Here is a 72,089-nt window from a genome sequence, read left to right as displayed (position 1 = left end):
GAAGGGTCCGTAGGGGACAAGGAGGGAATGAGGTAATATGAATTCTTATGGTCACTTGTGTCCCCTAACTTAGACCCAAACGGCTCCATGTACGTGCTTCAAGTACATGTATGTTCCCTCCACAGCCAGCTATGAAGACGCAAATACATTTGCGTCCAACGTTAACATGTCCTCTTTCAGATCCACCATGAATGGGTCGAATATTCAGTTCCTAAGTATGCCGTGCCACCGTCTTTACATGGTGCACTTTCACGTTTTTCTGGCTCTGGCGAGTTAGGCCCTGATTCCTGCCATCGAGCCCTTTCTGCCTTCTGTCTCTGAAAGCTGCAGCCTGGATCCGCATCCATGACCCTTACCCTACTCCCTGTGCGGCGAGCGGTGCCTGCTCGGCCTGCTTGCCTGCCAAGACTGTATTTTACCTTCGAGTTATCTGCTCCGCTCCTCGAAAATACATTCCTGTCTAGTGATTTAGGAAAACATCTCCCCAGCTGCAGAGCAAAGGGCCCGGCCTTTCTGTCTCCGTGCAAGTAATTCATTGCTCCCGTTACCATGGTAGGCCCATGGCCCCCTCGCATTAACACGTAGACACATATGCACGCACTAGCAGTCAGTATAGAATAGCCTTTGTCCGAGAGACCTTTCCTTCTAGATAATACAGTTCCTCAAACACAAGATATTAGATGTGATTTGAGTTTAGGTTGTTCTGACACGCCAGACTTCTGTCTCCACGTATGGTGCTAAATGTCAAGTCCCCTTCACCCTCCAGTTCCACGTCAATCACACGTCATGCTGCTGCGCGCGCATCTCTGCCATATATTTCTGCTGACACTGTAGGATTCGTCTATGGATCCACCCATCTGTGACACCTTTATGTGACGTTTCTAGCACACACCTCCGTGTACGCCCTCGTGCACGCCTTCTGTTACGTACATGTGTTCTTATCTCTCTTCTCTCAGCTGTTACGCCTTCTGTACCCATCACCATTGAAATGCATTTACTATATATATGGTATTCTGTTAATAAAGTATTGTCTATCCCTTCCTGAACCTTCGTGGTGATGGAACATGATACCTGGTTCGAACCAATTCCTTTTTAAGGAATAAAACCCTTATAAACTCAGATGCCACGGACTCTGCCTCTCATTTATTGATTGAGTTATTCTTATTGAACTTTACCGCATAGAAATTCCGCATAGGTAAATTTTATTTACCACAAGAGAGCAGTAGAGAGTGAGTAGTAATGAGTAGTAAAGAGTGAGTAGTAGAGATTAGTAGAGAGTGAGTAGTAGAGAGTGAGTAGTAGAGAGTAGTAGAGAGTGAGTAGCAGAGAGAGAGAATAGTAGAGAGTAGTAGAGAGTGAGTAGTAGAGTGAGTAGTAGAGACTAGTAGAGAGAGAGTAGTAGAGAGTGAGTAGTAGAGAGTAGTAGAGAGTGAGTAGTAGAGTGAGTAGTAGAGAGTGAGTAGTAGAGAGCAGTAGAGAGAGTAGAGAATAGTAGAGAACAGTAGAGAGAGTAGCAGAGAGTGAGTAGTAGAGAGTGAGTAGTAGAGAGTAGTAGAGAGTGAGTAGTAAAGAGTGAGTAGTAGAGAGAGAGTAGTAGAGAGTGAGTAGTAGAGAGTAGTAGATAGTGAGTAGTAGGGAGTGAGTAGTAGAGAGTGAGTAGTAGAGTGAGCAGTAGAGAGTAGTAGAGTGAATAGTAGAGTGAGTAGTAGAGAGTAGTAGAGAGTGAGTAGTAGAGAGTGAGTAGTAGAGAGTAGTAGAGAGTGAGTAGCAGAGAGAGAGAATAGTAGAGAGTAGTAGAGAGTGAGTAGTAGAGTGAGTAGTAGAGACTAGTAGAGAGAGAGTAGTAGAGTGAGTAGTAGAGAGTAGTAGAGAGTGAGTAGTAGAGTGAGTAGTAGAGAGTGAGTAGTAGAGAGTAGTAGAGTGAGTAGTAGAGAGTGAGTAGTAGAGAGGGAGTAGTAGAGAGTGAGTAGTAGAGAGTAGTAGAGAGTGAGAAGTAGAGAGTGAATAGTAGAGAGTAGTAGAGAATGAGTAGCAAAGAGTCAGTAGTAGAGAGAGAGTAGTAGAAGTGCGTAGTAGAGAGTAGTAGATAGTGAGTAGTAGGGAGTGAGTAGTAGAGAGAGAGTAGTAGAGAGTAGTAGAGTAGTAGAGAATGAGTAGTAGAGAGTGAGTATTTGAGAGTAGTGGAGTAGGAGAGAGTAAGTAGTAGAGAGTAGTGGAGAATATTCCAAAGTTTGGCACAGCACCACTTGCACAATAAGTCCAATCAAATCATATCACTTAGAGTCCTTATTAAAGCGCTGAATCTTGGTGTACAAATGCTTTTATTTTCCTTAAGTTTATGTACCACAGCCAGCCGAAACGTTTCGTTCTGTACAACAGAACTTCTTCAGGGCGTTCTTATTTCCTTCAAGTTATGTCGGTATCCTGTTGTCATATAACTAGATATTTCTTCCAAATGTTAGACGAGACGTAAGTACATTCTTATTCAAAGTGACTAGGTATCAATTTTACCCACACAATTCGGGCAGACTTGAGTAATTTATAGCATCCTCAAAGTCAGTCTTTCAAAAATTCCAAAGTATAGGACTTGATAATCCAAATCCAAATGTTTCTCAAAAAAAGTCATTTTCAATTGTTCGGAATATCGGTGTTTGGGCAGATATGACCCAGGGACCCCCAGTATGCAAGGGGAATTAGTCCCCCCTCTGCAAACGCGCCAGTGGCCTGCGTTGCAGAGAGGTGTAAAAAGGGGCATAGCCTAATTGCACCTTTGTGCAATGCAGCCCCCTGGCGCATACTGGAGGTTCCAGGTGGGCTAGTTGGCCCCCAGGGACCCCTAGTATGCAAGGGGAATTAGTTCCCCCTCTTCAAACATGCACGGGGGCTGCGTTGCAGAGAGGTGTAAAAAAGGGGCTGGCCTCATTACACCTCTCTGCAATGCAGCCCCCTGGCGCATACTGGAGGCTCCTGGTGGGCTAGTTGGCCACCAGTGGTCCCCAGTATGCAAGGGGAATTAGTTCCCCCTCTTCAAACATGCACGGGGGCTGTGTTGCAGAGAGGTGTAAAAAGGGGCGTGGTTAATCAGTGTAATACTTTGCTCTCCATAGCAAATTGTCCTTCCACAAAATTTGCAAACAATTTTTAAATCTCCAAACTGGGTTTGGATGTTTAGGACCATCTCACTTGTCTCTGGACCCGATGGAGTGGGTTGCTTGCTTTGGGGGGTGCTGGGTGAAGATTGGGGAGGGTTTCTGGTCAGTTCTCTGACCTCTGCCGCAGCATAGTTGTTTGGGTGCCGGCGTTGCATGTGGCGAATCATGGTGTTGTTGACAAAAGAATACTTTTTGGCAGGGTTCCCCCTGGAAAGTACAGTGCCACAGATCAGACAAGAAACCTTTCGGGCATTAACTTTCTTGAGGCCCCTTGGGATTTTAAAAAACTCCCAGACAATGTGCTCCTTTGGCTTATAGGTGGAAGTATCTTCAGGCAGGTACCGCCTCTCCTCCTCCTCCTCCTCCTCTTCTTCTTCTCCACCACTGTGGTGTTGTGGTGGTCCTTGTGGTGGTGGTGGTTGAGATGCTCCTGCTGCTGCTGCTACTGTAGCCATTTCTCAGTACAAATAGGTACAAATAGGTCTGCAAACAGGTCTTCCTCAGTCAAAGTAAAATGTGAGAATGAGGAAAAAAGGTGGGGGCTTTCATCTTTTGGAGACCAAAACTGTCCTGAACCAATGAAAAGTGTTACTTTCAGGTCACATGACACTTGCTTTATCATTTGGAAACCAAAACTGTCCTGAACCAATGAAATGTTATTTTCAGGTCACATGACCCGACGCGCTTACGCTACGCGCCCCAGGGCGCCCGGGGACGCTTACGTAGCGCGAACGTATGCGCTCTGTGGTAAATATTTAATTTACTCTCTTAATTTCTATGCAGGTAAGTACTTAATCAATAATACCTCAATCAGAAAGAAGGAGGCAGAGTCCGTGGTGTTAGAGTTCTTAGGGGTTTTATTCCTTAAAAAGGAATGGTCATAGCTTAGCTATCATGTTCCCGCAACCACACAGGGTTCAGGAAGGGATAGAAGAGTGCGCACCACATTTTATTGACAGTACATAGCTTATATACTTAATTTATTGTCATAGAAAAGCATGTGGTAGGCGTAACAGCTGAGGGAAGACAAGATAACAGTATCCACGTGTTAGCAATACGTAATCAGAAGGCGTGAACTAGGCGTGAACTAGAGGTGTGTGCTAGAAACGTCACCAGATAGGTGTCACAGAAGGGGTGGTACTAACAGAAATGTTGCAATGTCAGCAGAAATCGGAAACTTGGATGCGCGCGCAGCTGCATGACGTGTGATTGACATGAGACAGGAGGGTGCAGGAAACTTGACATTTACACTGACGGAAAAAGACAGAAGTCTGGCATGTCAGATCAACTTGTACTTCTATCATATCTGATATCTGATGTTTGGGAACCATACTATCTGGAGGGAAAGGTCTCTGGGGCAGAAGCTATTCTATACTGACTGTGAGTGCGTGTATAAGCGCCTGAGTGTCTGCATGAGAAGCGTGGGGGCATGGGCCTTCCATGGGAGCATGGTAACAGAGGCTATGATTTACTTGCACGGAGACAGGTTGGCCCTTTGCTCTACAGATGAGGGAGATGTTTACTGAAGCTAGCAGGCAGGAATGTATTTTCGAGGAGCGGAACAGATAACTCGAAGGTTATAGTCAGTCTTGGCAGGCAGCAGGCTGAGCTGAGCACGGTGGGCCGCGCTAGAAGTAAGTCAGAGTTCACGGGTACAGAGGCAGCCGGGGCTGAGGATTTTAGAGTCAGAAGCCAGAAAAATGGCTCGATGGCAGAAATTCAGGGCATACTTTGCCAGAGCTGAAAAACGTGTAAGGTACACTACAAAAAGACGTTGGCATAGCATACTTAGGAACGGACTATTCAACCCATTCAGGGTGGGTCTGAAAGAGGACATGTTGACGTTGGACGCAAATGTGTTTGCGTCTTCGTAACTGGCACAGGAGGGAAGTTACATGCACTTTAAGTTGGTACATGGAGTCGGTGGGGTACACGCTAGGGAACACAATCTTGACCATAAAATTTATATTTCCTCATTCCCTCCTTGTTCCCTACGGACCCTTCATGATATATCGATCCTCATGAATCGATCAGTTTGTTCTTGTAACATCATTTGCTCTTCTTTCTTTCTTTCACGTTTTGAGAGTAAACTGGAATGTTCAATGCATGATGTGGCACACAGTCCACAAATCGCTGGCCCACACTGTAGGCACAGGCAGCAACCGAATACTAGGACTAGGCCAATGCCTAGGAAGGATAGGATCTTCCATCCCCAAGCAGTAAATGTTGTCCAGAACCAACCGGACCAAGTCCAGGTGCCTGGATTCTGATGTATCAGATTTGCAATTTTATGAAGACGTGTAATAGCTTGATATACAGATGGTGCGTTTTGGGGGATGAAAATACAGCAACTTGACCCGATGACCTTACAGGCTCCGCCTCTGTCTGCCAAGATGACGTCAATAACAAGACGATTCTGAAGAACAACAACCCGCATAGCGGACTGCTCTTCTGTTAAGTTACCTAAGGCGGAGGCAGTTTCATTCACTACTGCTTCAAGGGTTCTAGTTAATCTGCGTATCAGTTTACTATTTTGGACGGGACCTAAAAAGAAAAAGAATCCTTTATTAAAATCAGTGTACTGTTCCCATGCCGTCTCTGTGTAGTCGACAAGTGAGATATCTCTTCTGAGTCTATTCTTTGCTAGATTTGTATTTCTGTGATAGTCAGGAGGAGCTAGAAAAACAGGTGGCAGAAGGAATGCAATGTAACAGGTACCATCCCAATCTGGAGGTAAGCGTATGTATGCGGTATGACCACAAACAAAATAGGAATGACGGGTAGCTCTAAAAGAAGACTTGCCTTGATCACTGAATTCGACCACAATAGTACATTTACTATGGCCTAAGTGTACTGAACCTTTCTTGCTGACACACAATTCACCAGTGACTGGTAGTACTGACATAGCGGGCAGAACTGGAGCAGGTTCGGATTCAACTGTAAGGATCATAAGGTTAATTGTGTAATTACCTAGTCCATAAACTTCGTTTTCTAGATCAGTTCCTATTCTAATGGGGAGTCCCTTCTTATCAGGATAACAGGCGTTGAGCAGAACTAAGTTCAAGTTTCCCCAAACCCAGCTCCCTTTGAAAACAGCAATATCAGGATCTACGGAATTTATTATTCTAAACCAGGCACCACAGGAGCCATTGTGAGTGAACGGGTACGGGAAGAGGGGCAGAGCTCCCTTGTATTTCTGGTAGGGAGGGAGTCGGCCACATATCCAGCAGTTTGTAGCATTGTTAGTCTGATGGGAATGATGTAACATACTAATGAATGTGTTGTTGCGCAGCGCAAGTCTGTAAGAAAGTTCATGTGGAGGTAGCTTACTAAAAGAATGTTCAGCAGAGACATTATAAGCAGATTGTTCACGCTTGAAGATAGGGTAATAGATGGTGAGCAAGATGCTCGCAATGATTATCAGAACACTTAGAAAAAACATAATTAATAATGTCACCATACAGTGACTACGTAGTGATTTGCAATATGTACGTTTCTTTAGTTGTCTTTCTCTCTCTCTATCTCGATCTAGGGGATACATGTCAGAAACTATTTAACCGATTCACCTAGGGGAGGACTTAAACAATTAAACTGTCTGACTTGCTAGATCGGAGTTTCATGCGATAATCTTCTTGGGGAGTCTTTTCTCGTTCAGATTCTGTAAAGTCACTAGTTTTGATACAGTCTTTGGTGGGGGTGGACGAGCCTCGATCAGGTTTCAGTTCATTGTATTTCTTGATATGGCTCGTGTGGACCCACCCCTTTCTGCCTTCCAGCTTCACTGCGGTCCTCGTTGTAAGAAGGACGGTCTTTGGCTCCTTCCAGCGGGGCTCCAGCGGACTCTTTCTGTCGAAGTTCCGTACTAATACTGTGTCACCAGGACGGACATCGTGTGGCTTTACATCAGTGTTGTCAGGGAAGGATGCGGCAACCTGTGAACGACATGATTGGAGTGCAGACATCAAGGAGGCAAGATAATCTGTCAACATGTTACTATCAACATCAGTGATCTTTTTCGGAATGGGCGTCCCCCACATATTCGGTGGTCTACCAAAGACCACTTCGTACGGGGATAGTCCTGATCTTGAATGGGCAACCATTCTCATGTAGAATAGTGCCACTGGCAGGGCGACTATCCAGTCGACCCCTTTCTCTTTACATATTTTTGCAAGGCGTGTCTTTAATGTTTGGTTATGCCTCTCAACAAGGCCTGCGGCTTCGGGATGTCGGACACAATGGAATCTCCACTGGTATCCTAGCAATAGGGAAACCTGCTTCATTAATTCAGATGAGAATGGCTGACCGTTATCTGAGTACACGATACGAGGCAAGCCGTACCGTGGGAAAAATTCACGAACCAGCTGCTTGGCAGTGGTCGGAGCAGTGTAATCTGGGACTGGGTATGCTTCGGTCCAGCGGGACAGAGCACAGACAACTACGAGAACATACTTAAATCCTCGACAACGGTCCATCTGGATATAATCCATCTGGAGGACTTCAAAAGGGTGATCGGGAGGATGAAATCCACCTTGCTCTACAGGGACGCTTTTACCTGGATTGAACTGACAACAGATCATGCAAGTACGCACTTTCTGTTTTGCTGCTGCTCGTAAGTTTTTATTGCTCCAAAGATTTTGTAAACTGTCTAGCATTGCCTTTTCTCCTAGGTGGGCTGGACTATGTGCTGTATTAACCATGACTTGAACCATAGAGTCAGGGAGAAACCATGTAGATTTTCCCTTCGTCATCCAACCTTGTTCTGTTTGAATCCCTCCTAGTTCAGTCCATTTCTTTATTTCATCTGGAGTAGCATGTGCCTGAATATCGATTACATCTAGTGTGGGATCCCTGACTGTCATACAATTTGTCGGTCCTATTGTCTTTGTCATGTCAGTTGTCTGAGTGTGAGTCAGTGCTGTATGTTTTGCTGTCTGGTCTGCCAGGTCGTTACCCTGGGAAACAGAATCTGTAACTTTAGTATGTGCTTTACACTTCATGACGGATATGCCTGAAGGCAGATGTATTGCTTCTAACAGTGCTTGAATGAGGGGACCATGTTGAATCTTGGCACCATGAGAGGTCAGGAAACCTCGTTCTTGCCACAACATACCGAAGTCGTGTACAACTCCGAACGCATAACGGGAATCAGTGTATATGTTGACATTTCGGTTCTTGGCTAGAATACAGGCTCGGGTCAGAGCAATAAGCTCTGCTGCTTGAGCGGACAGTGTGTCAATACGATGTGTTTCTTTTACTTCGGTTTCAGTGGTCACTGCATAGGCGGCCACTAATTCTCCTGTACTTGTTCGCATACATGAACCGTCCACATAAAGTGTCAGGTCTGGATTTGTCAGTGGAACATCTGTTAAGTCTCGTCGAGGCTTTGTAACTGCATTAATGATTCCTATACAATCATGTGGGGCTGGATCTGTCATAATTGTAGGTAACAATGTTGCGGGGTTCAGGATGCTGCAACGTCGGATTTCTATGTGAGGCTGGAATAGCGTCAATTCATAACCTGTCAGTCGTGCTATAGTCAAGTGTTGAGTCTGGGTTCTGTTTAAAAGAACTTCTACAGAATGTGGAACTTGTACTGTTAACTGATGCCCTAGGACAATTGAATCACTTTGTCTGATTGCTAATGCTGTTGCTGCTACCGACTTTAAGCACGCAGGGAGTGCCTGGGCTACTGAATCCAATGTACTTGAAAAATAAGCGCAAGGCTTATATGAACCTGCTTGATCTTGAGTGAGGACAGACAATGCTGTACCATCACGTTCTGTAACAAAAAGTGTAAACGGCTTATTGTAACATGGTGTTGCTAAAACTGGTGCTTGGCATAATGCTTTCTTTAGTTCCTCAAAGGCTTGTGTATGTTCCTGAGTCCAAGGGAGGACAATCGAAGTCGCTGCCTCCTGTGTTGTTAACTGGATGAGTGGTTTAGCTAGAAATGCATATTGAGGAATCCATTGTCTGCAGTACGAGGTGAGGCCTATGAAGGCCCGCACTTCCTTCTGTGTCTGGGGTTGTGGCATATTTACAATTAACTGAATGCGATCGGGAGTGAGCTGTCTCCCCACTTTGGACAGCAAGTGACCCAAGTACACAACTTGCTGACCACAGAATTGTAGCTTCGAAGGAGACACCTTGTGTCCCTTGTCGGCCAAGTAATGTAAAACTGTCAGTGATGCTTGTTCACATTCGGGCTCACTTCGTGCGGTGATCAGTAGATCATCGACGTATTGCAGTAAAGCGGTGTTAACTGGCATTTGAATACAATCTAGTTGTCTTTTCAGTGCTTGACTATAGATGCTGGGGCTTTCTGTGAATCCTTGAGGTGCGCGGGAAAATTTGAAACTTCGTCCATTTAAACTGAATCCGAAGAGATATTGGCTCTCTGGATCAATAGGTACACTAAAGAAGGCGTTCTTGAGGTCAATTACAGTAAAGAACGTTGCTTCTGAGTCAATAGCAGTCAATAGAGAAGAGATATCGGGGACCACAGGGTATTGTGGTACAATACATTTATTTAGCTCTCGAAGATCAATCACCAGCCGATATACTGGCGGTGCATTGGGATCAGTACGTTTAAGAATTGGAATGATGGGTGAATTACAGATGTTGGAGTCGGTCTCTACGACCACTCCTTGGGCAATGAGCTCTTCAATGATTTTCAGTAAAGCCACTACAGCATCGGGTGGTAACTTGTATTGTCTGATTCGTGGTAGAACTACTCCTGTCTTGAGGGTAACACGGTATGGTGTAATATGCATACAACCTACATCAGTTGGGCCTGTTGCCCACAGGTGATCTGGTACATTTTTCAATCTGACATCGAATTCTCGTACAACATAATGACCCTTGAAATCCCGCAGAAAAAGTCTAACTCCCTCCGGGGAACAGCATATTATAGCTCCTAGAGCCTTCAATGTTTTAATTCCTAACAGATTTTCTGGACATGATTTCGTAAGTAACAAGTCTGTAATACGTGATAATGGACCCACAGCCAGGGGGACTGGTTCTGATACTTCATTTATAATGGGCTGTCCTGAAAAACCAAGGGAAACATTCTGTGAGCCTGAGAGGGGTGCCCCTAGGACTTCATCATGGCTGATTGTGGTACGGCTTGCCCCTGTGTCAATTAAAAACTTTCTATCCTTTCCCAATACTTGACTGTGTACATAAGGACCTTCTTGATCTACAGGAATTTCAATAAGAGGCAAGCCCAATTCCCTCTCTAAGCTGTTTCATGTGTATCGCTGATAATCGGGGTAAGCAGATTGGGCATACTGGTACATTTGTTGGGAAACTTGCTGAGTTGCGGCAAGAGGCTGTTGCTGAGATACCGCTACTGTCTGTGCTGTATGGGATGAAGCATGCATAGGCTGTGTGTTCTGTGAGGTCTGTACATTCTGTGGAGTCTGTTGCTGAACCTGATCTTGTCTTGGCGGATGCGGTCTCTCTTTAGTTTTACCTGTTGCTATATTGTGTTTCAGAACCGGGCATTCATGTACATAGTGACCTGGTTGCTTGCAATAATTGCACGTCCCTTTAACAGGACCTGCGGAATGATTTGTCTGATTCGTACTTTTCCTATTTCCGTCGGTATGTACCGACTGGGCTACTAACATTTTCATTTTTGTGTCTTTCATACGTTTCTGTTCCTGATCTTGTTCTTCTCTAATTCTATTCTGATGGTATTGTAACATTTGTAGCATCTGTGATGGCGTATTTGCTTGCCATGTACTCTCGACCTTGTACACACGGTTTTTAACTGCTAGCAGGGAATTCTCGACTAGCTTTGATACAAAAAGATGCGGGTACGATTCGCTACTTGGTTTGAGACCACTATTAATAATAAAACATTTCTCGAATCTTGAATAAAAATCACTAGTGTCTTCATCTGGTTTCTGTTTACATGCTGAGATGGCATCCCAGTCTTCTTTCCTAGTTGTTAGTAATCTTGGCAGAACCTGTACTATTAAACCTGGTAATGCTTTAGTTTTGTCCCCGAGGCCTACCCCTGGGACACGCTTACTTTCTTTGTCTTCTATTTCTGCCCATGCAATCTTTTTCTCTCCCACCTCCCATTCCTTTTCCTTGAGTTTCTCGTATATGCCCGTAGGCAGCAGTACCTTTAACATTTTCATGATATCTTCATATGTGTAATCCCCCATCAGTAACATGTCTTTAAGCTCTCGGTGGAAACCTGCAGGGTCTTTATCATGGCTCGGTACTAGTTTCTTCATTTCTAACAGTTCTAACTTAGTCAGTGGCGTGTGTACATACACGCGTTTCAAGGTATGATCCTCACCCATAACTGGGTGTACTTCTCGTAAGGGGTTCTGACCTTCAATGCCACTCAGGCATTCCATACGATACATTTTTCTTTCTGGGGGTGGAGCGGGAGCATATTCAGAGCTTGCAAAAGTGTCATATCTGTGTCGCTGTTCTAGAATTATCTGTATTAACTTGGTACTTAGACCTCTCCATCTATCCATGAGTAGTGCTTCTAGAGTTTCGTGTAAGGGACCAGGATCGGAATGTCTATTTCTGTATTTTGTGAGGAGGTGCTGCATCATGTATACACCTGCTAATTTCTGCTCGTCTGGGGAGAGGTTCAGGAATGTCTGTGCTACGGTGTCATCATTATACATATCCGGATTTTCAGCCCATAATATGGCTGACCGGGCTAGTTCCTGTTCATCCATTGAATTCAGTATGTGGTACCCTACTCGGTCTCGGAGTCTTTTATCAGTCTCCTGGAACTGGTGTTCAGAAGAATTCGGGTTAGTTAAGGCAGAGAAAAAAACTTTCTTGCTTTCTGGACGGGTACCTTTCCTAAGGTAAGTTCCCTTACCTACATACGCTATAGTATCTGTAGTCTTTTCTGATTCTTCGAATTCTTCCTCCTCGGAGGAGGCCCTTTCATTCTCTTTTTCGTGCATTTCTATCACTGCTTTTCTTATTTTCTTGTACATACTGGCTATGCAAGCCCCCTTATCATGTTTTCCTTCAGATATATTTTGACCCCACTTGTTTAGTGCATCTAACTCGCTCTGATCTGTCTCAGGCCTATCTCTTTCTCTTATGAGGCAATTTATGAAAAAACGTAGTATCTGTGCTTGAACGTCAACTTTCTGACGCTCCATGGCATCCTTAACACTGTCAGGGTCTTTACCAGTCTGAATGAACTGATATATTCTATCTAGGCGCTCCTTCATCCCTGAAATTAACAGCAGGAAATCAGTAGCAGATCTTAACCGTAGTGAGGCCATCATCATTCTGTCGTTTTTGCCGGGTACTGGATCATATCTGCAAACTGAAAGTTTTTCTTTGAGTATGTCAAGACGGGGTGACTTGAACGTGAGAGGACTTGGCATTTCCCTAAGGTTTACTCTGTGTGTCAATGGTGGGGTGTGAAAACCCCCTGTCGCACCTCCTGAAGCGGAAGCTTGGGCATTATCTCTCTGAGGAGTCTGTATCTGAACTTGAATTTGTCCTTTGGTAACGTCAGGTAGACGTGGTTTCAGTAGATCTATTTTAACTGCGGGAAGTGGTGGAGCTGGAGGAATCTGTTGTGGAACTGGCGGAATATGATCTTGGGGCGGGTTACCACCCCCATCCCTGTCGTTAGGCAGGGTGCGGACAGGCAGATTGGTGTAAGCGGGTGCTACCTCTTCTAGGTAGGAATTCAGGAATATGTCTTTAGTGGTCCTGTGATTTACTTTAGTTGGCACTAATGGTGGCGGCAGATTTTTCGGTATTTCTGAAATGGCCTCAGGCGAACCCTCGGCCGCGAGATACATACCGTTTACGAGGTTATTTCGTGCACGGTCTACTTGCTCTGTTTTTACTCGGATCCCTTCAGTAACTAATTCGTTTTCTTGAGCTTTATCTGATTCTCTAAGTCTGTCTTCTCTACGTAGTGCTTTTTCAGCACGCTTATGTGATTCCTTACGCCAAAACTCTATGGCGTCTTTCTGAGATTGTCTGGCTTTCTTCTTCCATAGTGCTTCTTCTACCTTCATGATGCACTCAGCATCCCATGTTCCAGTAACTGGCCATCTGTGTCTCTCGTCTAGATGCTTTGTGTAATCGGCCCATAAATCTAGATACAATATGGCATCTAAGCCATGTTTGTGGTACATGAAATTACCTGGAGTGTCCCTAGGGGGAATAGGGATTTCTTCCTCCAGTATCCCTTTCCTAGTTCCTATCTGCTTTAGCTTGTTGAAAAACGGCATCTTGTTTCTACTTAGTACTGAAAACTCGATCTTACCTACTGAATTCAGCTATTTATACAAGAACGCACAATAATGCACAAAAAAACAGTCACACTCACACCACGACATTAATCACATAAGAAAAACATTTAAAACATATATCACTACCCCTTGATACTGAAGTACTGCTGAACAGCACAGATACACTGTCTAAAAACAGTGCAGAAACTTGAAATTACAGATGTACTGCTAAACAGTACAGATACACTGTCTAAAAACAGTGCAGACCGGACTTGTGTACCCAAACCCGTCTTGATACGACCCAGCAATGGTACTCACCGGGAAGCACGGAAATCGGAAGGCCTCGGAAAACTCGACTGGACTGGACTCGGCTTAACTTCGGAAAACTTCGGAAAACTTCGGAAAACTTCGGGAAACTGGTGGGCCTCTTGACACCTCGGACCTTGCTTCCTTCGGCTGGGCTCTGGTCGGGATCCTCCGCACTCCTCACCGCCTCGTCTGGGTACTGATCGCAGTCTTCGTCACCTCCGTGGGCCAGAGGGAGATGCAGGAAATCCTGCCGGTACGCGTAGTTTCCGTCAAGCTGATGGCAGGGTACAGAGCTTGCAATGCACCAACCGGCACGTGAGGTGGGGGAGGGGTCCCTGTTCGGGCGCCAAAATGTGGTAAATATTTAATTTACTCTCTTAATTTCTATGCAGGTAAGTACTTAATCAATAATAACTCAATCAGAAAGAAGGAGGCAGAGTCCGTGGTGTTAGAGTTCTTAGGGGTTTTATTCCTTAAAAAGGAATGGTCATAGCTTAGCTATCATGTTCCCGCAACCACACAGGGTTCAGGAAGGGATAGAAGAGTGCGCACCACATTTTATTGACAGTACATAGCTTATATACTTAATTTATTGTCATAGAAAAGCATGTGGTAGGCGTAACAGCTGAGGGAAGACAAGATAACAGTATCCACGTGTTAGCAATACGTAATCAGAAGGCGTGAACTAGGCGTGAACTAGAGGTGTGTGCTAGAAACGTCACCAGATAGGTGTCACAGAAGGGGTGGTACTAACAGAAATGTTGCAATGTCAGCAGAAATCGGAAACTTGGATGCGCGCGCAGCTGCATGACGTGTGATTGACATGAGACAGGAGGGTGCAGGAAACTTGACATTTACACTGACGGGAAAAGACAGAAGTCTGGCATGTCAGATCAACTTGTACTTCTATCATATCTGATATCTGATGTTTGGGAACCATACTATCTGGAGGGAAAGGTCTCTGGGGCAGAAGCTATTCTATACTGACTGTGAGTGCGTGTATAAGCGCCTGAGTGTCTGCATGAGAAGCGTGGGGGCATGGGCCTTCCATGGGAGCATGGTAACAGAGGCTATGATTTACTTGCACGGAGACAGGTTGGCCCTTTGCTCTACAGATGAGGGAGATGTTTACTGAAGCTAGCAGGCAGGAATGTATTTTCGAGGAGCGGAACAGATAACTCGAAGGTTATAGTCAGTCTTGGCAGGCAGCAGGCTGAGCTGAGCACGGTGGGCCGCGCTAGAAGTAAGTCAGAGTTCACAGGTACAGAGGCAGCCGGGGCTGAGGATTTTAGAGTCAGAAGCCAGAAAAATGGCTCGATGGCAGAAATTCAGGGCCTACTTTGCCAGAGCTGAAAAACGTGTAAGGTACACTACAAAAAGACGTTGGCATAGCATACTTAGGAACGGACTATTCAACCCATTCAGGGTGGGTCTGAAAGAGGACATGTTGACGTTGGACGCAAATGTGTTTGCGTCTTCGTAACTGGCACAGGAGGGAAGTTACATGCACTTTAAGTTGGTACATGGAGTCGGTGGGGTACACGCTAGGGAACACAATCTTGACCATAAAATTTATATTTCCTCAGCTCGAGTGCTTCCGGGTGCGCTTACGCCGTGCGTATCACGCGGACGCGGCTACGCGATACGTCACAATGATGTTTTCATTCGCGGCAATAGCGCTAACGGGACGCTCACCGGTACGCGCACCGGGAGCGCTCCAGGGCAAAAAAAAAAAAAAAAACATGAACAATATACATAAAAAAAATAGTATTACATAAATATACAATATAGGATTCATTATAAAAAATATTACATTTCATAGCTATAGAAATTTGCTATTAAAAAACCTTTGAAATTCACTGAAAAAAACATAGGTTTGAGGCCCTATATATAGTTAGGAATCAGCATTTAAAAAACCTATGAAATTCACTGAAAAAACCATAGGTTTCACACCAGTTATAGTTAGGAATTAGCATTTAAAAAACCTTTGAAATTAACTGAAAAAACCATAGGTTTCACACCAGTTATAGTTAGGAATTAGCATTTAAAAAACCTAATAAATTCACTAAAAAAAACATAGGTTTGACATCAGTTATAGTTAGCTGGAAATTTTACTGACATAAAACCATTGAAATTCCCACGTTATAGTTAGTTGGACTCACTATAACTTGCGCGCCTGCAATGCACTGCTGATGACGTCACATATTACATCACTCATGACATGGTCAGTGACATCACTCATGACATCACTCATGACACCATCCTGTGAATGTGTGTCTTTCTGAAAAATAATTATGTTTTATATATGTATATGTAAAGGTCGATGGAAGAATAAATGTTTAAATAAGTGTCTAAGTGTTTTAAAGAACTCTCCAGAAAATACCTTGAATCGACAGCTCTGGCAAGACATAAATAGCTCAACCAGAATGCTGGCAAAAAATACTTAGAGGAGTCCCTGACCGTCACAGGACTGAAAGAGCTATGGGAGTCTCATGCGCAATTCAAGCTCATAGTGAACAAGAGCTTAAAGAGACACTTGCATGTGGAGGACAAAGCCACGTTTTCTCACAGACGTCATGCCTGGATGACCCTGTGTACTTATAAAACACCGGGGCTCCAAGCATATTTTGGTCTGGGGTATGGCTGGAAAACTAAGGAAGCCCTTTTAAAACACAGGCCATTCCACACCTACCACCGTGGCTGAGACAGAACCATGGGACTAAATGCTGGCTTTGCGGAACGGGGATTGAAGTCTTAGAACATCTACTATGCACATGCTCGAGGCTGAAAGAGGAAAGGGCAGTCCTGTTGAAAACAGCCTTTAATGAACTAGGAGTCCGCTCACGCAGACAAGCCGTCCTCGCCTGCTTCGACCCTGGTCCCCCACCACTAAATGGGAAGCTGGTGAAATTTCTGAAACTAGCAGAACGGAAACAAACAACCCAGGCACTTGGCTAAGAGGACATTTTGGGCCAGGATCATGCTGCCACGAACAATATATCCCACCAGCACTTTTACAGTCTTTTATCTTTGCCTTTTTTTTTTAACTCTTGCTTTTAAAGGTCTCTTTTAATTTCTCTCGTGACACTTGTTTTTTAATGTATTCTTCTTTTTGTAATGGTTTTTATTAACTTAAAAACAATAAAATATTTACTTACTTACTTACTATATATGTTTCTTTTTTACAGATATTGTTTTTCATTGCTAAAATAAAGTTATCATGTCGCACAAGGAATGACGAATAAAAAGTCAGAAAAAGGATACTTATTTGCAAAAAACCTCAACCACAGCTCTTCGAAGACCAACATAATGTGGCGAAAAAGAGAATAATTTTTGGTAAGATTTCAAAAGACTTAATAAAAAAAATAACTAGACTGAGAAAATAAATATATAAATGTGCAAAGCAGTGAAAATGTTCCAAGTACAAGTAAAGGTGCAAAGAATAGGAAAGGCATAAAAGGCAATGTAAAAACAAAGGATACAACTTATAGTAAAAGAAGAGAAAATCAATACAAAGAAATCCGCCAAAAATTATTTTACAACAGAGTTGTGAATAACTTACTGAAAGATACAAAAAAACTGAAAGAGAACACAATTTTATAAAAAGAAGAAGCATATTGAATCAATTGTTGAAAAGGATTTTGAAGTAAAGAGAAAACTTTTCATGTTAGTACTTAAGAGAATTTGATCATTAGATAAACCAATACATTTAATGAAAGCCAAAAGTAAGAGGAAAAGAGTAATTTACAAAACCAAAACATTTAATGAAAGCCAAAAATAAGAGGAAAAGAGTAATTTACAAAACTAATGTTTTTGATATTTTTTTAGGACAATGGAAACACAGTTCAAGTTCAGAGCCTTTTTTTAATGAAGAGAAGTATTTACTGAGCAATAATTTGTTGCATGCAGTTGACACCAGTGGTCGAGCTTAAGAGGTTAGAGATGGATGTCCAATTGAGAAAGAGCAAATGGTTCCTAGAAATGCAGAAGAAGTGATAGCTGATGAAGTTTTAGGCAGTCGTCCTAAAGCCCCAGTGTGCACTTGGGATTGTAGTAGTATTTGTAGTGTACGGCAAGAATCTATTGATAAATTACGCAATTTCTTACAAGCATATTGCAGAGTGAGAAAACATACTGGTTTGCAAGGTCATTCTCTGGATTGTCTTTCTAGGAAAGTATGTCAAAGTGTTTTTCACCATTTCAGGATGTTGGCAGTACATCATATTGAAATGCGAAAGTTAGTGAGAATATTGTATTATGCAAAAAGTCCAGCACTAAAGTTAAATGAGTTGAAAAGTGCACTTTCGCGAGGGTCAGAATCAGCTGTGAAAAAGGTTTTTGATGATATTGAGTTTTTTTACTTTGGTCCTGAAGAAGTGAGTGAAGAAACTCAAACATTAATAGAAGAAAATGTTGCAGAGAATGTTGAACATAGTTGTACCAAACATTTTGAAAATTAAATGACAAAGTTTAAGGTGATTTCAGGAGAAAGGCCACATTTTTCTTGTATTTGTTGTCACCGAACTCACTACAAAGATCAGACTAGGAGTGTTGATCTGTATTTAAAAAGTGAAAAAGAAAATAATGATAAGTGGAAGGAATTTGCAACTTATTTTTTGGTAGAGAATTGTTTTGATTTGGGTTCTGATCAGCGTTATAACAAGTTAGATGAGAATAGAATGCCTGCTAGAGCTGTGCATAATAATTTAGAGTTAGTTACTATTCCTCCACAACTGACAGATCTCAATACCTATGAGTCTATTCTCATTCAGTGTGTGCACCCGTTTCAGACTATTGTTCGTATGGAGCCTAAAACAGGTAAATTGCCTCCTTCAGATTTACAAAGAGGATTAAAAGGAAGAGTGTTGTATTTATCATTAGATTTAAAGAAAAAGTGTAGAGAGTGAACCTCTAGTTATTCTTGTTAATGTTGTGCCCACTAAGAATAAGAAAATCTGGCAGGAGTTAGTAGAGGTTAGGAAAGTGCAAAATGCAGCATTGTATTTGATAAGAAACAATGCATACTACAAGAATGTTTATATAGGAGAATAAGAAATAATTTCAGAAGAAGATACCGAAACGTCAAATTGACAAATTGAAAAAGTGGACATGTTAAGATGTGAAGATATCTATGAACATTATAGTGTGCATCCACTTCATTCAAAAGAAGTGATGAGAAACACAATTGATCTGTTCCAAATGAAAAAGGCAAAAGGAAGTCCCATGAGTGTATGGGAAGAGAGCTTGGAAGCTCGTTGCTTTCCACAGTTGTTTCCAATTTGAAAAGGAGGACGATATGATGAACGTCCTGTGCAAATTCCTGCATCTGAATATCGGACAACTAGATTATATGCAAAAGATCCAAGATTTCGACAATGTATCCCTTATATATTTCATCTTTTGTTTGAAAGTGACTTGTCTGGACTTTCATATTCAGTCAACCACATTCTAAAATCTGGAATACATCTGCAAGATGTATCTGCAAAAGATTTTATGGATAAATTGCACCAGAGAGATGATCATCTGGACTAATGAATATTGGTACCGTAGTCATGGAGAACTGAAATGCATGCTACAGAACTTAGGAACTCCAACATGGTTCCTCAACATAAGCTATGCTGAGTAAACTTGGGATGATTTGCTAGAATTTCTTCGAGGGGCAAATTCCAATAGAAAAAATATTGAATACAAGACACCTGGAGAATTGTGCTCTTTGTATCCTGTTAATGTATTTCTGGTGTTTCAATCATGAATTTGAGGCTATGATGTCTTTTATTTGCAATAAAAAAATCCTCTTTTTGAGAAGTTGTGGATTTCTTTTGGAGAAAGGAGTATCAAGCAAGAGGTGCTCCTCAAATACATATTCTGTTATGGATTAAGGACGCTCCCAAATTCGGAAGAGATGCAGATGCTACTGTTTTGAGTTTCATTGAACAATATCCGACATGTGCTGTACCCAGAAGAACAGAAGAAAACAACTTAAGAGCACAAGTGTAATGATTCCAATGTGGAAAATAATGTCGATGAAAGTACAAATCTAAGGACAAGTTCTACACCAAATGTCATTATGGATTTCCATGTCCTGAAATATCCAAAGGAAGAGTGAACAGTTTTATGTCATCTGTGTCCCATACTATCACAAGAAAGTCTCTAAAAAATACTTACAACTTAAGAAGAAATGAAGAGTCAAAATACATAAATGACTACAACCCAGTTATTTTGTCTATGAGGAATGCTAACATGGATATTCAAAATGTTGCAGACAATTCCATTGCTGTTGCTCGATATGTAACATCTTATATTACAAAATCAGAAAAGATAGAATTGAAAGAAATGTGGGAAGATATTTCTCACGGGAAGACTCTAAGTAAGAAATTATACAGTTTCAGTTTGAAGATGTTATCGTACCGAGAAATTGGAGCATATGAATGCTCAGATCGGTTATCATCGGCAAGTCTATACTCCAAATCTAGAAGAATCATTTATGTGAGTCTAGGTCTTGCAGCAATGCGAAATTGGGTACTGAAATCTGTTCAAGAAATTGAATATTTAGCAGAAAAAGATCAAGAAAGTACAGATATTTTGAAAACAAATATGTTAGACACATATTACCCAAACAGAAGTCATCATATTGAGAACATGTGTCTCTATCAAGTGCTGCAAAACTACACTTTTAAACGGAATACTACAGAAAACATCAATGATGGAAAATATGAAGTCATTGGTTCTGAAGGATGTTTGGTGAACAAACAAAAGGAAATTTGAATAATCACAGGAAGCTGAGTTGTGACACTGCTGATAAAAGGGAATTTTACTATTTAGCTCTTTTACAACTATTCAAACAATGGCGATCAGAACTGGAATTACTTGGAGATTTCCATAGCTTAAAGATTCCTTTAATGCTTGTAAAGATAGCATACAATGCAGTTCTTTTGCAAATTATGTGAAAATGTTGAACGATGAAATTGATCAAGAAGCTGCAATTGCAGCTGAGATAGCTAGAGATAGTTCTCAAGACAGACAAAGTTCTGCTGCGCTGAGTCAAGATCCACTAGGGCAACCAATTTTGAAAACAAAGTAGCAATTGCCATGAATGAGGTGGAAACAGCAATGTATCAAGCTCAAGAAGATTAGGAAATTTGGAAGAACAACTAAATGTTGAGCAGAAAGAAATATATGAGCAAGTGAGACACCAGATTCACCATGGATTACTTCATGAAAATAAAGAGTGCTCATGCATGTCATTTCAACCTATCAGAATGTACGTGAGTGGACAAGCTGGAACAAGAAAAAGTTTTTTAATTAAAGTAATTACAAGTTATCTACAGAAAACAACTGAGTCAGATTTGTCTTGTGTTGTCACTGCTCCAACTTGGTTGGCAGCACACAACGTTAAAGGAATTACTTTACATCGTTTACTAATGTTTCCATTAGAGCAGGAAAACAAATTAGAATACCTCAAGCAATCTGGAGAAGCTTGTTGTGACTTTCAAGAGTCTTGAAGAAAATGAAACTTCTCATTATTGATAAGGTAAGCATGGTCTCAAACTTAATGCTTGCCTTTGTGCATTTAAGAATGCAGCAAATTCTGAAAACAGAGTATGATGTATTATTTGGAGGAAAACACGTCATAGTTTTGGGAGATCTACTGCCACTGACTCCTGTAAAAGGACAACCAGTTTTTTAAAAACTTGCGCATGAAGACACCAGAAAGTCTCTGGGTAGTGTTGGACACGTGAACATTTGGTCATATTTTGAATACAAAGAACTCATTACAAATATGCATCAGGTAAATTGTGTTGATTATGGAACTATTCTCCAAGATCTAAGAATTAGACTACTGACTGAACATGAATGAAAACGTGGTACCTGAGAAAATATACATGAAAATTGCAGATAAGAAACTGTAATCTGCTTAATGCCAAAACTGCATGAGTGTTCTCTTATTCAGGGATTCTGGAATTAAATAATTCAGTATTTGGAGACTTAATGGAAGGTCAAATTAGCTTCTCCTAACTGGTTTAAAGTCTTTGGTTCGATCCTGTTTCCGGTCTAACCAATAAATTGATAAAATTACTATATGTAGCAATCGCAGTGGCCAGATCCTTGTTGCTTTAAACGTGGCGGACACAGTCGGTCCCCACAGTGGGGGATCGGTGGCTGAAAACGAAGCAAGTCAGAAAAAAATGAACGGCTATATGCAATGCGCAATGGGGTTTAACATTGTTGATAATCCCTGGGGGCCGTTATTGGACTGAAAGGGTTGGGTTAAATTAGAAGACTGGATAAGTTTGTTTTGCTATTTTACACACTTAGCTCTCTATGCACTTTATGTACCCTCAATGGCTTATCTTTACAGGAAACCTTATAGATCTATTCTTGTTTTTTATCTTTTTCAGAGTTTTATGTATTATCTTCTTGTAAAAGTGACTCTATGTATTTTTGCTATGAAATGAGTTCTTATTAGTGTATTTAATGTTGGTGCTTGATTATTTTTTCTTGAATTGATGTATTTGTATGACATAATATTTGAGCTCCATAAAAAAGTTAAATAAAAAAAGAACATTATTGCAGCAATACTTTAGGAAAAATGTGACTAATGCACACACCCCATCACAAATAATTGCCACGCCAGATACAGAAATCAGCAGAATTTGGCTGTAACATTAATTCCATGCACGTTTGCTATACCAGCAAAACACACAGAAACAGAACTGCAATGTACACCATGACAATTGACATACTTGCACTATTTAAGAATATTCTATCAAAGAACGAATGCTCAATTATAGGTTATGGAAATGTATGAGGAAGAAAGCGATTTTCATGAGAATAAGAGCAAAAACCAAGGATTAAAATGCAGTAGGGTCTTATGAATTGTACAGACATATTTGCGAGAGACTACATGGGAAAGTGATGGTAAACACCATCATCATACTAGTTTGTTCCAGATGTTTGCATTCATAAATCATACACCAATGAAAAAACAATTCTTAATTATGTATATTTTACACCGCATTCACTGCAAATACAAAACAAATGCACCTGCCCAAAAATGAAAAAGTACGACAAAGTGAAGTCAATTTGGTTTAAAAAGTTTAATTCTCAAAGAATTCCTTTATGGATCCTCGTATAAGTGGATTATAATGCACTGAGGAGTAATGCATAAAATCATGTTTAGATTCTTTTGAACTGGAGGGGTTGTGGCTTCTGCGCTGTAGTGAAATGGCGGCAAGCTGTTGCGCTCCGATGCGTTTACGGAGCTTTGTCCATATTGGTAGACTCTTCGAGCCATGCCTTGCATGATAAGGAGGTCCTCAACTCCTTGACCTCTTTGCAGCCTCAAGTGTCAGGGACTACTCTTTGGAGGTATGTTTCTCAGGCTGCAGTAGTGATTTTCCTCACACACACGAGTGGCCATTTTCCAACGCCCCGCTCACGTCTCAACTCTTCAGTCTCACTAATTATTTTAATCCTGAACATCCGGCTGTTTTAGAGGCATGTTACTGTGATTGCTTTTTTCTTTTTCTTTTAATGTGCAATTTAACATCAGACCTCCTCAAGTACTTGGGTGGCTACATTTCTGAAGTATGCTCTTTCCAGAATATGCCTTTTCAGATCTAATTTAATCTCTATTGCATTGGCCTCTGTTAACTGTTTAATGAATGCTGTTGGCTCAGTATTTAATGATACCCAGCCCCTTTACCATTGACAATTATATAAGGAGTTGAAACATTATGCTATCATTTTTACATCAGACTCTTAAACGTCCACAATATTTACTTAATTCTTTATTGCAAGGGCCAGACTCATTCTTCTCAAAAACATATGTTGCATTAAAATCATCTAATCAAGAAGGCCAGTCACTTGCATACATCTCCAAAGCCATCTTCCTCAGGTTCAGAACCTAAGAGAGCTAAAAGTGATCCTCCGTCTCCAATTTTGTCATTGCACAACCCTGTTTTGAAAACTATTTTAGATGAGGTGTGTGGACCTCAACCTTTCATGTGTGCTACTAATGAAAACTTACAACAGATTGAGGACTGCTGGATTGTTGTGAACGGTAAGATGTCTGACGTGGAGCGACCTGTCAGAGATATTCAGGACTTGGCTACTAAAATACCTATGTTGGAACAAGAAATTCAAAAACTTCAACTACACACTGAAGACCATGAAAACCAAACAGAAGGAATAACCTTCGCATTTATGGTCTTCCTGGGAATCTCGTAGGTCCCGACCTTTTGTCCTTTTCGAAGAAGTTTCTACCTGAGCTCCTTGGTCTTCAGTCAGCACCATTTCTCAATATTCAACGAGCACATAATTTGGGTCATCTGCACCCTCATCCAAACAAACTACATGGTATCATAATGCTCTTTTTGTAATTCACTGACTTGATGGGGGTTCTAAATGCTGCTAAAGAAAAAAGTCATCTGTTTTGGTCTGGTCAACGCATATTTATCTCTCAAGCCATTTATAACAAAAACAATGCTCATCAGAAAGAATTTCTTGTCCTTCTACCCCGGATGAAACAACTGAACATTCATTATGGCATTCTACACCCATGTTTTTGTAAGATCACCCATGAAGGTATTTCACAATCCTTCACAGATGCGGCCAAACTTAAAACCTTTTTGCTAAACATTACAAGTCAGAATATGGAGGCTGATTCCTGATGTTGCTAAGAATTCTTAAATGTCTGCATGGTCTCTCTCATCTTGCTCTTTATGTCTACATTTCCTTAAGTTCATGGCTACATTATTTTTCATTAGGTTCCCTGCATCTCCTTCTCTGCTGTCCTTTTCACTCTTTGTGCTAATATGTCGTTTACTCATCCTTTGCTTCCTTCAATGCAGTTCTGAACTTTTATCCTCGATCTGGCTTGTTTTTTTTCTCACCATTTTACTTCTTTCCCTCTCTTATTTTACGTTCTCTTCCACTCTCTTTATTTCAACCTACTTCCCTTCCTGTATTCGTAAGAGTGTTTATTATATCTTTCTTTTTATTTTCTTATTGATTGTCTCCTTATGTTCATTCATTACTGATAAATGGTGTCTTCTTGTTGTCCTTATTAGTCTTGCAAGCTTGTTGTAAGTGTTCCCGCATCCTTATCCTCAGCCCTCAACATGCTGAATGTTGTCTTGTGGAATATTTGTGGTCTGGGTCATCCCATCAAAACGCCAAAAGGCACTTTCTCACCTATCAAAGTTTAATCAACATGTTGCTTTTTTGCAGGAAACACATTGTAATGATATTGGGTCTCTTAAACTTAAACGTCAATGGGTTGGTCAGGTTATTTTTTGTCTAGCTTCTAATGGTAAAGATAGCATAGGCATTTTATATCACAAGTCATTGAATATTCAGATTTTATCAATGGAATGTCGTACGAATGGACAATGGGTTTTGGTTGATGCCATTTTATTTCAAAACCAAGTTTTTCCTTAATATTTGTGACCCTGTTAAATCTGAACCTGATTTTGGCAACATATTAAATTAAAGGGTTCTTCTATTTCTAATTCTAACATCATTATTGCTGGTGATTTTAATGATTAGTTCGACCTGTTTACTGATAGAAAGTCTAATTGTAAATGTAAACCTTATAAATCTCATAAAGCATTTCGATCTGTCATTACCTCTTGTCTATTCTTTGATGTATGGAAAAAAATATAACCCAGATGCATATGAATTCACATTCTTTCCCAATGTAAATCACACTGTCTCATATTGATTATATTTTGGTCTCCAAATCATTGCTACCCTCCATTCAACCATCAAAAATTGGTTCTATTTTTAATTTGTGATCATGCCCCTGTTTATTCTTCTTTATATATGTTCTCCAATACTTCTAAACAGGGATGTTGGTGATGTATTAATTCTTTACTATCAGACCAAACCGTTATTTTGGAATTATCCTCTTTTTATAATTGATTGTTTTCGATTCAGTCAATCTAAATATACCTCTGTTCACAATAATTTGGACACTTTTAAGACTTCCTTAAGGGCCTTCCCTATTGCCTAATCAGCCAAAAAGAAGTGTGTTAGATTCTAAATACCTCTTAGCTCTCCAACATATTAAAGCTCTAGTAATACCTATTTCACCTCCAAATCCTCCTTGAGCTCACAGGAATTGATTAAAGCCAAATCTGACATGAATAAGATTGCTACTGTTGGTGCTTGTAATGTCCTTCATAAAATCAAATCCAAATACCTTGGAGGCCAAAATAAAGCTTTTAAAATGTTAGCCAATTATTTAAAAAGCAAATCATTACAGAAAACATTTGGCCCCATTTGTAATGAGCATAATAATAATATAATGTTCTATGACTCTGATATTATTGATACCTTCAAACCCTGTTATGAACTACAAAATTCAGAAGATACAAATCCTTCTGAGCATAATATGAAAACTTTATTTCCTGGACTCCCTGATCCTCCTTCCATTCATGACACTCTCTTAATTCCTAAAAAAGATATTACTCTCCAGGAAATCATAGATGCCATTAAGTTTTTGAAGAAAGCCAAAGTTCCTGGTCCAGATATTTTTTCATTTGCACTTTTTTTGTTCTTTTCCTCCATTTTTGCTCCTAAATTACTAAAACTTTTTAATTCCTTTTTATCCAGCTCCAAGGCCAGTGGCTCTTTTTTGGATGCCCTTATAGTCTTTAAACCAAAACCAGATAAGGATCCCACTAGCTGTAAACGTTATCATCCAATTTTGATAATCAACTATGAATGTATTTTTGCAAACATTTTGGCATTTGTTAATAGCAGACTTGCATCTGATAATGTTAGAATGCTTTTTAGTATTATTGCCCTTTAAAAAACATTTTCCTTTCCCCTCGCAGCCTTGTCTCTTGATGCTGAAAAAGCATTTGATCGTATAAATTGGCAATTTGTGTCATCTACTCTTCATGTGTTTGGTATTGGTCCAAAATATATGTATCTTATCAAATTACTATATATTGAACCACGTATTTTTGTGTTTGTTAATGGTCCTTTTCCACTTATTTCAATTTACATAGAGGCAACAGACAAGGCTGCCCTTTGTCACCTTTGCTTTTTCTTCTTTGTTTGGAACCCTTTATTGAACGTATGAGATGTAATCTCAATATAACTTTTTTTAATTCAAATCCCTAGTAAATCAAACTTTCTGCTTATGCAGGTGAGATTCTGGTCTATTTTGTCCAATACCTCCGATTCCCTAGAACCTTTTTTGCAAGATAGTTATTTATACTTCAGTATTTATGGTTAGAAATGATATTAATATTATTGTCATATGTTTGACAATACAAATTGTCATGGTGTCCATCTAAATGTATCTAAATTTAAATACTTGGGGGTCTGGTTTTCTTCAACCATACCCAATGCACTTGCTCATAATTTCATTGCATTAAAATGTAAACTTCAAAATCTTTTCTCTTCCTGATCTCCACTTTTTTTTTTTTTTTGGTGGTGTATATTAGATACCATTAAAATGATGAGTGTTCCTCATGGTTTTTTTATGCTCTCTATGTTACCATTTAAAATTCCTAATTACTATTTTCCCCAAATAACCTCTATCTGTGATAAATTCCTTTGGAGTAACAAGCGTGCCTGTATTGCTTTCTCCAAGCTAATTTGGCCCAAGACCGAAGGTGGTGTACGGTTTCCCGATTTTAAGTTATATCATACTTCTTTTTTAATTCGACAGTTTTATGCTTTGACCAAAGAATACCATGATTTCCCCATAGCAACATGGATTATTTTTTAACGCTCTTTACTACATTAATTCTCGTTCCATGATGTAGTTTACATGTCAAATTGTACATTCATATCTAAACACCCAATTTTAAAATATTCCTAATATCTACGAAATACAATATTCAACCAAGGATCTAATTTTTGTCAATCTTTCCTTGCATATTATATTTGGTACAATAACTGTATTAAATGTCATCATTAATCATTTTATTTCAAACATTGGAAGGAAAAGAGTAATTTTTATGTTTATCATGTAATCTTTCAAAACTCTATTCTATCTTTTCCTCAGTTGCAAGAACAATATAACCTACCTGACTCCTGCCTACACCAATGAAACCAACTACTTCCTGTGCGTCAATCCTTTTTGCTAAACAATATCTTTACCTCTAACTTTACCCCATTTACTCCCACGTCTCGGTTATACATTATTACTAATGATTCCACCCCCAAATAATCTTACATATATAAATTGCTGCCTTCCCTAGTCCCATAAGGAAGAAATCCTCTATCCAACTCCTATGGGAGACAGATTTATTTTAATCATTATCTGTCCACCAACAGGATCGATTGTGGTGGAAAATCTTTAGTACCTCCAAAGCTGCCAATATTACACAATCCTTATTTTTTGTATACAATAGAGCCGTTATTACTCCTTCCCTCCTTCATAAAATTGATTCTTTGTCTCCCCTCTATGCTGGTCATGTATTTCCTCTGATGGTACTTTGATTAATCGACTTTATTATTGTCCTAAAGTGAACGAATTTTGGAAATTCTCTGGTCAAAATGGTTATTGATTTTTTCATGCAATGTTCCACTATCTATTCAAAATGTTTTGCTTGGTACTATTTATGCTGATTTTAATAATCTTTCTTCAAAACCTGTATTATTTGATCTTTTTATTGCACTTGCCTTTAAAGTTATACTAATTCTACATTTTGTATAATGGTTTGGCGGAGTCTTATTAGTGATGAACGAAGAATATCTACTTTATCATCGGCCGCATTACCTCAAAAAATGTAAATCTGATCTCCTTTGATTACCTTTCACTACTTTCCTATTTCATACTCATCCCTTTCTTAAAACTTATAGACTACTTTATACTTTTTCTCCTTCTCTCCATTTCTTTTCTTGTTTTTCTCTCTCTCTTTCTTTCTTTTTTGTAAAAAACTCATAAAACACAGATACATATTATTGGCTCAATTTGCTATTTCCTGTTACTAGATTTACATGTCATACCTCTTTATTTATGTATTTATTTATTTATGTATTTATTTATTTATTTTTGAGATTTATAAAGCGCTAAAAGACCCATAGGTGTCTCGCGATATGCTGAGAGGAGTGAGATATTGGTTAAACAGCCAGGTTTTGGACATTTTTCTAAAGGTTAGCAAGGACTGACATGATCTGATATGTAGTGGAAGTGAGTTCCAGAGTTTTTCAGTGGCGATGATAAATCGCTTATTGCCCCATGTAGCAGTTTTGACGTGAGGAACCTTCAGCAAGAGTGCAGTGGCTGAGCGAAGAGCCCGGTTAGGAGTATACGTTGCTAGCTCCTTTATTAGAAATTGAGGTCCATGGGGGGCGTGGCTTGGATGCCGCGCAAGATGGCCGGCTAGATACGGAGCTCCGCCGCATCGACGAACTGCATGACGTGTTTCCCGATGTAAACGGGACCGTCCTTCAGCCCCATCGCTGAATTCAACTAGCGGAACATCAGCGGAGTCGGCGGAGCGGCTTTGCGGCTCTTGGGGTGCCGTTTCTAGCTCTTTGCCGCGATGCCTCTGCAGCCCCTCACGGAGCCGCCATCTTGAGGCTCTCTTGGAGCCGGAGCCTCTCCCGCGAACCTCGCCACCATACGAAGTATCACCAGATACCAACGACCCTGACAACGCTGTATTTTAGGGGTGAGCAGACTTGTCATGTAAGACTCCCTGCTACGCTTTTCTTCTTTTTTTTTTTTTTTCTCTACATTGAGGGAAACAGCTCAATTATATTTTACATAACGCTTCCCTCTGAGGCTTGTTTTTTCATATGTCAATATACTCGAGTCTCTACATCTTTTTTCTAAATGCTCCTCCTCATGGCGTGTTGCTAATTTTGGGACTTCCTGGCTACTTCATGACGCATTTCCAGTTGTTCCCATTTTAATCACTAGTATATTTCCACCCTAATTCCCTGGCGCTCTCTCCTACCATTTACAAGCGTTTCTTCAGGAGACAGCTTCATTTTCTCCTTTGACTCTTCCTTTTTGAAACGTCTTGTACTTTATAGTGCCTCACTTTATATTCAGATATTTTTCTGGAACATTTTAAGCGCACCTCTGTACGCCTCTCAGGGAATGGGGATTACTTGTTGACACGAGGAATCATTTCTATGGTGAGACTACGTAAGCCCCAATTTGTCTTTACTCCCTCTGTGAGTACCTCAGTGAGTTCTTCATCGGTTACAACTCAACCGAATTCCTCTACAAAAATGACTTCTCAAAAATCATCATTGGCTCATACACCTGCCAGTAAGCCTTCTCCACCTGCTCCATCGGGCAAACGCCTTAAGCAAAATTCTCCTACACCAGAAGATAATCCTTCAACCTCTCCTACTGATCAAATTTTGGAGGAGCTGCGAGCAATGCGTCCCTTTATTGAAAAAACAAGTACGGATATGCAGCTTTTGAAGGACAAATGGGAGAATATGGATGCCCGACTTTCTACTGTTGAACAACACATCCCTGAGCTTCAGTCCAACACACAACGTATAGCTACATTAGAAAAGACTGTCCTCTCACTACAGAAGCACACAGAAGATTTGGAAAATCGCAATAGGAGGAACAACCTCCGTATTTACAATTTGCCGGAAAATCTTGAGGGTGACAATCCAGTGTCTTTCTTTACCACTTTTCTGCCGAAACTTCTGGACTTACCACCATCTACCTCCATTAGTATACAAAGAGCTCATAGATTAGGCGGAAGAACCGATTCCTCTTCGAAACCTTGTGGAGTCATCATCCTATTTTTGAAATACACGGATCTCCTTTTGATTCTTTCAGCAGCGAGGAATAAAAAACAAGTGACTTGGCAAGGGCAACGAGTCTATTTATCTCAAGATGTCTCTAATGTCACTGCCTCCAGACGTAAAGAATTTCTGGCTATGCGTCCTTCTCTACGCTCCATGGGAGCAAGATATGGCCTGTTTCACCCTTGTACTCTCAGAGTCACTTATCGAAATAAAACTTGGTCATTTCAGGAACCTGGAGAACTAAGGAACTTTCTCCTTCTGCAAAGTGAAGAAGGGATGGACGCCTCCTCCTCTGCTTCGACCAGTGGCTGAAATTTGACTTTTATTGTCTACATGTCTTGTTCTTCTACTAGTCTGTCTCTGACTTCATGTACCTCTCCACACTCCATATATCAGTTTCTAATCTTCTCACTTTGCTTATCTTCTCTCTGAATATCTTTCTCTTGCGTATCTTATATATATCTACTTTCTCTTTCTACCCTCTGGATCTATACTTTACGTCACATGTTCTATATGTTAACAATTTTTTCCTTTTTCCCCAGACGGATATGTATCGGATGTTCCTTTCACCATCTTGTCCCATCCTATGTTCCTTTTTGTGCGGTCTCGGTGTGGTTCTGCTCCTGGTCCTGGTCCGTCCGTCTTGTAACGCATCACCACCTCCCCACCTTCCCCTTGTGTGTACTTCCCCTTCCAGGTATGTTCAATACAGTCATCCTTTTGGATTTGTACTGTCTTCTATGCCTTCTCTCTTTTCTTCCTTCTTCCTCCCTCGCTGATCTTCTTTCCCTGTTCCTACCCCTCTCCCTTTCCCTTTTTCTTTTTCTTCTTCATCCTCTACCTATCCTTCCTTCTACCTTTTTGACGATCGTTATGGTTATTATCTCTCTAAAGTTTGAATTAGTAAATGTACAGTATGTTTTTGCATTTTTCGATTTTGATCAGTTTAATAATCTTTCACCTTCAAAGTTGTTTCATGGAATGTGAAAGGATTTAATCACCCTATCAAAAGGCAAAGAGTACTCTCGCACCTCTCATCTTACAATCCAGATATTGTTCTTATTCAAGAAACCCACCTCTCAGATATTGAATCCTTAAAACTAAAACGATTGTGGGTTGGAACTGTCTTATTCTCTCCTGCTTCTCAAAAAAAGAACGGGGTGGCTATTTTGATTCATAAACGCCTCCAATGTAAAGTAATACTAGAAGAAAAGGATGATGAGGGGCGCTGGATTTTGGCTAAACTACTTATTAATGCTATCCCAATTACGGTATTCAATGTTTATGGTCCTACATGTTTTGACTCCTCTTTTTGGCCCTCCATTACAGCAAAATGTGTTCAATATAAAGATGATTCTTTCCTATTAGGTGGAGACTGTAATCAGATCATTGACCCCTTTTTAGACCGTAGATCTTCTGTTCGTTTTTCCCCTCACAAACCACATAAGCAATTCCTTGACACTATCACTCAAACTCATCTTGTGGATTCATGGAGACTCACTCACCCAGATGTTATGGATTTTTCCTTTTTCTCTCCTCCTCATGCTTCTTTCTCTCGTTTAGACTACATTTTTCTATCTTCATCTCTATCCCAACACCTTATATCCTCCTCTATTGAGCCTATTGTTATCTCTGACCATGCTCCTATTATTACTGATTTTGACCTTCTTCCTCCTACTCCTAAATCTTCTCGTTGGCGCTTTAACCCTTCTCTTCTTGCTGATCCTCTCTTTTCTTCCTCTTTTCGCTCTTTCACTTCTGAATTTTTTCAACTTAACTCTATGCCTGATACTCCCCCTCATATTCTTTGGGATTCCTTCAAGGCCTCAGCCTGAGGTTTTATTATTGATTTTGTCTCTAGAAAGAAGAAAAAATTCCTTCAAAAACTTAAAGTTACCCTTGCACACATTAAATCGCTGGAACATCAATTCTATACCTCCTCTACTAAGCATATGTCTCCTGAACTACTTAAGGCTAAGATTGCTTTTAACAAGCTTACTACAGACTCAGCCTCCTCTTTTCTCCTCCGGAGTAGCGCGCGATACTATGGAGGTCGAAATAAATCAGGTAAATTATTGGCTAATTATCTAAAATCGCGTAAAGAACGAACTAATATTGATTCTATTTATTCCCCCTCTAATATTCTTCTGCATACAGATGCGGAAATTTTGGAACAATTTCACTCTTTTTATGAGTCCTTATATACCCCTGAAAACCCCCCCACCCCAGAACTTATCCAATCTTATTTTGATAACATTCCTCAACCTGATACCTCCCACCTTAATTTTTCGGCCGTTGATTCTGATCTCACTATTTCAGAATTATCCACTGCTCTATCCTCTCTCACTAAAGGCAAGACTCCAGGGCCCGATGGCTTTCCTGTTGAATTTTACCTACATTTTTCAGACCTCCTCTTACCTAAACTTCTATCTCTCTTTCAATCTTTTTGTTCTACTGGATCAGCCCAAGGTTCATTTCAGGACGCTACCATATGCCTTATCCCTAAAGACGGTAGAGACCCCAAGTTTTGTAAAAATTATCGACCTATATCTTTAGTTAATATAGACTATAAGATTTTTGCAAAGTTACTAGCTCTTCGCCTCGACCCGCTCCTACCACACCTCATAGGTAAAGAGCAATGTGGTTTTGTTAAAGGCCGCCTCACATCGGATAACTCCAGACTCTTCCTTAATGTTTTAAGTAAAGCCCCCTCACTATCAATTCCCATTGCAGCCATTTCAGTAGATGCTGAGAAAGCCTTTGATCGGGTTGACTGGTCTTTTCTCATAGCTTCCTTAAAATGGCATGGCTTCCATCCTAAATTTATATCCTATATCTCTTTGATATATTCTATGCCCAAGGCCTCTGTTCTCGTCAATGGTCACCTCACTTCCCCATTCACGCTCCAACGCGGTGTTCGTCAAGGCTGCCCTTTGTCACCTCTTTTATTTATTTTGGCACTTGAACCCTTCCTTACTTCCATACGTAATAGTCCCTCCATTTCTGGATTCCCATGTGGTAAACAACATCTTAAATTATCTGCATATGCTGACGACATCCTTTTATTTATTTCAGACCCGGTCACCTCTGTTCCCTCTTTATTACATGAATTTGAACAATTTTCTTTGGTTTCTGGTTACAAAATAAATTCTGACAAAACAGAAATTCTTCCCTTAATCAAATTTTGCCTTCCCCACTTCTTCACAGCCACCGGCTTTGCTTGGAACTCTACAAAAATTAAATATCTTGGTGTTCTTTTTTCTAATTCTATTTCCTCCTCTATTCAACTTAACATGAATGCGGTCATCTCTAGAATAGACTCGCTACTCGCCTCTTGGAACCCTCTATTTCTTTCCTGGTGGGGTCGTCTTGATTCCATCAGGATGATGATTGCACCAATTTTAATCTACTTATTATCCATGCTTCCAATCCGCATCCCAAATTCGTATTTCCGCCGCATCGATTCTGTTTTGTCCAAATTTCTCTGGAAACAAAAAAAGGCTCGAATATCTCTCTTACACCTTCGTAAATCTAAACTTAACGGTGGAACCAACTTTCCGGACTTTCGCCTTTATCACAAGTCCTTCTCACTTCGACAAGCTTCTCGCTGGTTATCTCAGGAAATCTCCACTTTTTCTCCCCTCTGGCTTTCTGTTGAACAGGAGTTATTGCTTCCTTACTCTTTGCAAGAGGTAATTCGCTTCACTTCTAAAGCCCCATGTCTTAACCCCCTTTTATTCAAACATACCTCTTCTCTTCTACGGCCTTTAGTCTCCTCTACCTTGGTTTCTCAGGAATCCTTCCTCCTATTGCCTATATGGTACAATTCACTCATATTAATAAATAACAGACCTATTGCATGGCCCTCGTGGAGAGCGAAAGGTATCATCTGGGTACGTCATCTTTTTGATGGCTCATCTCCCTGCTCATTTCCTAAATTCCAATCTCAATTCCATTGCCCTCCTTCTTTTGCAAAGAAATTCCTCATCCTTATGGAAACTATTCTAGAATGTTATTATTCTCTTCCTTCTGAGAATCTTCCACCTTCATCTCCCTCTCTACTTACCGTCCTTTCTTCTATTCCTAAAGCCTCCCTCATTTATCGGTATTTCTCAGCCCCTGACCCGGACCGTCTCAAATCGAAATTGGAATTGTCTTGGGAGAAAGATTTGGGTTCTTCATGGCCAACTTCTCTTTGGGACAAAATATGGGTCAGATCTTTGAAGATTTCCCGTACTGCCTCTCTTACTCAATCCCTATTTTTCTTTTATCACAGACTCTACCTTTCTCCTCTTTCTATTTCTCGCTTTCAACCCAATTCTGTATCTAACTGTTGGACCTGTAACGCTCCCAATGCAGATCTTCTACACCTTTTTTTTCTCTGTCCTTCAGCTCGCATTTTTTGGTCTCAGATATGCTCTCGCCTCTCCCGTATTTTCAACATCTCTATTCACTTTTCCGCCTCTTTTGTATTTCTTGGTAGCCTTTCAGATGATCTGGATCTCCCCCCACATTCTCACGGTCTTTTTGATCTTATGATAGCCCTTGCACTGCAGCACATTGTTTCTAACTGGAAATCCTTGAACACTTTGTCTCTAAATTGTTGGTGGAATTTAGTATGTCAATCACACAGACTTGATGTTGCTTTTGCTTCCTCCTGCAAACCTTCCCGAAATGTTGAACTTTACTGGTTACCTCTTACTCTATATTTAGATCAATCTGCCAAAAAGACATACTCTCCACTTTCCTCGGATAATTTCAAACCCCCTTGAACACATATACTCTTGCCTCTAGTTTATGATATTTTTTGATTTCACTATTGTGATTTTTTAGCTTTATACATGTTTCCTTTTTGCTTAAAGTTCTTATTTCAAGTAATTGCTGAATATGATGTTTTCTACTGTACTTTTTGACTGACACTCATGGTATTTTCTATATTTATTCATTTTCTTTGATATTACCATGCTTTATCTCCCTCCCTCCCTTCCCCCCCTCCTCCCCGTAAACAATTCAAAATGCTTTGCTTTTTATTGTGATATTGGTTACTTATGTTTACTTTATCCCATCCTTTATCCTTTTTCCTATATTTTGCTGATGTCACCTTATTGTAATACCTGATTTTATTCTAATAAAGCTTTCAAACATAAAAAAGAAATTGAGGTCCATAGTTACGCAAGGCTTTGAAGGCGATGCACAATGCCTTAAATTTAATGCGATTCTTCACCGAGAGCCAGTGATACTTTTTGATGACATGAGAAATTGGCTTAAACTTAGGGGTTCTGGATAACATTCTGGCTGCTGCATTCTGGACAGATTGTAGCTTTTGAGTGACCTTTTTTTGTGCATTTACAAATAGCCCGTTACAATAGCCTATAGAGGACAAGACTACTGACCGGAGTTTTTCCGACATTCAAAGGGAGGAATGGTAAAACATTTTTTATTATTTGCAATTTGTAAAATCAGGCCGAGACCGCCGAGTTGGCATGAGGTTCAAAGGTCAATCTATCGTCAAATATGATGCCCAGATTACTGACCTTAGTGACTGGGATCGGGGGGTGCCCGGAGTGGGAGGCCACCAGACTAAGACCAGACAAGGGACAACTTGCCAATCGTCATAACCTCTGTATTGTCAGAGTTCAGCTTAAGTCAATTGCTGGCCATCCAACTACTGATAGCCAGCATGCCATCTTGGAACTCGGCTGCCACCTTGCCACCATTGTTGTTTATTGCCAGTACCAGTTGTGTATCGTCGGCATAGGATGTAAGGCCAATCCTGTGTGCTTTAATGATTCTAGCTAAGTCGACACATAGATGTTAAAAGGCGTCGGACTCAGCGATGAACCTTGTGGTACACTGCACGGGAGGGCCAATTAGGCAGAGTGGAAAGTGCCCAAGTTTACCGACTGGGTGCATGAGGTGAGAAAGGATGACAGCAGGTCTCGTGCGTTGAGTTGAATGCCCATTTTAGTGACAAGGTCGATCAAGATGGTATGATCAACCGTGTCAAAAGCGGCTCAATGGTACAGCAAATTAAGAACTAACATCCCGCCCTGACCCAGGATCATTCCAATGTCTTCCGATGCCTTAGTAAGCGCGGTTTCTATTCCATGCCCTCTGTGGAAACCAATTTGAGTATCATCTAATAGATGATGATCTTCTATAAATTTCGAGAGTTGATATTCATTACCTTCTCTACAATTTTAGCCAAAAAAGGTAGGCTGGCTATGGGCCTGTAGTTTTTAGGTTCTTCCGGATCCAAATTAGATTTTTTTAATAAAGATTCAGGATGGTTTTCTTCCAGGAGGTGGGATAAGTACCTGAAGAGAACATAGCATTAAAAATGTTAGCCAAATCAGATGCCACCTGTTCAGCAGCAGGAGTGAGCACATCAGGCGGGCAAGGATCATTAGCTGAACCTGATTTAACTGAGGACATTATGTTGACAATCTGGTCTGGTGTTGTATTTCCAAATTGCACTAGGGTATGTTCAGGGGCATCCTTTATAAAAGGAAGGTCTGTGGCGTTGGTCTGAGATGCGTATTTTAAATAGATGTTGTTTACTTTTTCAAAAGAAGTAATTCACTAGGGAGTAGCACAGTGACTAAGAGCGGACAGGGACAGCTGTAGATGTGGAATTGGAAAATACGGTGACTACTAGATAGAGCTGCTTGCTGACATTTTTTGCAGCTTCAATATGTGCCACATAATAGTTACTTTTTTCCTGTGCGATTAGGAGTTTATATTTGACAAGAGCATCTTTGTAGGGGAGTTTCTCATGACTGGTGTATGATTTACGCCATTGTCTTTCTGTGTTTCTACACAGTTTCTTTTGTTCCCTGAGTAATTCAGAGAACCAAGGGGCAGACGGGGATAGCTGGTTTTTAGAGAAGGTTTTGTTTGGCACCAACCTAATAAATGCATTATGCAGCCAATTTTCATAAATTGCTGACGCTGTAATAGGAGCTGAAGGAACCTCTGGTTGGGTTGAAGATAACTGTTCCTTAAGGAGTTGATTGTCTATGCTTTTCCTGGCTTTGAATACCATAGGTATGTTTTTAGACATTTTCAGGGGAGACTTATTGCTAATGAGAATGTCAAATGTAATTACATGATGGTTGATCCATACCACCGGAAGAATGTTTTTAGAAGGATTTCTTACGAATTGGAAAAAAAGCTATGTAAGGTATGACCAGCTTTATGCCTAGCACTATGAACTCGCTGTGATAGGCCCATTGCTTCCAAGTCTAAAAAATAGCGTGTTAGTGTATTTATCTGACTGATTTTCCAGCTGAAAGTTAAAATCCCCTAAAATCGTATAGGTATGTTCAGCTGCTATAGGTTCTACAATATAGCTTAGCGTGGAGAGGCATTCAGTTCTAGATCCTGGTGGACGTTAGAGTAGAATGCCTTAAAAAGTTTAGGCTGGAGTGAGGTGAACAGTGAAGTAGATTGCTTCACAGGTCAATGATGGGATTGGGTCAATTTTAGTTGTGAATTTGCTGCGATAAAATATCACCAGCCCACCACCTTTTTTATGTAGTCTGTCATCTCTTAAGGCAATGTAGCCCTCAGGGGTGGTCGCCGTAAGATCAGGTCCGGAGGCAGGATCTGTCCATATTTGCGTTATGAGAGAAGATCAAGATTGTGATCAATTAGCAGGTCTGCTATTTCATATTTGTGTTTACACAGTGAGCGGACATTTATGAGAGCTGCTGTAAATGATTCTCTTATTGTGAGGACATTGTATGTCAATGGGGTCTACGTTCACAAAATTATGAGGTTTAAAATAGCAATGGGGGCAAGCTTTGAAGGGTGCACTGGAAGGAGTATCAAGTACCATGTGGGTGCAATCCTTTTTGAGTGGTGGACGTAATTTTAAGAGTTCCAATCCTAAATAACATAATCTCTTAGGGCCTGGGGGCAGAGGGCCAGGGGGAGGGCCTGGGCCCGGTCCAGGGTCAGATGGGCGCAGATGGGCTTGCATTTGGCACGCCTTATGTGCGCCGCCGGCTCGTCCACTGCTCGCGTGCGCATCTGGGTCCACCTAAGTAGTGGTGGTGGCGCAAAAACTACTCCACTAACCGAGCCGGAAGTTGTGCTGCTCCCATGGCCCTCCGATCAAACAGCACTTGCTGAATCGGACCAGGGCCGGGAGACCTAAGATCAGTTGAGTGCAAGTTAAAAACAGTTAAAAAAACAGCCTTATGGCAACCAAGATTATTCGCGAGCAATGCCAGAGAGAGATATGCCCACCTCAACGTTCCAGCTGCGTCCGCTGCGCATGCGCATCTGGGTCCACCTAAGTAGTGGTGATTGCGCACCAACCAGTCGACTAATCAAGCCGGAAGTTGTGCTGCTCCAAGGGCCTTCCAATCAAACGGCACTTGCCGCGTCAGACCGGGACCGGGAGACCAAAAATCATGTGAGTGCAAGTTAAAAACAGTTAAAAAAACAACGTTATGGCAACCAAGCGTATTCGTGAGCAATGAGAGAGAGAGACATGCCCACCGCAGCTAGCAGTGTTCTAGCGTTCCAGTTACATGTCATACCTCTTTGCTTTTTATGGAATTTTTCATCTTAATAAGTTTATTCACTCTGTACTTTATATAACTCGTTATATATTGCTTAACTATTGTTCTGCTTACTACCCTTTAATTGCCAATAAAAAATATTTACCCAAAAAAAAGATTCTTTTGAACTCCACTATTCCTTGGTTCAACGAATTCAAGTGAACGTAGCCAGTGAGTGGAATACAATAGATATGGGTGATATAATACAAGCACAAACCACGTGTAACTGAAAATATACTGAGGTCAATTTTGAGAATCAGGCATCTCCTCCTTGGGTTACGATTTAATACACAACAAACAGAAAGATGTAACTGTGTCTTACTCCCCCTCTGCACAAATGACAGGATCCAGAGTGATGGGTCATTGACCAGGATATGTTACAGGCTGACATGAATGTCTCTCATGGACAGTCATCTATGACAACCATCCTTTATTTTGTGAAATTTGGGATGGCCTCTGAAATATTTGGTGAGCCCTGTGATATTCTACGCAATGGAATCCCATATCGAGACTACCATAGGATGCTCCACAGTGGGCCTTTGCCCCTCCCCTAACCTCTCAGCTGAATGAATGCTCCTACTGGGCTGGAATCTCTACATCCACAAGATTTGGGCCAAGAATTACGCAAGATGTTGCACCAGGTTTTTTTAACACAAACCTGATGCAAATTCTACTGGTCAGATTTAAAAATCAATGCAAATCGTAATCAATGTTGGATTGTAACCCAAAGTAACGTGCAAAGTGGGAGTTCCATGAGTGGCGCATCTGCATTCCCATGCAATCACCCATGGGTTTTAATGAAAATGAATCTCCACCTAGAACTGTAGACAGAGATTTGTGCCAAAATGATATTCCTCCTGGAGGCGAATTTAACCAGGAGTGATGCTTTCTATTTTCCTCTTTTTTTCCTCTTTGCTTGTATGCTGCGTCGTGCAGCTCACATAAAAAGAGGACAGTGCATTGAAGCATTGCTTTTGTATAGGAAGTGACCCTTCCTGCACAAAAACTAAGCTGATCTCAACACAGACACCCTTGCACTATGGGGCCAACATTGGCCCCTGGCTAGCAAAAGAGTGCCAGACCAGGAAGAGAAAAAAAAAACGTTGCTACTTCCTAGTAGATATTGCGCAGATCTGCTCTCTCCTGTTCATGCAACTCAATGCAATTACTGTACTTGCAGCGCTGCATGAACAGTTTGTAAATTTGGCCCTCTTACATAGAAATCTAAACAGAAATTGTCTAATCTACTCAGCTGTAAGACAAGGAATATTGAGTCTTAAATTCATAAAATACAAATAGTGAAAGGCCCAGGAACCCTGAAAATTATTACAAGGTCAAGAGTGAATTATGGCTGGACTGCGTCCAGATTTACTGTGCCTCTCTTAGTCTCCGCAACGTTAGCACTCTTCAAGCTAGCCTAGCCCTGGTCTCAGTGGCGGCTCACAGTGGGAGTTCTGCAGGGCGGTGAGGCGGGGGAGGGGCAGGGTGGGGGTTTTGTGAAGTCGGACAAACGATATCCATAGGTAAAGTAAGTAAATACATAATTAAATCTATTTACCTTGCGCTCAAATAGTTTTATTTATTTATTTACTTTACTCGTGGGCATCGTATGTCCACCTCCACTACTACTCCACACCCCCGCCCCAGCCCCGTCTTACCACCCTGCAGCACTCCCACTGCGAACCGCCACTGTCTGGTTTTACTGACCGTTACGGCAGAAACAGGAATCCAATTAAACATGTTTCTAAAACTTCAATTTACGTTTTTTTTGTACCACTTCTTGCTCGCTCTCTGGCACCCTTGGTAAATACTTAAGCATTATAAGTGGGCCCTCCTGTTAATCTTGTGACGTTGCTGATGGTGAGTTGTGGTATGGGGGCATGAAATCGCTGTGTCTACCCCGGGCATTTTAGTGACTTGATGTCACTGTTGAGGTTTTGGAGATGAGCGAGTGCGCCTGAACAAATCCCCTGCAATCGTGGAGTTAGAAAATCAATAACGCTGAAGAAACTATGCCTCAGGCGAGGCTACTAAATCTGGTATTTTCAGGGCAAGAAACGTCCCAGCTAGACTTAAAGAGTAGTAAAGGGCTTTAGGGCTTCTTGCAGTTATGTTTATCCAATGCTGTGTCTCGGGAGATTGTGACGCATTCAGAACCTCACACAGCTACCTAGAAAATAGGCCCACATTCACAGAAAATAGGTAATGAGGGGCTCCCGGCAAGAATACCTGTGAAATATTGATACCATATACCGAATGCAATTTTAAATATATTTTATGTGGATCTGTATTTTAGTTGCCATAAACTATTTATACCTGTGCGAGCTATTTTTTGACAATATGGACATATTTTTATGTTTTATTAAAATAAGTATTGATAATCATATGATTCCGCAACACGTCAGACATTATGAATGCGTTTTTCTCTGTCAATCAAAGATATGGAAAAAATAATGGAGCATGGAAATTCCAATGATCCGCTGGTATATAAACTTTTCATCTCCTTTGCCGTGGCAGTCATTTTTTTAAACGTGGACTTGTTAGCAAAGGCCACTGATTTATAATAATGTTGCATTTAACTGGTGAAGATTCAGTTCATACAAAGTAGGTAATCACTGATTTCCTTGCACTATTAGGTTGGAAGGCATCATTATACGCATTATTTCATTTTACAGATGTATTATACGAATCTCAATACTATTAAATATGTGCTATTATTCACAATAATCGGAGAGGGTTTGTCTCAATAATATATATAACCTTTATTGTGGCAATTAATAATACATGTTACAATTACACTATTCAAAAACTGAAGGCTAAATAAAAACAGTTATAAAACCAGTGAATGTAAAAAGAGAGGGTTAAGGGCCTGCAAATTGTATTTATATTAAGCGAGGATAGTTCTTATAGATACAGTAAGAACAATGTGGTCCGCTGCTATACTGGATAGTGCAATTATTCATGGATTCGTGCAACATTTATGAGAATTTCCCGAACCGAGCAAGGTCTCTCAGTCTGCGGGTGCTTAGGCAGTAAACCCAGGCCTCTTCACAAGTGTATATTCCATGGTTTAAAAGCACAAGTCGCAATAAAGTGCATCTCGCTTCCAAAAGTACAGGGCAACAACACAGTAGAAGGAAAATTGATTCTTGTCTATAATCACAAAATCTAGCACTAGAGACGGCAAGGCTGTTTGGCCCAGTGCTTTTCGAGTTCCTGGGATCGGTAGTCATTAAACTGTGATATAAAATTGAGCGTCGTGTCTTCTTGCCAGAGATGCCGAAAACGTGTTTTTCCCCCAATGTTATGCAAACTTTATGGTAGTCGTTGTAAGTGCTGGGATTGGGCCTAGCTTTACCATTGGGCCATTGGCCGCAGTGTCGAGGTCTGAGCTCCAGAGAATGTGTTTGTTATCACAGACTCGTAAATGGCTCTCTTTAGAGTCCCTGCGTCTAGAGCAGTGATTGATAATATTGGATGTGCCATGCCTTACACTACAGTTCTTGCCCCGCCAGGCCAGACTCCAATCGTGGCAGCGTCTGCCCAGTGTATTTTGGGCGCGAGAATATCCGCCTGCAGGCATTACATTGTATCCTATCTGATGCTTTTGATAGTTTATGAGCTTGGTGCCCCAGGTAAAAGACGCAAGCAGTTCAGCAGGTTGGCTCGGATGCTGGCTGCAGCCGAAGGGCTGTGCAGGCGATTTCGTTTGCAGAGAGCAAATATAATGGTTGCCGCTTTTTTCTTAATATGTTGAAGGTGTGCACAATCCCGATTCTGGTCTATACACAAAACATTTTTAACACCTTACAGACTTCATAAAATTAGTTTAAATTGCAACAAATGTATGTTGTAGAGGCGAGAAGGAGGCGGGAGAGTTACAATATAGGTTTTTTACTTGTAAAATGGTTAGCCCTTTTTGCTCTAAGATCCACTCATTAATCGATTGTATAACTGGGGTACTGTTGAACTTGAAAGAAGACCATGGGTCAAGTATAATTATCATGTAGGTTTAATTAGGTTTCGTTACAAGTTCAGATTAAGTTGTTAAATTAAGAAGAATATAAATATAACCCCACCAGGAGTGGCCTCCCTGCCACTCAGCCTGCCTGCCATCAACTGCCACCCCACCTAAGCCAGGCACACAGGATTCTACAATGACATCAGACATTCCAAGAGCCACACCAGCTGAGTAGCAGGGAAAACACAAAGCTAAGTATAACATATCCCTCTTCCTTAGGGAAAAGACCATTCACAAGTGATGAAAGAAATGTGAACAGATACAATGCAATCTGAAAAGAAAACATTAGCGTTCCAAATACAATGCATGGTATAAGAAAACAATTGAGTTGCAAATACACAGCATTGTAACAGAAAGCAATACATTGCACACTAAAGATAAAGATCAACTTCCAAAAATAAACAATGCATTTCTAAACATAACAATAACATTGCCCATCCCCCTCCCTTAGGGAACATAAAATTAATGTATGAAAATCCAAAATAATACTCAAACTACATGGGTACTCACCAACCTAGACAAAACACGTGGCACACTCCACCCCACAAACTATAGGGCATTCACCACCCTAACACCACTGCACAGGGTACTCACCACCCCAAACATACCACTATAGGGCACTCACCACCCTAGACACGACATAGGGCACTAACCACCCAAAACCACTGCATGGCGCACTATCCACCCCAAGACAAACCACTATAGGGCACTCTCCACCCTAGACAAGATATAGGGCACTCACTACCCTAATACCACTACACGGGGCACTCACTGCCCACTATAGACACTCACCACTGAAAATCCGACCCTATAGAGCACTTTTCACCCTAGACTTCAACATATAACTCAGACCACCTTAAATAACATATACAACAGCACGGGGCGCTCACCACTCCAACACTTCACCACCCTAGACTATCAACATACAACACAGACCAACCTAAACCAGATATAGGACACTCACCATCCTCTTACAACTGCCCAGGGCACTCTCCACCTGACAGGGCACACACCACCCCAAAGCTGAACACTGTAGGGCGCTCACCACCCTAGCCAAACAACACACGACACAGACTACCTTCAACAACATGTAGGGCACTTAACCCCAAACACTGACCACTATAGGGCACTCACCACCCTAGACAAACAAACTACAAATACAACAGCAGGGGGCACTCACCACCCCAAAACTGACCGCTAAAGGAAACCCAACACCCCAAAACTGACCGCTATATGACACTCACCACCCTAGTCAAACAACATACGACTTAGACCATCTTCAACAACTTATAAGGCACTCACCACCTAAATACAACAGCACGGGCACTCACCACCCAAATATTGACACTATAGGGCACTCACCACCCTAATACAACTCGACGGGCACTCAATACCCCAAAACTGACACTATAGGGCACTTACCAGCCAAGACAAACAACAAACGACATCAACCAACCTGCACGCGTGGGTTCGAATCCCATCCTCGTCGCCAAAAATGTTGTACTTGAAAGAAGACCATGGGTCAAGTATAATTATCATGTAGGTTTAATTAGGTTTCGTTACAAGTTCAGATTAAGTTGTTAAATTAAGAAGAATATAAATATAACCCCACCAGGAGTGGCCTCCCTGCCACTCAGCCTGCCTGCCATCAACTGCCACCCCACCTAAGCCAGGCACACAGGATTCTACAATGACATCAGACATTCCTAGAGCCACACCAGCTGAGTAGCAGGGAAAACACAAAGCTAAGTATAACAGGTACAAATACGTTCAAATCGATTTCCTGGCTGTAGCTTTGGGGATATTTGCCAATACCTTACAGTAGACGGATCAGTTTTTAAGGTTGATTTATCTAATATTAGCTTTGGGTATTTGTTGGACTTGTCTATTTTTGACAGGTTCACCCCTAAACTTTTTGCCTTAAGCTCTGACATGGTGGTAGTGATTTTAGGCCTCTGCGCACTTTAGCACTGTGGCCCAGTGTAAATTGCATGCGCTCTCTGTGGTACATTTGGATGGTTGGCCTGCCCTCCCATAGGAATGCATGAGGATTCCCTGATTAGTGTGTGTCAGTGGTAATTCCTGTTATGAGAGGAGCTATGTGGTCAACTCTGGTATGTCTTAAATCGTGTGAATAAAGGCTGCGCAATAATGTGTGCAGATTTATTATGGTTATTTTAGAAATTACACTTTTAGAAGTTGCCATTTCTGTGTCCTATGTGTATGCCTACATGATGTGAATTGCATGTGTGGCTTGTGAGTGACAGGAGCTGAGAGGAGTGGGTGCTCCAGGAGCCAGGGGGAGTCTGCCCAGTGGTGACTAGAGAGATCTGCATGCAGATGGGAGGCAGGAGATGCACGTACCTGGGACCTGAATAGGACTGTGCCTTCCCTCCACAAGGCTGGTGCCTCCCCCTGTGGTGAGTCTGATCCCAGAGCCCCCACCTAACAAAGGAGAGAGGAGGAGAACAAAAACGTGCTCCAAAGCTCCCCTGAACCAGTTGCATCTGGTTCTCCCATGTCCTACACAAAGGATTATGTGGTATAAATATAGGGGCTGTGACCCTATGAATTTGTTGAGTATTGGTGTGCTGTTCCTGCCGGGCGTGCTGCTGCTGGGGCCCAGTGGGGACTGCCATGAGGGTTTGCCTTCCCCGGCCCTGCATTACACCCTGATACCTAAAGGACTTTTTGGAACCCTTGTGCTTTTTCTTCTCATCCTCCAGAGCCCAGGCCCTAATTTGTTATTTACAGCTGCCCGTCTTGCTAGAGGGCGGCTGCCACATTTGTGGGGGCATTTTGTTTGAAGAGCCCATGTGCTCCAGCGAGGGGGGCCCTTGTGAGTTAAAAGCCCCTTTTGCTACTCCCAGCTGCGCCGCACCAGTGTGGGTAGCTGCAACGTTGGCACATTGTTCCAGATGGCACTGTGGTTAAGCCCCATTTTAATACTCCCAGCTGCCCAGCAAGCAGTGGGCAGCTGCACTGTTTAGGTTATTCTTTCTTTGGAAGGAGGATGAAGTTAGGAGTGAGATGCACTCCTGTGCCCCATACCTTCACAGCTGCGCAGCACTTAGTGTCAGGTTCAACATTTAGGTCAGTGCAATTGCGCACTCTTGACTCCTGCTGCCTTGGCAGCCACCATGAATTTTGGAACTAGGGCATTTGAGTACGTTAGAGATGGCCAGTTGGCCAAGGGGACTATTAGGTTTGTCGGGTGCCAAGCCCTAGTGTTATTTCTGTGGTGCTAGGGAATGTAATTTATATAGTATGTTTTATGCACCCTGATTTATTCCTCTAGTTCTGCTTTTATGATTATGTGGCTTTGCATACTGTGTTATGTTTTAGTGTATTCTATACTGCTGTTTATGTTAGTACGTTTATTTCCTAATGCGAGTTATGGTTAGGAGGTTATGGTCTACTATGTATAGGCTTATGAGGTTGCGCAGAATGTATTTCTTGTCTTATGTGATACTGTACATTATATGATTTATGTTACAGGATGATACTGAGTATAGTGTTTGCCTGTAATGACTGGTTGTGGTCTACGTTTATGAGATGTTCTTACTTTTACTATTTTTACCAAGTGATAATTCTGACAGTGGCCCACGTGGCACTGCCATGTGTAAATAATCCCGTGTAAAAATCTGGCAAGTGCCAGTTGGCACAGTGTATATTGTGTGATTATCATCTAATGTGTTTTATAATAATATAAAGGCTATTTGTATATATAACCTTGTTTGGAGTTCTTTTTGTGGTGTGCCTAGTATGTTTAGCTGTGTGTGTTGCACGAATGCTTTACACATTGCCACCAGGATAAGCCTGACTGCTCGTGCCAAGCTACCAAGGGGGTGAGCTGGGATTGTCTTTGGCGTGTAAATCCCTTGCCCAGACTAGAGTGGCAATGTCTGGCTGGCTTTGGCGCAAGCCTTAGACAACCAGATATCCCATTTCTAACAGTGTTAAAAGTAATACTTTCTGATTGAAAGTTTACATTGGTTACTTCTTTTGGAAATGGTGGACCCTACTTTGTTCTATCCATGGTGCAGAATATATATTATATGGTAAAATATATGGTTCTACTTACTCTAGACATAAATGGGACGCTTTTGATGTCTACTTTCAAAAAAGTGAACCTCCATAATGCACCTATCCAATTAACCCCCTCTGAAGAGCCTGGCATGATGGGGGTTTTGAAGTGCCATATATTTGGAGGATAATACTTGACTTAATTATATGAGCCATGTGCAGACTGTACTTCTTTCTCTCTTTGCTCTTCTCCTTTTCCCTAACTTTAGGGGCTGTTTTTTGTTTGTCTTGTATTCTTTTTTCTTACCATGGCATGCTATACAATGCCCCTTTTATTTTTTGATATCACAGAATATTTTATTACTTTTGTAGTTGCTCGTGAACTTTTAATTCAGTGCTCAGCATAGACATGTCAGTCTGTGTTCCTTACTATGGTTTCTTTAAATCTGACAAATTATAAATGGTGTAATGATGTAATGAATGTTATGGCTTTCTTTCTTTTAAAATGTAATACAATAATTTGAGAAAAAAGGTGTTACAGGTGGGCACCATACCTGCGCTTACAGGAGAACCATATTAACAAATAATTGTACGTTGATGAGTAGTCAATTTTTATTTCCCCTAGTCTCCATTGCAGAGTCGATTTATGTTCATCTTTACAAAGTAAAGTGTCATAATTTTGGTCTTTCCGGCACTACCTGTGAGTTTATTTAGAATGTTGTGCATATTTAGCTGATCCAGGGCTTTCTGCGTCCCATTTCTCATGTTGGTAAAAATTTGTAAGATGGTCTGCATATGGGTGTATAGGCAATCTTAAGGAAACAATTCTTAGAGGTATACTATTCAAGGTTTTCATTTAAATTCCCTAAAATCTGCAGTATATAGAATGAACAAAATTGGTGTAAACTCACACCCTTGGTTTAAGCTGTGGTTGGTCGGTGTCTCAGGTGTGAATTTGTCTCTGCTGTCAAGCTTGATGCAGACCTATGTGTTTAAATAAAGATGAAATAATGCCTTCATTAGAGCAAAAAGAATGCCACATTGTGCTAATTTGACCATAATATATTCCTATCAACACTTTAAAATATGTCTGATAAGTCTATGAAGAAGTAAAAAGCGGAGGACTGTGAGGTTTTGTTGTTTTATGGACCAAGTAAGCTAGGGCCTCCATATGATCAATGTTTGAGTATTTCATCCCAGAACCGGTCTGATAGTTGAGATTATATTTTCCTGTGCAGATCAAGCCTCAAATTCCTGCATTAAGATTTTTATGTATGCTTTAGCTGCTGTGTCTAACAAAGCAATTAGTTGATAGTTCGATGAATCATTGGTGAATGATGCAGTATAGATCCTCTCCGTGAATGCGGGGTTTGGGTGGTTGGAAAGCAATAGTAATACAGGAAGCAGGGACTATTGAGCCAAAATTCACTGCCAGCCTTGAGACATGCCCCAGGCAGTCTATTTGGGCCCTGCACTCTATCCCCTCCTATTGTGTGTACTGTTTTTGTGACAGCTTTTTTTGGTTAACAAGGTGGTTTGCAGTTCGTCATCAGTGATTCGTATGATGTCTCTTCCATCCCTAGGAATTGTCTCAGTAGAAATAATTTTGATTATATGTATGTCTGACTGACAATTTAACATTTTCGATCCAATACTATTACCCATTGTTCTCTGGGCCTATCTATGAAAGTTTCTAGCCATAAAGGCACTCATTTTATTTGTTGAGTAAAATCTGTTTTGTGAGCAAACTGGTATTTTTGGATTAAAATCTGTTAAAAAAAATGCAACATTTCCCTGGTACAATTTGTGCAGAGACAACTACCACAGTCTGCTATATGAGTATGTGCCAACTGCTGTATTACCATACCCAATACCAGACCAATTAGAATTAAGGTCAAAGTGTCAACGGGCCGTTTTCAAGCAAAGGAAGTATATTATGAAATAGTACTGTAGGTTAGTGCCTAGGTTTATGCCTATGAATTATGCATTGTGAATAGTTATTTGGGGGTAGTAAAATAAACATACCTATGCCTATTTACCTTTACCCTAGGACTGCAAATTGTCTTCAGTGCAGACTATCCAGTCACAACGTTAGGTGAAGATTAGTTTATTTCTATTGCAAATGGGTTCCACCACAGTAATCACCATTGATTTTATTTTTTGCAATATCCGGTTCTGGACTTTTACTGTGAGTAAGTATTACTGCATGAGTCTGACTCACAGTGAATTTTGTGGAATTGGACTGAGAGTGCTAATTGTCAGTGTCTTCCATTTAAGATAAGACTGCAGCTGCATAGCTATCATAGGAGTCGCTAGACAGGTTTCATGTGAACATGTCAGTACAGGTGTGTACACGTCTTACTAATTCCTGGGTGAGAATACCGTCCTGCACAGCCCACTTTCTGCACACAGGTAACTTGTCAAACAGGGGACACTTCAATAATTGATACTTACTTTGGCTGCACCTTATAATGTGAGTGGGTATTTATCATGTATGTCTGTAGAGCTTATGGAAAGTCTGTGGTTTTTGTCTGAATTGCACATTATAGGTGATGTCTTTCGCATTATAGTCTGCCTTTTAGGATAAGGCCACTGCTGGTTACACATTAACACATGTGCACACGTCATGTTCACCCTTGCTAATAGCATAATACCTTGTGAAACTTTTAAAACTTCCAATTACACCAGATTCATGTGCGGTACTGTGTTCTAAGGCACCTGAATCTTCCTTTGAGCATACTTATCACTGTTTTTCTGCACTCTGTGCCTGACTACATTGAGATTTGCAAGAAACCTAATACCTGTTTTTCCAATTAAACAGCTGCCCTGAGACAGGGCTAGGCAAGCACACATGCTTAGAGCCAGGATACCCAAGTAAGTGATAGTGTGCTTTATAAACACACACAACCTAACATAACTTAACCTGCTGATCTTTTTTAGTCAATTACAGCTGCTAAGTGTCCCCATGGAAACGTCTCACTTTAAGTCAATCCTGGCAATCAGATTGTACTCTTGGGGGTTGATGTATCAAAATTTGTATTTGCGATTTCTTAATAGCGATTTTTTGTGAGTCGCTATTAAGAAATTGCAAAATGCGATGTATGTAGGTTTTTGCGAAAATTCTGCGATTTCTTAAATATTGCAGAATTTTCAGAGATTTTTTTGCGATTTCTTATTTTGCGAATTTCGCAAAACAAGAAATCGCAAAAAAGCGTGAATCTGCCAATGCTGGAAGAAAATGATTGAGTCATAGTCAGGGAGTGCACTTGATTAACAGCACCTGCTTGCATGAGCCACACCCAGTGGCAGATGGAAGCTTGTTAGGCAGCTTAGCAGACCTGTTTCTCTGCACCATGGAGCCTGAGAATTCACAGGAAGGTGCATCATGTGAAAAAAGGAAGAGAAAGCAAAAATTTTCAGAGAAGGAGCTTGAAACACTGATAGAAGAAATGTCTTGCAAACATGATTTGCTGTTTGGTAAGCAAGCCTTGAACGTTCCAGAAGCCAGAAAGAGAAAAATGTGGCTTGAAATACAAGAAAAAGTTAATTCTGTAGGAGTGACCCCAAGATCCATCGAAGAACTGAAGAAGAGATGGTATGACATGCGCCTGAGGTCCAAAGAAAAGCTTGCCGAGAGAATCAAAGAAGCAAGTAAGACATGTGGGGGAACTTCAAATCCAGATCAGCCTACTCCACATGAAGAGCTGGTTGAGGCAACACTCTTGCATGAGAGTGTCAGAGGAGTCACAGCCATTGACAGTTCGGGGCCAAGACATGGAGAAGAAGGTAAGAAGGATGATTGTTTGTTTGCTCTTTTCAGGGTCATGCATGTATTGTATGTTAGGAAAGGGTTTACTTACTTTATTCAATGTAGTAAAGATTTTTACACTTACATTTTTTACACTTTTTACACTTTTGATTTTGAAATCATCCCATACTATAAAATACACCAAAAAAGGAGGGCAGTTTTGCTCCTAAATCAGGGAGCATTTATTGTAAATTTACAGATAGGCACACAACAATCTGATATTTTTCTTTCTACATTCACAGCACATGTTGAACATCCAAGTGAGGAATTTCAAGGCCACTCTTCACATGCACATGACTTTACACCGGGTGCAGATAATTCAAATGAGGAAGTGGATTTAAATCCAATCATCAGGTCCAAAAGAAGACATGTGGCCCCTTTGCCACCATTTGAGGATGATGATGAAGAACCTGAAGCGGAAACAGAAAGAGCCAATGAGACATTGAATAATGCTGAACATGTTGAGCAAAGAAATGCTGCCAGAAGAAGAGCCTATACCTTAGATTGTGTGAGGCCTAACAGGGGTGTTGCATCAGAAAATCCTACTGTTTTTGAAGGTTTAGAGCAAAACATGTTGGAAGTGCAGCAGAAACAACATAAAGCATTAAGGTCCATCAATAGACAGCTTGTTCAACTAAACAAAAGCAATGCTGGCATGGGAGATGGGATGAGGCAAATAGCAGCCTCTGTGGATAGACTTTGTTTGGCAATGGAGAAGTCAGAGGAAAACAGGGTCAGGGCAGCACGTAGACAAAACACCAAAATGCTTAGGTACCGCACTGCAATAAATAGACGGTGTAGTGTCACTGCACAGTTCAGTAGGCGCAGTATTTCCATGCAGCGCATGGTTAGTGAATGCACCTGGAATGTGGCAAAAGGGCTTGATAAAGTAACAGCAGCTGTTGATTTGATGCAGACCTCTAACTCTGGGGCACGTGCATTTTTTGAACCTTTGGAAAATGACGACACTACTAGTAGGAGCAGCAGCAACCCTACTCCAACTCCTGACATCAGTGAACGTAGGAGTGGGAGACATGCCACCCCACATACAGCTGGTAGGAGCAGTGAGGCAGGGCAGCGCTCCAGCATTAGACAGAGCCGGAAGTACATTGTTAAACTTTAGAAAATGCTTCTCAAAACTTAATTTCAATGTTTTGTCTAACAGTTACCTACTTGTACTTGTAATGTCCTGTGCAGTAACAGGTTCTACTATGCAAATTACAATGTATTTTCAGTGTTTCATTACATAAAGTAAAACATGGGAAAATTAAAAACAGTTGTCATGCTTTTCATTCATAGCTAAAAGTAATTGTGTGTGATTCCTGCACTTCTTTCACGTCCTGCTGCAGCTCCTACTCCTGCAGCACCTCTTCTTGGTGCTGGTAAATCATCATTGTCTGAAGATTCAGGGTCACTTACATCACATTGTCTTCCTTTTCTCATGGCCATGTTATGTAATATTGCACAGCTTGTTATATTTTGCAGCACAATGATGGTTTGTACTGTAAGGACCCTCCACTTTTGTGAATCCTACGAAACCTGCTTTTAAAATTCCAAAAGTCCTTTCTATGACTCCTCGTGTAGAACGGTGTGCCTTACTTTATCTCCTTTCTTGTACATTTGTAGGATTTAGGTAAGGGGTCATAATGAAATCACGTACAGCATATGCACTATCACCTACATAAAAATATGAAAGAAGGGTTACTTTTAGGAATATTAGTGGTGACCTTAGAGAATGAGGACATTTTAAATGAAATATGCACTTATCAAGTAAAAACATTTCACCAAATTCCCCAGCACTCAAACGTCCATGCAGTCCACTGTGCCTGAAGATGTAAGAGTCATGAGTGCTTTCAGGGTACTTGGCCACTATAACGGTGATTATGTATTTGGCATTGCACACCATTTGAATATTCAGAGAATGGTAGCGTTTCCTATTTATGTAAACATATTCTGTAGCAGCAGGAGGAGTGATGGCAATATGTGTTCCATCTATGCATTTTGAAATTTGTATATCTTGTGGATTGCTGGAAAGGTAAATATGATGGTTCAGCCTACTCATCATTGCATCAAGAAATACTCTGAAGAAACGTGAAAAGGCACTCTGAGACACTCCACCAACCTCTGCAATGACCCTTTGAAATAATCCAGAAGCCAGAAGATGCAGGGAGCACAGTACCTGTACGTGTGTAGGTATTGAATGTGTTCTGTCCATTTTATGCTCCAAAAAAGTCTTTAATTCATCAATTAGGTCCAAAATGGTGTGTGGATGCAGTCTATATTTTTCAAAAATGTCTTCTTCAGTTTGCTCAAACAAAGTTATCCTCAGTCTGAAAATCCTCCCCAGCCTCTGTCTCCTGTGTGCAAGAGCTTGAATGTGCAGCCTCCTAGCTATCAGGTAAAGTCCAGCCATTGTGCTTTGAAAAAATGCAGTTGGAACTTTCTTTTATACTTTCAAATCGATTACCACCTGCTTGATGTTAGTGTTATTAGCGAATTCTTATTTTGCGATTTTCAAAAATTCGGAAAATGCGATTTTTTCATACATCTTTATGCGAATTCTTAAGTTGCGATTTCGTATTTGTGATAATCGCAAACTAGGAAACGTACAAATTAAAGAATCACAAAAATAATTTGCATATTTGTTGAAATCACAAATAAGAAATCGCAAAAAGTACGAATTCTTAATTTGCGATGCGAAAAATTACATACATCATGAATTTTTATTTTCTTGTCGCAAACGGGGAATTTTAGCGATTCGCACCGTTTGCGACAAAGAAATAGCATGATACATCAGAGCCTAGCACTTTAAAAATTGCAACTATGTGCTCACTCAACTAGCCGTTGGGTAAAAAGCAAGGATTAACTGAAGAAATCACATATTACAAGGGTATACCTTGCAGCTATGAATTTTGTTGATATGTGGAAAGTCTTGTGTCATGTTTTCACTACTATCCAATGAGCAAGGTAGTAGCACTCTTTACACAGGTACTCTCAGCTCACTTTGCATTGAATTTTTAAAGGCTGAGGTGCCAGGCAGATGATTTGCTGTCAATACTGAAATATTTCCTTAAAAAAAGCTAATGCGATCCTGATGCTCCAAGTAATTTTAGACCAAATCCTCTCCTACCTGTGCTTTTTAATTAGCTACAAATAATTGTGAATCGTCAGCTCTCTAAGTATTTAGAGGTGATATCACTTCTTCATCCAAGCCAATAAGGATTTAGAGCTAGGCATAGTAGTGAGATGGCCTTGTTGGAGGTCTCAGGTCTTGTTAAGAGTACCATTGATGTGGGTGGCATGGCAGTCCTGGTATTGCTGGACCTGTCTGCAGCTTTAGACACAGCCCCACATGCCAGGCTACTTGTGTGCTTCTTTGAGATTGGCATCAGTGATAAGGCCTGGAAATGGCTGAAGTCCTTTCTGGACGATAGGAGTCAAGAAGTTTAGCAACCTCTTTTTTACTCTGCTTTCTTAAGTGTTTTAGTGGGAGTCCCTCAGGGCTCTGCACTAAGCCCCACTATCTTTAATATCTATATGTTCCCCCTAGCCATGGTGGTGGAATAATTTCGGTCTAAGATTATTTCGTATGCAAATGCCACCCAGATTCTCTTTGCTTTTAGCAAAGAGGTGCCACGGATACGGATGCCATTAAACCCTGTCTTTTGGCTGTCTTCCAATGGACCACCCACAACCATTTAAAGTGCAACACTTAAAAGACGGAGGAGAACAGCTTTGGACGTAACTTTGCTCTTAATTTCGATGTCCAATGCCCTACATGGGTGGCACCCACCTAATACTTAAGCTAATTCTGCAGTAAATGTAGGGATTGCATTTGATTAAAAAATGTCATTTTACCATCAAGTTATCTGGGTGGTTGGTGCGTATTTTAGCATCCTATCCATGGCGAAAACATGTCTGCACTTTCTCACATTGCCATCTAAGATCACAGTGGTATTGGCCCTGGTTATGTCTAGATTGAACTATGCTTATGCTTTTTTATGCAGGCCTGCCAAAGTTTCTTTTGAATAGACGCCAAACTTTTCAAAACCCTGCAGCTTGACTGGTCCTTGGTCTTCTAAGACGTGAATATATCTACAGACATTTGTACAATCCCCATTGGCTCCCAACTGAAAACGTATTCTGTTAAAATAAGCTCTTTTAATGCATAGAGTGCTCCATCAGTCTGAACCTGACTATATTTCTGCCAGGATTGCCTTTTACATCCCAGCAGGAGCATTACGTTCATCCAATAATCATATGGCCAACATTCCTAGAGTTCATCTGGCTACAGCAGGTGCAGCTCCTTCTCTCTTTTGGGCCCAGTGGGCTGGAACAAGCTCCCTTTAGACTTGCGTCAAACCAAGGCTTAATAAGATATTAGGAAAAAGCTCAAGACCTTGCGCTTCTCACAGTAACTGTCACACTCCTTGCTTTCTGAATAGACTGTGTGGTGCCAGGACCCTCTTGATTAGCTGAGTGCTTTGTAAAACTCACCATTACAAAAGGGGACTGATGCACTGAAGGTTTTCAGTAGTTTTGTGTCTGTGTATAAATGTGAAAGTACATATTTACCAAGAGTATTGGGAGCAAACATTTTCACCAATCAGTGAAAGAATTAAACATTGCCAAAAGATAAAATATGATTTTAACATTCCCAGATTCCCTACAGTGCATACCATTAAACCACCTCTAAAACAGGCTTCCAAACACTTCACCTTTAATGCAAGAACATAAAACTGGAGGAAAGAAATTGAAGAGAAAGGTTTTCTTGCTGCTACCTTGTATACAAGATTATATTGTTGTGCAAGTCTTTATCAGTGTTTACATGTTTACACTGATAAGGGCTATCCCGGCTAATAAAGACCGGCTCCCGCATTAAAGGCCCGAGCCGAAGGCTAGGGACATTAACAAGGGACGGGACTTTAATAGCCATTATAGCCCTGCTACGAAGGGCTATACAGCTATTAGGTATAAAAGGGGATGGTGATGGACGGAGCATCGGAACCAATCAAACACTCACACCCACTCAACAGATCTGGGTTTAATCCATCACCGTTCAGCCCGAACTGCCAAGCCATGCCTTCCCTGGACCAGAGTCAAGCTTCCTAAGACCGGTTTCTGGCATTAGCGCCGTCTTCAGCCAGGCTTGCTTGAATCCAGTGGCTGAGTGAGCAAGGGACTCATGTCTGAGCATACCCTGCCAACTTATGGTGAGCAAAGCGGTACAAAAGGGGGTGGTGATGGACGGAGCATCTGAACCAATCAAACATTCACACCGAGTCAACAGATCTGGGTTTAATCCATCACCGTTCTTTAGCCCACTCTGCCACACCAGTTCAAACTTGGCCATATGCAAATCAGTTTGACCCTGTGCCTCGTGGGAACAGTCCAGACCGACTGCCAAACCATGCCTTCCCTGGACCGGATTCAAGCTTTCTAGGACTGGTTTCTGGCATCACAGCCGTCTTCAGCCAGGCTTGCTTGAATCCAGGGGCCGAGTGAGCAAGGGACTCACGTCTGAGCATACCCTGCCAACTTATGGCGAGCAAAGCGGTACAAAAACGGGTGGTGATGGACGGAGCATCTGAACCAATCAAACACTCACACCCAGTCAACATATCTGAGACTGGGTTTAATCCATCACTGTTCTTTAGCCCTCTCTGCCACCCCAGTTCAGACATGGCCGTATGCAAATCAGTCTGACCCTGTGCCTCACCACCCCCTTTTGTACCATACAGCTATTACAACATTCTGCCACTAGAGGGCAGAATGTTATAAGAAATAAAACAAAAATCTTCTTGAAGCTGGAGGGGGATTTACATCCCCTCGAGTATTAGAGGCCTTTGTAAAACATTGGAATGTCGCTCTGCGGGCCTTTACCGGTCCGTAGTAGCAGGGAACACTCTATTGTCTTCAATGGAGCTCGAAACATTCCAATGTTCTAATAGTTGTTATATGTTTAAACCTTAAACCAAATAGCATCTGGATGAAGGAGCAACCCAGAATCCCTTGCAAAAATGGAAGCTTGCATATTTATCCACTTTAATGCCCCAGAAAGGACAGGGGCATCACCAACAGTTTCAACGTGTTTTCAGGGGTTTTGAAGGAAGTACAGAGCCCCCTAGAATGGTTTGCATCCACCACTCCCATAGCTGGCACTTTGGCATATAGAGTCTGGAATATATGGGGCTGTTGTTGGTTGGTTCTAAGTCTGCAGTTGCAGCTTAGTTAAATTTGAATGAAGTCTCAGGTTCATATGTTATTCCATTCAATGCTTTATTGACTATGTTGATGGTTGACAGTGCAAGGCTTTAAAGTATGATTAATGCTATTGAAGGCTGATACAGTCTTTGTTGTATTTGTAATTTTATTCATGTGCACTTACTACCCCTGACAAGGCATTAAAGCGCTTTACAGCTTGAAGAACACTACTCCAGAACCCAAGGTTAGTGGTTAATCCAGTGGTGCACTGTTGGTTATTGCAATTAGTCATGCCATTCTGTTCCAGGATACCCTCGCTAGTTAATTAGCAAATGTAATGGTGCTTGGGAGCTAGTACTGGGTTTAATTCATTGAATCGCTTGAAACATTGTGCTGAAAAATTCTATTCATTTTTATTGGTAGAACAAGTGAGTTGCAAAAAGAACAATTGATGGACAGAATGCGGAACAATGTTATACATTCAATTCAACCCAGTACAGAGATCTGGGCCTAATTCCAATGTTTTTTTGCTCACCATGCCATACCAGTTTGGACCAAGGCCTTTGCAAATCAGTCTTGACCCTGCATCCAATCGGAGCAGTTTAGCCCAAACTGCCAGGCCAGGTCCTCCCTGGCTGGGTCCAAACTTGGGTGATGTGTTGAGCAAAAGAATGATGGATTAAACCCAGATCCTTTTGACTGAGGGTGAACATTTGCATTGTTCAGCATTCCGTCCATCAATTGTTACTTTTGCATAAGTTGCCCTAAGTGGGAAGGGTATGCCCAGATGTGGGTCCCATGTTCACTACACCACTGGATCCAAGCTAGCCTGGCTGATGAAGGGTGTTACTCTGAAACCGGTACCGGGATGCTTGATTCTGGTCATCGGTGGACCGGGCTTGGCAGTTCGGGCTGGACTGTTCCCACAAGGAACAGGCTCAAGACTGATTGGCATACGGCTGGGTCCAAACTGGGGTGGTTTGGTGAGTAAAAAAATGATAAATTAAACCCAGATCCTTATGACTGAGGGTAAATGTTTGCCTTGTCCAGTATCCATCCATCAATTGTTTTGTTTGCTGAACAAGGGATTTACCAGCTGAACTGTAAAGTGAAAGCTATTACATGACATTCATATGAAAAGAATTGCCTTACGTAGAGTCTGGGCACTTCTAAAATCTATATTTGGAAGCACCATTTTATCTTCAACCTCTTTGCACACTTTCTAGCATTCTATCTTGTATTGTGTATAATGCAGGTTTAAAATAATGACTTTCATACTCACAGGCTTTCTGTGATAGGCTGGGACCTCATAGCACTAAAAATACACAAGTCACTATTTTAAACTGCACCAGCCAAGATTAAAATTACGTGGCTCTCTGGTGATGCACACACCTCTGCAGTGCATTAACTTTCATGATGTACTATTGTGCATTTCCCACTGATTAACTTTTTTTATTTTTTTCCATTTAAAATGTGCCTTATTTCATATGTAGCTTCCTGAAAGTGAAAGACCAAAAAATTACGGAATATTTTGTTTCTTTAGCTACACATCTGACCCCACCTCCATGCACACTGACCCCACCTCCATTGCATGCAACCCCACAGTTTCCATACTTTTTTAATGCACTTCGACCACTCATTTCAGGTGAATGGTAGGCGAGATAGATAGGCTGGCTGAGATTAGGTAATGTTAGGTTGCACAGACTGGAATTTAGGGGAGTGGTTGGGACCAATCAAATGAGGTATAAGCCACTTGCAGAAATATAATAAGATATGCCATGGCAGAGAGACATGCGACTGAGAGGAGGTTATACTTAGAAAAAGAAGGTATAATTGGATGGAAAATAAGAAGAGGGTCACTCTGAAGACAGAAAAGAGAGGAATAAAGCGAAAGTCAATCAAGGTTAATTTTTTATGCAGTGTTTAGGAGTATAGTGGGAGAAGGGTTTCTGAGATAGCAGGCCATCTAAGGATGTAAACAGTGTGAGGTTGTAAGCTGGAGAAAGAAAAAACATTATACATAGTGCTCCAGATCCAGGGAATTTTGTATTCAACTACAGGAGTATAAACCCGTCAACCGTGTTGGGATTGGGGTAGAGAACTATATAAAACACATGGTGTCCCAACTGGTATGATTTTGAAGACAATTAGTAGGGATATGAATACAACATTATCCAGAAGGAGACAAGGAGACTCTATTTGATTGTAGCATGTGTTCATAGCATCATTCATGTAAATAATTGAAATAAGGGTAAAAACATACAGCAGTTGTATCAGCACTGCAGATAACAAATAGAGAATTGAAAAACAACCCAAATTGTACTAGGTGCTTAAGTGTGTGAGTGAAACCACAGAGGCTACAAAGGTGACAATATGGTCAGCGTGGATGGCGCAAGGTGACTAGTGCGTAGATATGTACAGTGAATAAAGACAAGGTGGTTCCAAATGATTTAGAATGGTTATTCTGATGTTGATTTTAAACGTGAACCACTTTGTGGGGGCCGCCTATGGTCTTGCTGAGTAGTCGACAGCATTTCGATCCACTTTAATCGGGATCATCATCAGGACTGGGTGGTGTTGATAGCAGTGCTGGGATAGATGAAGTAGAATGGTCGGTCGGCGTCTGGATCGTCAGGGCAAATCAAGGGTGTAGCCAGCGAATGTCGTGTCAATTTAATGATCGGTAGGAGGGTCCGATCGACGGGGCTTGTCCGCGATGGCTGGAGAATTACCAGTACCTCGTGGGGAGACTGGTACGGCGATTGGAAAAGGCCGATCTCAACGTGATCGGTGTATCTTGGAGAATGAATCTCTCTTAGCTTGTAGTCGTTCGATCTGCAAGCGAGCCTGGCATTGCTGAAGAGAAGGGAAGGCAGCTTAATTCATGCATGTCCAAGTGTACTCATCAGAAACATTAAGAGCATTAACCTCTTGTGTGCCAACCCTAGGACAGCCCTTTTACACATAGGGCCTGATTCACAATGGTAAAATGAGACGAGAGTCTAACTTTATGAATTTCAGTATTCACAGAGGGCATTTACTACTCGTAAATTACTTTTTGAGTACCAAAAGTCATAAAGTTCAACTTCTGGTATTCACAAAGGGCATTTACGATGCCCTTTGTGAATACCAAAAGTTATGAAATTAGACTTTTGTCTCATTTCACCTATGTGAATCGGGCCCATAGTTTGGAGTATCCCAACCTTGGTACCGGGCATGTAAACTGCACAAGAGAAGTTGGCGTTGAAAATAGACATTGTCTCATTCAATGATCTTCCCTCACTATTCTATATTAAAAATTATTATATTTAATTTTATGCTTTACTTGCTCAGTGAAAAGGAGTTATTTGGTAATGGCTATGAGTGTCTTGCCAAATCGCAGTCAGATATTATATTTGTTTTGTTAGCATCTCCCATCTAAGTTTGTGTTGTGCATGTGCATATATGTGATCAGTATAGTGTAAGTATAGCGTATGCATTATACGTATATGGGAAATAGAGTGTTGGAATGCCTGTGTGTTCCATTATGGAAGTCCCTGGCCTGTTCCTGTGCAAAATATGGAGGTGAGGTTGTTTTTCCAGACAGTGGAAGTGTATTGCTGACATTCCTGAAGCAGCAAGGAGGAGACCTAGGCACTGAAGTAGATACAGAGGCGAGAGAGCTCCTATAGAAGTTCAATTAGATTTTTTTCTAGAAAAACTCCTGCATATTCTTCCTGTAGCAATGCCGATTGGTAAATGGGAGGTCGATGGGAAGAGTCAGGGGAGCTTCAGTCTCTGTTCAGAAATGAAAGGATCCTATAGATGATCCCAGCCATTTGCCTCTTTCCAGATCACTGTGTTATTGCCTGTTAATAGCCAGGTGTAGATAGTTCACACCTCTTTGTGCCTCTATTGTGGGTGCTCCAGGCTGGAGATTACCCCTCTGTGGGGAGTACCACCGCACACAAAAGCTTAGTTTGTAGAACATCATAGAGAGGCTGTTGGACCTGGCCCTTTGTTGGACTTGGGCCTTCTGGCAGGTTCACCCCTAAAAATTTTGCTTTGATATGTGACTTGGTGTTGGTTGTTTTTGGCTTCTGTGCACTTTCACTGTGTCCCAGTGTAACGTGCGTGCGCACTCTGAGTGCGTGTGGTGAGATTGTCCTGCCCTCCCATAGGAATGCCTGGGGGATGTATGTGTCCATGTTAATTCCTGATGTGTGGGGAGTGCAGAATTGAGTTTGGTATGTGCAGACTTGTGTGAATAAATGCTGCACGATGATGTGTGCGGCAGTAATGTGTCTGGCGTGGAAGTGCCACTTCTAGAAGTTGGCATGTCTGAGTAATAAAGGTGAAATGACTGCCTGGCTTGTGATTGGCTGGAGCTGGTTGGTGTGCCTGGCTCCAGGAGTCAGGATGGGTCTGCCCTGGTGGTGTATAGAGAGATTGACAGCCAGGTGGGTGGGAGGAGTGCCCCTTGAACCTGAATGGTGCGACTGACGTCCCTAGAGGGTCCAGTGAATGGGGAGAGGGGCTGAGCACAACAGAGTGCTCCAAAACCACTTGCATCTGGTTATTCCCCCACCCTGCACCCTCAGACAAAGGGAAAGTGTGTATAAAAGAGGGGCTGTGACCCCAAGAAAATGTTCTTTCCCTGGATCCTATCTTGAGGGGGGTCTGCTTCTGCTGGGCGCCAGAAGGAACCGCCACTGGGTGCAGCCTCCCTGTTGGAGGGCCCTGTGAGCTGGCCCCAGGCTCAGTTCCCCAGCTGCCCAGCACTTAGTGGGCAGCTGCATCATTTTGGCCCTGCGCAATCTCCTTAGGCTGCCTGCGCAGCCAGCCCAGACATTCTGGACATTGGGCCAGTAAGCCCCTGAGAGGCCAGGTTGGCCTGGGGTCAGCTCTGTCTACTTTTTGGGCGCAAATGTGATACTTGCCTAATGTGATTTATGCAATGCTTGTTGCCTATACCTCTAAATGTATTTTTATGCCTAGGAGGTTGTTGTACTTAATATAGGTTCTACTAATGAGTTCATGTTTCCCTGCGTGATATATGCCTAAGGTGGTTAGGGATGCATAGGGTGTGCGCACCTTTTACCAGTGATTACTGGTTATGTGCTACATTTGCTATTTGGTGCTACAGTTATTATATGTGCTATGTGCTAAGCGTTATTCCTACAAAGTGTTCTTTCTAAAAGTGCTTCTTCCTGACAGTTGTCCACGTGGTCCTGTCCCGTGTACATAATCCCCTGTAAATTCTGCCCTTGCCAGTGGCACATTGTAAAGTGTGTGTTTATTATCTAATGTGTTTGGTATAATACAAAGGCGATTTTTATATATAACCTTGTGTGGAGTTTCCTTTGTGGTGGGCTTTGGGTGTTGTTGTTGGGTGCGCGCGCAAACGCTTCACACATCAGCTCCGGGATAATCCTGACTGCTCGTGCCGAGCTACCAAGGGGGTGAGCAGGGGTTATCTTGGCGGGTGACTTCCTTGCACTGACTAGAGTGGTGGTTTCTGCCTGGCTTTGGCACAAGCCTTAGCCTACCAGAAATCCCCATTTCCTACACCCTTTCTCATGGTATTTCCCTGAAACTTTTGCTTTTTTTCCTCCAATTTTTTCCTGATTCTCTTTTTGTGGCATAAGGACTCTGGGCACTTTCCCACTGTAATGCAGTGTTAAAGTGTGCATGCCCGTCCGACACAAGTTAGAAAGTGGTACTTACCTAATTGGTTTAGGTGCTGTACCTTTGAGTGCCTTGTAAAGAGGTATACCACATACACAAGGCAGGTACTGCACTGGCTACTAGTGGGATGCAGGACTTATTGTGCCACCTTCAAGCATAGCCTTCAAATCATGTCTCAAGCCTGCCATTGCAGGCCTGTTTTCAGATCCTCTTAAACCTGAGCAATTCCTTAAATCTCCGCCTTTGCTCTTTGCCCCTTTCTGTTAACTGATTAATATGTAAATGTCCACGGTGGTAGTCCTAAGGGCTTGGTAGTGGGCCGTGGTGGTCCCCCTGTTAAAGAAACCCATATTGGACACCTCTAAACTGGAGAACTTTCGCCCTATTTCTCTCCTGCTGTGGGTGTCAAAGATCGCCAAGGCCTACATCAACTCATTTCTGACAAAATTTTAGAAAATAACTACACGCTTGACTTTTCTCAGAATGGTTTTCGAGACTGCCCTCCTAGCTGTAACCGAACACCTAAGGGAGGCCTTAGATGCTGGGCGAACATCGGTGCTGATACTCTCAGAGCTTAACACCACGTTCGACACAGTATCTCATAGGACTCTGTTGCAACGTCTGGAGGAGGCTGGCATTGAGGGTCCTGCTCTAGGTTGCTTCACCCCTTATCTAGCCAAAATAACCTTTCAGGAGCCGGGCCCCCTTTATCCTCCCTTACACACACTATCAAACAAGGGTTTCTACAGCGTTCTACGCTGAGCCCAACGCTATTCAACCTAGGTGTACAACCTCTAGCAGCAGTAGCCAGGAGTCGGGGACTGTCGGTGGTATCACATGCTGACGATGCCCAGCTGGTAGTGGCACTCTGACAACTCCATGCAGGATCAGAGATTTTACTAGTGGGGAGAGAAACTGAGCTGTGGAGTGGGAGTTGGTGGCCTTTGCCGTAGGGTTGCCGACCTACCCCTCGACAAGTAGTCAAAAACCTGGGAGTTTGGGTTGATTCTGCCCTTAATTTCTAGGCCCAAAGTAAACAATTAGCTGGGACCTGTATTGAACTCTTGCGTGGGCTCAAACCTCTGCTGGGTTTCTTTGACTCCACAGTCCGCCAAGTCATCATCCAGGCCTCCATTCTATCAAGGCTGGATTATGCTAGTTCACTTTATCTGGTGACTAATAAGGCAGTAATCCTACCTCTGTGAAGGGCTCAAAATGCGGCTGCCAGAACCCTACTAGGCCTCCCCAGAACTGCCCCATGACTAACGCCATCCGCAGACTTAATTGGCTGCCGGTGGCTAAACGCGTTGAATTTAAGTCTCTCTGCATCGCTCACAAAATCATGAATCTATCTTCCCCAGATATCCTAGCAAACCTGCTACCACCCTATATACCCACTTGCCAACTATGTTTCATGGACCAGCATCTGGCGGTTGTTCCTCGGGTGAGGAAAGAGCGTGCAGGAGGAAGTATTTTCTGCGTCCTGGCTGCGAAACTCTGGAACTCTGTCCTGGTTCACATCTATAGCATTAATAACCACACTGTATTTTGTAAAGCCATTAAAACTCATCTTTTACCTATGTCATAGGCCTTGCTGTTCTCTTTCAGTTTCCTCCTGACATCCACTACAGTCAGCGCTGAGCTGCCCCTTCCCTGTGGCAGCTGTGCCCTCAACAAAACCCATAACATAACACATACCATAACAATTGCATTTATGCTCAGGTTGTCCTTTCTAAACCATTAGCAAATGCTAATTAGGCCAATCCATACCACTATGACGCACCTAGGGTAAGCCCAGAGAGGTGGGGCTAGTGGTAGGGGAAAGGCATGGCAGGTACATATGTGTTCCGTGCCCAGGTAGTGCATATTCGCCAGGTGGGTTTTTCCAACCTCAGAGGTCTGCTCTTTCAATGGGTCAAAATAGGGGAATGGCTGCATGAATTTTAAACTACAGTTTTAGCTTAAAGCAGTATGTAGCCTCATGATGTTTTCAAACATGTCTCATGCCAGCTACTGCAGGCCTGTGTGTGCGATTTGCACCTATGCTCAAGTTGGCTTTCTAAACCATTGGCCAATGCTGAGGGTGCTTTTCACTAACACTAGAGCACCCCTAGGGTGAACCCTGAGGGGGTAAAGCAAGTGCTAGGTGCAAGGTATCGCAGCTACACATTTGTGTTTCCAGCCCAGGTAGTGAAGAACATTCATTTCTGTTTTCACCATTAACAAGGTGTGCTCTTCCCATACGATTAACATGGGGGAAGGGCTAAGATTACTTTAAGGGGTGTCTTACAGTGGACCAGCCTCACAGTGTTTCCTATCATTACAATCACAAAGACAAAACCTTCCTTGTGGTAAAGGTGGATTTGTCATTAACAGCTTAGAAATACCACTTCTAGAAAATGGTGTTTGTTACGCAAAGAAATGATAGACGGAATGCTGAATAAGTCATAAATTCACAACCAGTCAAGAGATCAGGGTTACATCCATCATTCTTTTGCTCACCATGCCACCCCAGTTTAAACCCAGCCATATGCAAATCAGTCTTGACCTTATGCCTCATGGGAACAGTCCAGACCGAACTGCCAAACCAGGTCCTCCCTGGACCAGAAACAAGCATCCTGCGATCGGTTTCTGGGTATTACCCTTTATCAGTCAGGCTAGCTTGAATCCAGTGGCACAGAGAGCATGGGACCCATGTCTGGGCATACCCATCCCTCTTAGAGTGAAAACTGCTTTGCAAAAAAATGATGGTCAGAATGCTGAATAAATCATACATTCACCCGCAGTCAAGAGATCTGGGTTAAATCCATCGTTCTTTTGCTCATCATGCCACCCCAGTTTGGACCGAGTCATATGCAAATCTGTCTTGACCCTGTGCCTCATGAAAACAGTCCAGACCGAACTGCCAAGCCAGGTCCTCTCTAGACCGGAAACACGCATCCTGGGACTGGTTTCTGGTTATTACCCTTCATCAGTCCGGCTTGCTTAAATCCAGTGGCATAGTGAACAAGGAACCTACGTCTGGGCATATTCATCCCACTTAGGGTGAAAAGTACTACGCAAACAAATGATGGACGGAATACTGAATAAATAATGCATTCACCCCCATTCAAGAGATCTGGGTTAAATCCATCGTTCTTTTGCTCACCATGCCACCCCAGTTTATACCCAGCCATATGCAAATCAGTCTTGACGCAGTGCCTCATGGGAACAGTCCAGACCGAACTGCCAAGCCAGGTCCTCTCTGGACTGGAAACAAGCATCCTGGGTATTAACCTTCATCACTTAGGCTAGCTTGAATCCAGTGGCACAGTGAGCAAGGGACCCATGTCTGGGCATACCCAGCTCACTTAGGGTTAAGAGGGCTACGCATTCTGTCCATTAATTGTTCTTTTTGCATTTATCACCCCAAGCGGGACGGTTATGCCCAGACGTGGGTCCTGTGCTCTCCATGCCCCTGGAGTCAAGCTATCCTGGCTGATCAGGGCTGAAAGCCCCAAACCGGTCCTAGGATGCTTATTTCCAGTCCACGGAGGACCTAGCTTGGCAGTTCCGGCAGGAATGTTCCCATTGGGTGCAGGGTCAAGGCTGATTTGCATATGGCTGGGTCTAAACTGGAACAGCATGGTGAGCAAAAAAACAACAGCTTTAGGCCCAGATGTCTGTACTGAGGTGGATATATGACATTGTTCTGCATTCTGTCCATTAATTGCTCTTTTTGCACTTCTAGACAATGGGAATCTCTTTTGTGTCCCTTTTAGTTTGACTCCAGTCCACCCTGGGGGAGCACATCTGTGCATTCCTCAGTAACAACCATAAACATTGTGCGTGCAACTAGAATGACAGAGGGAACGGAGGGAGAGGTTTGACACTTTGTCTTTAGGAAGTCGAGCATGGCCGCACTAAAGATAAAGAACTGCATTCCAAGGTCTCATGACAGACAGGACTGAAACTTACCAGGCAGGAGAAGGGGACAGACGAGCAGGTCCCCAATATTGCCGCCACCGCCAGGAGTCCAATTGGGCAGTTTACAGCGCCGCCGCTCCGGGACTACATCTCCCGGCGGCCCTAGCGGCGGCGCTGCTTCGGGAATCACGCCAGAAGCGCCAGGAGGCGCCTACAAGGGGAGCACCGCTCGGCGGAGCGTGGGGGTAGGAGAAACTTACCGGGCACGAGAAGGGGACAGACGAGCAGGTCCCCAATATTGCCGCCACCGCCAGGAGTCCAATTGGGCAGTTTACAGCGCCGCCGCTCCGGGACTACATCTCCCGGCGGCCCTAGCGGCGGCGCTGCTTCGGGAATCACGCCAGAAGCGCCAGGAGGCGCCTACAAGGGGAGCACCGCCCAGCTCCGCGGGACGCGAGTGGGACGCCAGACGAAGCCCGGGCAAAGGGCGGGCCCTCTGTGGCCCTCAGAGGACCCGAGGAGGACGGGACGGGCCACCCCACTTGGCCCCATCATAGAAGCAGGTACAGAAAACAACTAACTCTTTTGCTTCCAATTGTCATTTGTCCCTGAACCGTCCAGTGTCTATTTTGGAGCTCTTGCTCTAACAATATGTCTATCTGGGAGGACCTGAATGCCTTGTGTGGCACAAACTACGCCCCTAACATATCAACTCCACCCACATCTGGCAGAAATACTGACCTTACAAACCGCACTCCCCAGGAACTACCTTTATTGCCTGAAATGATTGCCACTCAAGCTAACACGCTGCCCCAGGCCCTAATCACCAAAAGGAACATTGAGGAGATTCCAGCTAATGTTGATCAAATGTCCTGTAGCCCCTCATCACCCCCGCTATTTCAACTGTTTCAACGCCACAGAAGGTGGGGGCCACATCAAATGACTCTGTTTCCCCCTTCCAATCGACCCTACTGGCCCACATTGAACGATTGCTGAACGCGGCCCTATCACCCCTGGTCACAAAAATTCAGGATCTGGGAGAAAGGTTGTCCAGCGTGGAAAAAATAGTACAAAGGATTAATCCATCAAATGTAAACACTGCTTCTCCTTTATGTTATACGCCCTCCACCAACCATGAGAAACCTAAGTCTACAGAACACAGAAAAGCACCACCAATTGATTCCTCTACTAGCAAACCCATCCCAAAAAGATGTAATATTACTTCTAAACCGACTTATGTCTCTTTAATAGCACCTAGGATTCCTCATGAAAGAAGGCATCGAATCAACCTACCCCCTGAAGCCGCCCCCTATGTAACTGTTCTCTCTGGGGTGCCAGAGCTTAGACAGGGCAAATTTGAAACAAACCAGGACCTGCTGAACAAAGCCATCTTCTGGCTCAATAACAATAGACCACTGCCACCTGACCTAGATGGCGGAATTGTAAGCGTCAGGAGGGTGGGATGGTTGGGTACGTTGCCCAAAAACTGTCCAGGAGATCTGATTTTAATTAAATTCAAACACAGGAACATTGTCCCCTATCTAAGATCCTCTCAGCCCAAAACTGGAGATGGCCCTATTTGTATCTGTGACTTGTTTGACTTTTATCCTGGCCCCAGAGTATTGAACTATAAAATCCGTTGAAAGGGGGTTCCTGTGTACCATGCGCTTTTATTCTGCACAAGAGTGATTTTAGTTTGTTTTAAATAGTCAAATTTATTTTCCCTTTTTTAAACCTGCAATTAATTATTGTGCCTTTATATATGCATGTATTTTTTCTATGCTGCTTTTATGGTTTTAAACTTAAAAACCGAATAAAGCTTGATTTGATTTGATTTCAGTAACAACCATAAACATTGTGCGTGCAACTAGAATGACAGAGGGAACGGAGGGAGAGGTTTGACACTTTGTCTTTAGGAAGTCGAGCATGGCCGCACTAAAGATAAAGAACTGCATTCCAAGGTCTCATGACAGACAGGACTGAAAATTTAGGGGAGACATCAGTGGCTCTAAGGGGAACCCTGTGAACCACCACCATCTTCAAAAGCACATTACAGAATTAATGCTGGTGCCATACTTCATCAGAGTGCCATACTGCAGCAGAGTAGACACTTGTGGAGACGTTAGACCAGACATCCTGGTCTGCTTGGTGTACACTGTCAGAGGAATCTGTTGTGCACATGAAGGATTACAGCCATTTGAAGGGACTGTGCACCCTTCCTGAATAGTGACTGGCCTGGGCTGACTACCTGCTGCTGTGTGGCACTCTCAAGTGTGCTCTCCAAGGTCGAGGTCTCATGGCCATCAAAGACCTCCCATGAGGTATTGACACTGTCTACGTGTTCCACATGGAGAGCGTTGCCCTCCCACGTGCCTACTTCAACTGCTGCATCCTGACTGCAGTGCAGTTTGAGCATGTATACAAGCCCCTCACGTGACCACAATGTCAACTATATTAATGTTGTAGTGGCGATAGGGGCTGCATATTAGGTACAAGGCAGAGTTTAGCCACTTAACATGGCTTAACGCTGCCCTGTACATATGGCCCCCTTTCAAGCTATGGTTAACGTGAAATGGGTCGGCAGTGGGTGTTGCGGTGGGAGTTCCACAGCAACCACCATTCATTTTGACACATCCCCCTATGTACAAGGGTGGCATACATAGGAGGCAGCACCAAAATTTAGACCAGGTAAAAACTGGTCTTAAGTTGGCAAAACGAGGATAAATGCATTATTTCTCCTCGTTTTTGCTTTTTCCACTTGTGCTGCCTTGTGCAGCATACATGGAAAAAGCAAAATGCCATTGTTTGTTTATATGTAGGAAGGTGTCCCTATTTTCTTACCTTCCTGCACATAAACAAACTTTTTTAATAATGCAATGTTGTCACTTTCATGTGTGCTGCATGAAGCAGCATGCCTGAATGTGACAGGATGGCATTTCTAGGATTGTTTATGTGCAGGAAGCGACATCTCTCTACACAAAAACAATCCTCCCCTGCACACAGACACCCTTGCACTCTGCTGCAAGGGTGCCTGCATTGGAGCTAATGTGCTACACATAGCGTCATCGCAGTGGGAAACGCAAGGCTGCACCCCATTCTTGTATATAAGGTGCAGCCTTGCGTTTCAGAGGTTGAGGAGAGAGGCGTTAAGCCGGAAGGCTAACACCTCTCTCCTCCACTTCCTTGTACATATCCCCCCAAATATTGTGTGTGGAGACCAGATTGCCTTTTGTGGAGCCACAAAAGTCTTTCCTGCATCTAAGGATGGTGGCTCCTGGATCATGGATCTACTCAGCACGCACAAGCGTTTAGTTGGTGATGAGCATAATCATTGGTTGCAGGACACAGCATAGCCTGCTTCATCATCTCTGCTGCGCTTTTCTCATGCAACACATCAATGTCATCCTCAATGCATGCAATGTCTGATTCACAAGTTGGGACCCTTGTAGGGAGGTTGCATCCAAAGTAGCGCCTTATTCTACTTTGTGCAGTACTACTGAACTTGTGACTGTGTGTGGACCGGATTGTCTGGTGCGACTCCCAAAAGTTGGGTTTGCCTTATCTCCCTGGAAATGAGGCACACTGTCTTGTGTGACATTAATCATTGAACACCAGACATTGTTACTTAAATACAGGGATGTACAGTGAACCCGACTATTTGCTGATTAGATCTGTGTAGTCATTGTGTACCAGACATTGTGCCTCATTTCCAGGGATGCACGGCAAACCCAACCCTTGGTTCATTGTGACTGGATGGTCTGGTGCAACTCTGATCATCACGAACCAGGGAAAACCCTTAATTCCAATGAGGTATGGAGAACCTTACTCGTGGTTCATTGTGACCAGATTGTCTGGTGGGACTCAGATGAACATGTACCAGACTTTGTCTATCACTTCCTAAAATGTGCGGGGACAGCTGCCCCCCCCCCGCACTGTGTTCCTTCTCACCATCAGTGCAGCAAATCAACTGCCCTCTCCTCACCTGGTCTGACCATTTTGTGCTGCCTGGATCGGCCCTGGGTAGTAGGAGTAAGTGATTATGCTGAGGAACACGTCCAAGAGTGATTGGAAGAGGGTCGAGAGACTATGTAACACCCCTGTGCTTTGCAGAACTAGGCTAGTGCTGGAAGGCGAATTGAGGAACAGCTTGATTGAACTGGGACAGCCTCTAGCCGTTTCTGCTCCACATAAAGTGGGTGAACTTCCCAAGTGGTTTCCAAACTCCCCCATTTGTCAACTGTTGCCTAGTTAGCCTGATAGCTTCTACTGCCTTTTCCTCTGGGCCCTTGAACCAGTGTGACTCAGGCCTCAAAGGAATGTGCTGGACCCCGGGAAAGCATGAGTTCACAGGTGCACTGGGGCACAGCATTTACTGTGACAGGGTGCACTTCCCCAGTTTATGCCATGCACACTAATGTAAAGGTGTACAATGACACAAACATGGACGGAATGCAATATATGTAATCCAGATTTTCATAGCTCCACGTTGAGACATCTTGCACCGGGCTATTACATAACATGCTGTGGAGTCTAACAGCCTGATTCATCAAGCCGAAATCGGCTCGCAAAGGGCCAGATTCTGAGAACCTGGCCCTTTGGGAGCGCTATTTTTGCATTTGGGATTCATCATCCCAAATGCAAAAATCGGTATTAGCGATTTCGCTATTTTGCGAGGAATTACATTTAAGGAATCTCTATTTGAGATTCCTTAAATGCAATTCATCATCCATTTAAAATTTGCGAATTCGCAATTTCGGCCCGCTATTTACCGCGAGGTCAAACCTCGTGGTAAATAGCGAAAACTCAGAAAAATGCTTTTAAAAGCATTTTTTCTGAGTTGCATGTTGCACACACACATGTCCTTTGGACATGTGTGTGCGCAACACCTGTTTAAATTAGCATTTAAGGGGTGCTACAGGGTGTCCTGTGGACACCCCTGGCACCCTTCAAATCGCTATCTTATTTGCGATTAGCAAATTGCTAATCGCAAATAAGGAATACTCCCCATTCATTCCTATGGGCCTTTTGGCCCATAGGAATGAATGGGGAGTTATTCCTTATTTGCGATTAGCAATTTGCTAAACGCAAATAAGGAATCTGTAGGAATCGCATTCAATTTTGTGATTCCTACATGAATCCCGTTTTGCGAGTCTGTAATAGCGATTCCTTATGAATCGCTATTTCAGACTCGCAAAACGGGTCTTTCATGAATCTGGCCGTAAGTAGCTGATGATCATTGTGCTTTTGTATAGGACCCTTTTTTGCCCCTGAGCCTCATTTTACAGACATTGCGAGCGTCCTACTTTTGAAATCCGTTAAGTTTTTAAAAATATGGTTGAAATAGCTTTCTTGATAAATTTGCAACACTGCAAACCTATAAGTTAGAGTTAACATATAAACGCATAACATTTCTCAATGTATTCTTAACGT

This window comes from Lissotriton vulgaris, chromosome 4_1, assembly GCF_964263255.1.
Source record: "Lissotriton vulgaris chromosome 4_1, aLisVul1.2, whole genome shotgun sequence".
Lineage (NCBI taxonomy): Eukaryota > Metazoa > Chordata > Amphibia > Caudata > Salamandridae > Lissotriton > Lissotriton vulgaris.
This window is presented reverse-complemented; position numbering follows the sequence as displayed.